Below are 72,089 nucleotides of genomic sequence, written 5' to 3'. Positions count from 1 at the left end.
GCAGCTGGATAGGTCAAAATACCTTTTGTTTCATAGTCAGGATAGAGAAAGAAGTGGGGAAAACTGAAGAAGCCTACACCCCTCCTCACACAGACACACACACACACACACACACACACAGATTACTGTGTTACAATGTTAGAGGGGCCATCACAAAAGTCTCAATACCTCTCTCTTTTCAGTTCACAAGAAGCAGCTAAATGTGGGCTGATGCACAGTTCTGAAAAGACAGGTAGAAATGTGCTTGCTAATCATTTTCTAGGCATCCCTCCTAGTCTTCTTATCTGGCTACCTAGAGGAAATCTTCGACCTCACCTTGGGAGTGCTCAGTGTCTCTCCTCCTGAAAAAGACCGTCAAGCTGGTAGCCTGAAAAATCTCTCCAAATGACCTGCGGGTGTCTGGGCTAACAAAGAAATTCCACGTGAAATATGAATATCCTTTATTGAATGTGAACTTTTGACTGTGTCAAAGTCCTCACCAGCCCTCTCCATGTGTTCCCTGCTTTCTCTGTTTTATTGTTATTGTTATTGATAGTCTTCAGCCAGACTTGAGACTGCCTTCTGAAAGCACTGTTCCTCCCTCCCTAGAAAGTCATTAGTGTGCATCTTACGGCCTTGGAGATGATTAAAGGATGATTTCTATTCCCTTCTAGTCATTTGTCATTTTGCCTTGGATCATAACAGTCTAGGGTAAGTGTACAGGGAGATTTAATCAAGTGACTGGAGTAGAATTGTACAAGATGTCTCTCCCAAGATAGGGGAATGGGAAAGGATGCAAAGATTAGGCAGACCCAGTCCCCACCATTTCCTGGGTATGGGATTCTAATCAAGTCCCTTCCCCTCTATGAGCCTCAGTCACCTCATCTGGAGAATATGAGATTAACAAGCTGATGCTCATAAACACACCAGGCACAGATGTGGCTGCACACAGCAGGTGCTCCACAAGTGAGAGGTTTCCTCCAGCCTTGCTTTTAAAGAAGACTCCGAGTGCTGTCATTCTAGGACAACTGTTTACCAAGTGGGTAAAGTCTGGCATCTACAGAGACATAGCCTGGGATGCCTCCAGAAGATCATGGAGAACAACTCGAGGGCTGAAAGCGGCAGAGCTTTCAAACATCTCCATTTATAAGGGGTATATAAATTAGTTAAATTAATAGAGACAAAAAGTAGAATGCTGGTTTCTGGGGACTTGTTTGGTAACAGGTAGAGAGTTTTTTTGCAAGATTAAAAAGTTCTGGAGATCTATTTTCACAATAATGTGAATACACTTAATGCCGTAGAACAGCACACTTTAAAATGGTTGAGGTGGTAAATTTTATGTTATGTGTTTTTCAATGTGAGATTGCTTAACCCAGATGAAACACTAATCAACCCCACTCTGGTCTATTGTTCTGTAACCAAAGAGAGGCTAGGAGACCATCCCTAGGAGAGAAGAGACCTCCTTGTTGGTTATAGCTGTGCACTCTGGGAGGGAATTGAGATTTTGAGAAGCAGCTCTTTGCCAGAGTCTGGGGCATGGCGAGGTGAATAAGGCACAGTCCCTGTATGCAGACAGGTTTTTTGGCACAATGAGAAAGGAGCTGTTCCAGGACTGTGTGCATTGTGCTGTAAGAGAGGAATTCCCTCGACCAGGAATGCAGGGTAGGGAAGGCCTCCAAACCATGGGATTAGGGGCTAGGCATTCAGAATGTTCAAGAGTTTCTTCAACAGAGAGGCTGCCCAGACTGAGGGAAGAGGAGGAGCGAGAACCTAAAGAAACAGAATGAAGTGGGAGTGGGGAGCGACTCTAAAAAGGTAATGTGGGCCAGATGGTAATGAGCCTCACATGCAGTGTTAAGATGCTCTGGCAAACGATTATCACTGAAAGGCTCTTTTTTTCTTTTTCTTTTTCTTTTTGAGATGGAGTCTCGCTCTGTTGCCCAGGCTGGAGTGCAGTGGTGCGATCTCGGCTCACTGCAAGCTCTGCCTCCCGGATTCACGCCATTCTCCTGCCTCAGCCTCCCAAGTAGCTGGGACCACAGGCACCCGCCAATGCGCCCGGCTAATTTTTTGTATTTTTAGTAGAGACAGGGTTTCACCTTGTTAGCCAGGATGGTCTTGATCTCCTGACCTCGTGATCTGCCTGCCTCAGCCTCCCAAAGTGCTGGGATTACAGGCGTGAGCCACCGCGCCCAGCACTGAAAGGTTCTTAAGCAGTGAATGACATCAAATCTACTTGTCCTGAATACCTCTTTTTGTCAGATTTCAGAATTTGATTAACAAGGTTATGCTCTCTTGAAAACTTCCAGTAAACAGTAATTGTTCTTTAGCATTTGGAAAATATTTTTACATTCACTATTATATTTATTATTTAAATAAGGAATAATGTAACACATCTAATACAGTGCCTTTTGACTGGAAAGAAAAGAAACATATTCTGCTAAGAATTAAAGAGACAACTGAAGAACTGATTACCAAACGTCAGGAAATGAACAGTCCCAGGCTCCACGGTGCATGAAGGAATGCCCTGCCCTAGAGGATGCAACATGAGGATGAGTCAGGACCAACCATTTCCTTTTTAATGTTTTTTCCCACATTTTATAGTTTTTAAAACATAAAGACAAACATAGAAAATAATAAAATTATTTATATATATTTATAAACTGAGTTCCCAACATTCCAGGACTACCAAATCATTACATGTTGTCATACTGGTTTTAATCAACTATTAAAGATACAATGGAAGGTACTCTGAGTTTCCTCTCCTATCTCATTTCATATTCCTCTCTCAACGGTCATGACACTCATCCTTTACGTACGTGTTTCTATTATTTTATTATATGTTTGGATACATAAAAAATATATGGCATTGTTTCTCAACTTGCCTTTTTTGCTCAACATTTTTATTTTGAGTTTTGACCAAATTCACTCATCCAGGCTTAGTTCGCTCATTTTCATTGAAGTATAATAGCCCATTAACTAGATCAGGGGTGTCCAATCTTTTGGCTTCCCTGGGCCACACTGGAAGAAGAAGATTTGTCTTGGGCCACACATCAAATACACCAATGCTAAGGATAGCTGATGAGCTAAAAAAAATTGCAAAAAACAAACAAACAAACAAACAAACTCATAATGTTTTAAGAAAGTTTACAAATGTGTGTTGGACTGCATTCAAAGCCATCCTGGGCCACATGCAGCCTGAGTGCAGTGGGTTGGACAAGCTTGATCTAGATAATTCTCCATCTTCTTCCTCCTTCCCTCCTCCTCTTCCTCCTCCTGCTCCTGTTTTCTCTCTGTTTCTGTCTCTCTTTTTATTTTGTTTCTTAGACACTGAAATGAACTATGGTAAGGATTGTTAGGAAGTATTCTTAGACACACATAAAGCGAGGAGGGGAAGACTGAGAAGAGGGAGAGTTGAACTGAGATTTGGCTGTGGCAGGGGTCTCAGCCTATTCCACAGGGAGCTTTAGAAATGCGATGGCCTTCAGAGTTGTCCCAAATGGAGGTGAAGTGTCCTTAGTATGACCAGATTAACCAATCGTTAGCCATTGTGCCCTGGGAAGAAGCATAGCCTTGGGCGAGCCAGTTCTTAGCGTGCAAGGGCAGTTCCTAGTTTTGAGCCTTCGGCCCCTGGAAATGCAAGCACTGGGGAAGCTGTGTGCCAGTCCGAAGAGAGGATCTGGGCAGAGGACCTGAGTATCCACCACAGACTGATATGGTTCTTTGGCACTCGACATTTATTCTATCCTTCTTCCAGTGTGACTTGTAATGGAAAGCCCAGAAAGCTCTCAACTATATTTCTCGGCCTCCCTTAGAAGTAGTGCTGTAGATGTGGCTTAGTTTGCACCTGTGTGAGATTCAAAAGGAAGATGTGAGATGGACACTGTGTTTCTGCTCCTGCATTTCTGCTGGCAAGCAGAGGTTGGAGGGAAAGGACAGAGCAGGTGGCTTTTCTGCACCAGTGACGGCAGAGATTCCAGTGTCCATGCATTAGCTTTGTGGGTGTTGAGAAACAACCAAGGGGGGCATCCTTTCTGCAGGGGCAGGTCACACAACAGAGGCAGCATGTTCTAGAATCAGCAGCTCGAGCTTCTTATCTTGGCAACTTCCTGCTTGTGGTCACGGCAGGTTGGTTCTGGAGCTAGAGGTATGCTGATCTCAGAGGAGGCAGCCGCTGTTTGTTGGGGCCCAGTTCTGAGGTGTGACTCTGGAGGCCGTACCAGACATCTCTAGGCTATTTCTTCAGTGCTTCCCTCAAGGATTCTCTAAGCCACTTACTACCCTTAAATGTTCCCCTCCTCACTTAAGTCACCCAAGTGATTTCAAGGTCCTGCACCTGAAATCTGACTAATTTACATTGGTTATTTACAATTTTATTTAGTAATTTGTATTAGATATTTGGATTTTTTTCTAACTACTTATATTAGTCCATTTTTACACTGGTGATAAAGACATACCTGAGACTGGGAAGAAAAGGATTAATTTGATTTACTGTTCCACAAGGCTGGAGAGGTCTCATAATCATGGCAGAGGGCAAAAGGCACTTCTTTCATGGTGGCAATAAGAGAGAATAAGGAAAAAGCAAAAGTGGAAACCCCTGATAAACCCATCAGATCATATGAGGCTTACTCATTGTCACAAGAATAGCACAAGAAAGACCGGCCTCCATGATTCGATTACCTCCCCCGGGTCCCTCCCACAACATATGGGAATTCTAGAAGATACAATTCAAGTCGAGATTTGAATGGGGACACAGCCAAACCATATCATTCTGCCCCTGGCCCCTCCAAATCTCATGTCCTCGCATTTCAAAACCAATCAAGCCTTCCCAACAGTCCCCCAAAGTCTTAACTCATTTCTGCATTAACCCAAAAGTCCACAGTCCAAAGTCTCATCTGAGACAAGTCAAGTCCGCCTAAGAGCCTGTACAATCAAAAGCAAGCTAGTTACTTCCTAGATACAATGGGGATACAGGTATTGCGTAAATACAGCCATTCCAAATGGGAGAAATTGGCCAAAACAAAGGGGTTACAGGGTCCATGCAAGTCTGAAATCCAGCAAGGCAGTCAAATTTTAAAGCTCCAAAATGATCTTCTTTGACTCCAGGTCTCACATCCAAGTCATGCTGATGCAAGAGGTGGGTTCCCATGGTCTTGGCCAGTTATGCCCCTGTGGCTTTGCAGGGTACCGCTTCCCTCCTGGCTGGTTTCACAGGCTGGCATTGAGTTTCTGCTGTTTTTCCAGGCATTTGGTGCAAGCTATTGGTGGATCTACAATTCTGGGGTCTGGAGGACAGTGGCCCTCTTCTCACAGCTCCACTAGGCAGTGCTCCAGTAGGGACTCTATGTGGGGACTGCAACCCCACATTTCACTTCTGCACTGCCCTAGCAGAGGTTCTCCATGAGGGACCCACCCCTGCAGCAAACTTTTGCCTGGGCATCCAGGCATTTCCATATATCTTCTGAAATCTATGCAGAGGTTCCCAAACCCCAATTCTTGACTTCTTTGTACCTGCAGGCTCAACATCACATGGAAGCTGCCAAGGCTTGGGGCTTCCATCCTCTGAAGTCACAGCCCAAGCTGTACGTTGGCCCCTTTCAGCCATGGCTGGAGCAGCTAGGACACAGGGCACCAAGTCCCTAGGCTGAACACAGCATGGAGATTCTGGGCCTAGCTCACAAAACCACTTTTTCCTTCTGGGCCTCTGAGCCTGTGATGGGAGGGGCTGCTGTGAAGATATCTGACATGGCCCGGAGACATTTCCCCATGGTCTTGGGGATTAACGTTAGGCTCCTTGCTACTTACGCAAATTTCTGCAGCCGACTTGAATTTCTCCCCAGAAAATGGGTTTTTCTTTTCTACTTCATCATCAGGCTGCAAATTTTCCGAACTTTTATGCTGTTTCACTTTTAGAATGAAATGCTTTTAACAGCAACAAATTAACGTCTTGAATGCTTTGCTGCTTAGACATTTCTTCCACCAGATACACTAAATCATCTCTCTCAAGTTCAAAGTTCCACAAATCTCTAAGCCAGGGGCAAAATGCCACCAGTCTCTTTGCTAAAACATAACAAGAGTCACCTTTGTGCCAGTTCCCAACAAGTTTCTCATTTCCAAATGAGACCAACTTGGTCTGGATTTTATTATCCATACCACTATCAGGCTTTTGATCAAAGCCATTCCATAAGTCTCTAGGAAGTTCCAAACTTTCCCACATTTTCCTGTCTTCTTCTGAGTCCTCCAAACTGTTCCAACCTCTGCCTGTTACTCAGTTCCAAAGAAGCTTCCACATTTTTGGGTATCTTTTCAGCAATACCCCACTCCTGGTACCAATTTACTGTATTAGACTGGTTTTATATGGACAAATGTCTTCTGATAAAGACATACCCGAGTCTGGGAAGAAAAGGAGGGTTAATCTGACTTACAGTTCCACAAGGCTGGGAAGGTCTTATAATCACGGTGGAGGATGAAAGGCACTTGTTATATGGTGGCAGCAAGAGAGAATGAAAAAGAAGCAAAAGCAGAAACTCCTGATAAACCCATCACATCTCGTGAGACTTATTCACTATCACGAGAATAGTACAGGAAAGACAAGCCCCCATCATTCAATTACCTCTCCCTGGGTTCCTCCCACAACACATTGGAATTCTGGGAGATACAATTGACGTTGAGATTTGAATGGGGACACAGCCAAAACATATCACTGCTACTAAGAGCAATGCTGAAATAAATATCCCTACACATACCATCTCTTAAATATATGCAAGAATTTCTCTGGGGCACAAGGGCATGTCTTCAGCATTAATAGGCAGTGCCGCAAAGCTATTTTATCATCTTATGCTCCCCCTAATGTAGCACTACAATGTTTCGCTCAAAGCCGGTATCTAAGAACATTAAGTGAGGACCAGCTTCTTGAAAATTGCAACTTTAAGCAAAACGATGTCTAATAAATTCATTTTCTTTATCAACATTATCACAAAACGACCTTGGATGAAATGACCTTGAATGAAACGACTTTGATTTAAAAGATGTTATTCAAGGACCTGCTGTATAAGAGTTTGATTTCTTATCCCTCACCCCTAAACTCTCCTGCCTTTCCAAGTCTCCAAGAAATCTATAAAAACAAAAAATTTAATTTTAAAAGAGTTTGATTTCTCTAACATCATTGCTAACCCCTGGAACTCATATATTTTTATATTTGCCAGTCAGTGTGAAGTGATATCTCTGCTGTTTTATTTCCTCTAATAATTAGTGAGAGTAAGCATTTTTTCATATGTTTATTCATCATTCATTTTTCCTCTTCTGTGAACTCTCATTCACATCCTTTGTGGATTCTTCATCTTAGTTGTTCTTCCTTTTCTTATTGATTTGCAAAATTTATTTATGTATTCTGGGCTCTAATTCTTTGTTCATTATGTGTGTTGTAAATATAGTCTCCAATCGGTGGCTTGTCTTTTAACTTTTTATGGTATCTTTCAATTATGCAGAGGTTTTAAATATTTTAAGGTAGTTTAGAATTATTGCCTATGGTGATATTGGACAAATATCAGAAAGAGTTGTGGGGTCAAATTCCAAACTCTCACTCACTGATGTCCATGGCTTCAGGTACCTTTATGCAAAGAAATGTGTATCTTTTTGAGCTAAGTAGTGCAATTATGGTTATGTTTTTTTTCTTAACATTCAATCTAATTTGCCATTGCTTTGTACCAAGAGAATACATGAGTCATTCCACTTAAGATTCAAAATCTTGGAAAAAACAGATAATCTAGCTAGTGTAGCTTGAATAATATGCTCTCTCTTGGCCAGGAGATTGTGGGTCATCTTGACTGATGCAGTTCTACCAACTGTGTCAATGGAAGAGGAGGAGATCCCCAAATCAGAGCCCTGATGCAGTCTTCAGATATAGGCAAAATGGAACCTGGGCAGGCAAAACGATCGATGTGGCTTCAAGTGCTTGGCAATATGATATTGAATAAATAATTGCTATTTCTTAGTTGTAGTAACTAGAGAGTTTTGTTTTGCAAAATGATAAAATAGCATCAACTCTGGATAACATATTTACATATGGCACAATGGAAGCATAAAAAAAAACAAAACCTCAAATCAGTCAAAGGCATTAGAGAAGGATTCAGAGGAAGTAACTAGTGCTTCAGTCAAAAATCAGGGGAGATTTTCTAGGCTGAGGAAACAGCACATACAAAGAAAGGGAAATGTAATAGGCAAGTCATAATCAGAGAGCTCCAAGTAGTTTAGTATGGTAGGCATGTGAACCGCAAGGACGGATGGTTATAGGTAAAGACAGAGAGGAACAACGTGTCTTATAACCATTCACTAATAGATGTCTTTGGAAAGAAATAAAGGAGTGTGGGGAGGTATTTCTAATGATAGAAGCTAAAATAAGAATATTGAAATTTAGGTGTTAAAATATCTCAGGCTTCATGGAGACTAGCACACTGTCTCCCAGCTGTTTCAAGTTCCCACCATCAGAGAAAACTACCAACCAGGAAGGACGTGAGCGAGGTGTAGCTCATCTTCTGTTCTTGGATTAAATGTATAGATCTCCATCTGCAGTGATATACCAACAAGCCCTAAAGTTAGAAAAGCATATGAGAGTCCTAGGCAGAAAGAACTTAGAACCTAGATTTTTTTGTACAATCAAATATAATGTTCTTGTTCAAAATACTTCCTGATTATTGTTTTAGGACACAGTAACACCTTACTTATAGACATGCCTGTGGCATAGAAAAGTGGAGAGGGTATAAAATGTGGTGTCAGCTGCTCTGGGTTTCCACCCAGCCTCTGCCACTTGCCAGTTATGTGGCCTTGGATTTCTCCAAACTTGAGTTTTCACACTTGCGAAATGGTGATTAAAACACCTACGGAGCCCACCAACACCCAAAGCAGATAAGTAAACAAAACTTAGCTCTCTACATATACTTATATATAGCAGTTGTTCCTAAGAATTAATTACATAGCGCTGCTTTTAAAATGCGCTTACAAATATAGAGTTGATCTTTCTTTGTTTTGAAATTGTATAGTGTTTTCCAATCTGTAGGTTAAAAATCAGTTAAAGTGATTTTGACTACCATTAAAAACAATAATAAAAACAAAATGAAGTCTAAGAGATTGAAACAGCATCAAGTGGAGTAGACTCAATGAGAAAATACTAAAGTAATACCAAAATATGGAGTGCTTTTGTTTCAAAAGTCTGTGTATATGTTTCTTTCTTTTTCTTTTTTTTTTTTTTTTTTTTTGAGATGGAGTTTTGCTCCTGTTGCTCAGGCTAGAGTGCAATGGCATGGTGTCAGCTCACTGCAACCTCTGCCTCCCAGGTTCAAGGGATTCTCTTGCCTCAGCCTCCCAAGTAGCTGGAATTACAGGTGCCCGCCACCACACCCTGCTAATTTTTATATTTTTAGTAGAGGCAGGGTTTCACCACGTTGGCCAGGCTGATCTTGAACTCCTGACCTCAGGTAATCTGCCAGCCTCGGCCTCCCACAGTGCTGGGATTACAGGTGTGAGCTACTGAGCCTGGCTTTTTTTTTTTTCTTTTGAGACAGAGTCTCACTGTGTTGCCCAGGCTGGAGTGCAGTGGTGTGATCTCGGCTCACTCCAACTTTCACCTCCTGTGTTCAAGCGATTCTCCTGACTGAGCCTCTGGAGTAACTGGGATTACAGCACGCATCACCATGCTCAGCTAATTTTTGTATTTTTAGTAGAGACGGGATTTTGCCATGTTGGCCAGGCTGGTCTTGAACTCCTGACCTCAGGTGATCTGCCCACCTTGGCCTCCCAAAGTGTTGGGATTACAGGCGTAAACCCCCGTACTCGGGCTTGTTTTTTTGTTTCTTGGAGTGTGTGTGTATGTGTGTGTATGTGTATGCACACATGCATGTGTATCAGGTGATTAGGATAAATAATTGGCATGACTTGTAAATAAATTTTGAATGAGATGACCCAAAACTTAAACTAGGACTTTGGGCTCCAAGTCTAACTCTCTTGCTGACAATAGATACTTAACCAATATTGGGAAGGATTAGATGCCCCATGAGTTCTTAGTGAATATTAATTACTAGTCATGAAATGAGTGATGGAAATTGCCAGTTGAGAAACCAAAGCATTCCTCGGAATTAATGTCCTGATGGGAAGAAATGATGTCCCAGTGAATAGCTAAGGGCTATTAGCACCAGCTCAGCTGCATCTCTGGGGAATGTCTAAATCAAAGGTCATAATTATGCTCTCCAGAACAGCAAATGAAGATTCATAGGCCCATAAATTTCCTCTTCTATGGGTCCTAGACTTGTCTGGCTCAGTTAAAAGGCAGGGATCAAGAATAAATGCTCTGTTTAGTAAACCCAGAGGTTAGGGGCAGAAACACTCATCATTCTGTAATTCTCTTAGAACCATCCAGCTTAGAGTCTGTCAAAAGAACCATCCCTGAGGTTATCATCTTTGAAGGAACCTCAGTTTTCACATTCAGAATTGGACTATATAATCTCTAAGTTTTCATTCAATTTAACATTCTATGAACTGAGGTGAAATTTTTACTGACAGAACCATCAGTGAACTTTGACATGAGAACACAGTGGTCTTGAAGCCATAAGTACAGTATAAACACCTCAGTCATCTGGTTCTTCTTTGAGTCTTACATTTTGTGGTTCCTGTACATTTGCCCATAAATAATTTGTATGTCTTTTCTCCTGTTAATCTGTCTATTGTCAGTTTGTTTTATAGACTCAAATTACCAAACTTTCAGAAGGAAGGGGAAGGAAAATCCTCTTTACCTGATACCATAATCAGGTAATCTCTTGATACCATAATTTGTTCAAGGTCAATCCATGCTGAAGCATGTGTTAGAATCCCCTTCTTTTTCAGGGATGAATAATATTCCATTGTATGTTTATACCACATTTTGTTTATCCATTCATCCACCAATAAACATGTGAGTTGCTTCCACCTTTTGGTAATTGTGAATAATACTGCCAGGAACGTGGATGTACAAATACCTGTTTGAGTCATCTGTTTTCAAATCTTTGTGGTGTATACCCTGAAGAGAAATTGCCAGATCATATGGCAATGCTGTTTAATTTTTTCTTTTAATAATGAGCCAAGACCAAGGATTACCAGCTGCCCAACTTCCAAAAAAGAAATATGCTTCTGAAAGCTCTTGATGTCAATTTTGCATGAAGAGCAGTCTGGTTGCCCTACATAGGCCACTCATGACAGAAGCCCTTTTTCTCTATTTAATTTTTTAAATAACTATCATATCAATTTCCAGAGGAGGAATACCATTTTACATTCTTAACAGCAATGCACAGGGGTTCTAATTCCTCTACATCATCACCAACACTTGTTATCTTCCAGTTTTTTGATGTTAGCCATCCTAGTGAGTGTAAGGTGGTATCTCGTTGTGAATTTGATTTGCATTTTCTCTAATGATTAATGATTTTGAGCATGTTTTATGTGCTTCCTGATCATTTGTATATTTTCTTTGGAGTAACGTCTATTGAAATAGTTTTCCCATTTTTTAATTGAGACATTTCATTTTGTTGTTGTTATTGTTCAGTTGAAGTTCTTTATATATTATGAATATTAATCTTTATCAAATACATTATTTGAAAATATTTTCTCCCATTCTATGGGTTGACTTTTCACTCTGTTGATTGTGTCCTTTAATACACAAATGTTTTTAACCTTGATGAAGTCTAATTTATCTATTTTTTCTTTTGTTGCCTATGCTTTTGGTATCATAGCGAAGAAATCATTGCCAAATCCAGTGTCATGAAGATTTTCCCCTGACTCTACCCCTTTTAAGGGAAGAACTACTAGGTTAGATGGCAACAGGTAAGGATACAAGGGTCCGGGAAGTACTGGTGCTAAAACACAAATTATGACACCTCCTTTTCCCTCTTTCAGTTGCTCACTGTCCTAATACACTCTCCTTGCTCTGCCACATAATTTTTCTCTTAGAAAGAGAATCCTGTCAGCTCTGAGGTGCTGGTGACTAAGGCTTGTCTAAAAGAACTACAGCCCCTAAGGATACTTATATTTCAACATGGGGCAAGAAATCTTAAACCGAGGGAAAGAAGACATGTGTTTGACATTTTGTTCATCTCTAAGCTTGTGAGAGAAACCTTCTCACACCCTGAAGCCACAAATCAGAAAATTGGCCCAGTTTCCCACCTGCCATCACTTCTGTTATTCCAGCCTTCAGCATCAAACTGCTTTATTAATAAATGTTACAGCCAGGCTATGATGAAGGTGTAACTTATTAGCCAAGCAGATTCCATTTGTGAAATCGGCAAACAAAATCTTTATAAGCCTCCTTTGTAATGTTGATCCCTTCTCCAAGGAACTGTGATACCACACCCTTCCTTTGTACAATGGTAAATAACCACTGTCCTTCTTTCTCTGCTGTTTCTAAGTCACGTTTGCACTTCGTAATTTTTTAAATATAAAATAGAATACTTTCTTGGTGTCTGTCCAGGTTTTGGCAAGCCTTTTTTATATTATGTAACTTATACAAGAAAACAAAGAGTTTTCCTCTATTTTCTAAATGTAAAATCATAATGCTGAGTATACTCTTTCAAGCTATCCTTCCTTACCAGAGATTCTGATTTTATTTCTCCATCATCCCAAGGTATCCAACACACACACACACACACACACATACACACACACACACACACACACGTCATAAATCATTGATTCAGAAAGCAGAGGGACGAGAAGGGGTTGTTGTTCTTACTTGTTTCATTTCATTTTTGTCGTGGAGATTATAAAGACTGATGCAAATCAAGGTTTATGTGTGTGTGATGCATAGAGGCAAGGGACTGGAGCAGAAAGCAATAAACCAAGTAGACTGCATAAGGCCACTAGGGATCTGGAAGGGATAGAGGTGACAGGTAAGGGTGAGTTTATTGCTGACACAAGCTAAGAGAGAAATTAGAGGGAGGGGATACAGCTGGGAAGATAAGTTCCATCCACCTCTCAATTACGCCTTGAGTGAGCACTGGTTAAACCTATTTCAGTCTACCTATTAAAATCCACTATGGACACACAGTTGAAGGCAAAAACGCTGAGTAGCATCTCCTGTGGCTTTTATGATAAAAATTCCAAAGGGGCTTAGGGATAATGTAAAGAGGGAAAAGAAAGCAAGAAAAGCAAGAAAGCAAGAGAGTAAGCGACAAAGCAAGCAAGAAAGAAAGAAAAAGAAAAGAGAAACAAAGACAAAAAATGCATGACTGAGGTCCAAGGAAAAGCTTTCCATATCTAATTTGTTGCAGAAATTATTCAAAAATAAGTCAACTGTGAAAATATGGCCAGTGAGACCCTGCCAAGGTTAGTGTGAACCATTAGGATTTGCTGAGTAAATTCTAGCTATGTAATCAAAAACTGCTTGGTTGAAGCTTTAACTTAAGTACCAATTTTTCTCGCCTCCAGATTTTATAAGGGAACGGTGTTGGGGGCAGGCTGAGGCGACCACATTGCAGGTAATTGTGCTGAGCCAGATGAGGTAGTTCCTGGTTACTCTCTCAGAGAAGCATCTTTTAAATTTCATCTCTCTCTTCTGTCTCTCAATACTTGGATATTTACCTCAAATTCTACACAGAAAATGAGAGAGAAACCCTGGTTTTCCTGGGGTTTTACCGCAGGGCTAGGAGCAGTCCCTTTTTCATTCAAGTTGGCCAATTCTTGGCTATATACTGGGGCATAAATAAGAGTTAAACAAAGCCTAAAAAGCAGAAATAAGGGGGTCAGGGCAAAAGGGAACCTAATGATCTCACATAGGCTATGAATTAATCCATGTCACCAGAAAAAAAAAGCATTTGATAAATCATTGAATATCCTTGCAAGGGTATATTTCACATCATTTCCAAATTTGTAATTGTGCTCACTACCCTCCAATAGAAATCCCTCACCAGATTTTACCATCTAATGGGCATATAATAAAAGGTAATATATATTCTTGTACTAAGCAATAAATAGGGAACACTCAGCAGCACTGTCTTCCTGAGGAAATCTCAAGTCTTCTGGGATGCATATTCATTCACACAATAAGGAGACACAAATCAACATGGTGGCTGAGCAGGCACTGGGTGAGTGATGGCCTTGGGTCTTAATGAAACCAAACCATGAAAGGCATTAGAAAGATTGATTGGAGTTAAGTTAGCTGCCAGTGTTAGCTGGGGTGCCCCAGGCTGTAATGAAACTGCCAGGGGTTATTTATGGAGATATAGGGTTTGGGGTGTAAGTTATGTCCAGCAAGCTATTTTTATAGACAGACACACACTTGAACCTCTACAGTGAATGGAGCAGCAGACACAGAGTCCCACTGAGCTCCTCTTCTACTAGTTAGAATAGCATGCTTTCTCAAGCATTTGTACCAGGCTGAATAAAGGCAGGCTCTCAATCAGAAGGAAACTGGGCAACAGTTAATTTCATTGTTTGAAAATGTCAGTATTTTTTGAAAATGTTGGTATTAGGACAAGAGAAAGTGTCAAACTCAACATGAAATAATTGTTTTCACATCAAATAAAAAAAACACACATAACAAAACAATGCTGTGATGTAAGTTGGGAGATAAGATATATGCTTATTTCAGTGCTTATTAATCCTGTTTTGGCTGTGGCTTCTTTTATGGGAGCCAGAATGAAAGAAAAAAAAGTAAAACCAATATTAATTGCATGTCCTCACAACGACCCTGACAAAGAAGTACCAGAATGCCCATTTTACAAATCTAAACATTAAGGAACTTTTCTCAGACAATATTACGAGAAAGTGGCATGGTTTTTATACTGTACTGGTCAGTACAATTTTATATTGTATTTGCATTCTGGAAGGAAATAAACGGAACTCTGAAAGTTTTAACTAAGAAGAATTTTATGAACATCCCTTGTACCAAAGATGGGAACACCGTTAAGAAATAGTGAAGCACCCAGGGAATAGCAACTGGGAAAGGCTGTGACAACCACTGCATGTGGAGGTCTATTGGCTAAACCCAACCAGATGCGAGAAGGCAAAGCATGCTGGGAAATGCAGTACACATGCTCAGCCTCCAGGGCACAGAGGAGGGTGGATCTGAAGAGGAAAAAGAATAACTAGTGCCTCAGCATGTTCTTCAGCCCAGCTATATTTGCTATATATTTTTTAGCTTTAAGGTGAATGTGGAAAAAAGGACTGAAGCAAGCTGAAAAACAGAGCTTTTTATCAGCCACTAGGAATATGATCATATGAACTCTAGCATAGCTAAGAGGCTGGAACTGTTACCCAATCAGAACGTCTCTGTAATTTCCTGCCTGACTGGCTCCAACAGAGGGAAAGGGGGAAATGGTGCATGGGTGGTGTTACAGGTGTGGCTCCTTACAAGCTGTCTCTTTCTTAACTTGTGCAAAATATCTGTAAAATGCTGTGAAGGGGGCTAGGGGTGTATGAGGGGCCAGGCCAGGAGGCACAGCAACAGCAGTTGAGGCCACAGTTGCTCATTCTATGGAGAAGAGAAAGAGGGGCCACAGACAGAATGAGGGCTGGACCTAGCAGACTCCAGTGCTGTGTGGGTCTCTCAGGGATCCCTCAAATGCAGACCTTGAGACAGGGACTTGGGATGTGTAGTCTACTTGGGAGGTGATATGGTTTTGACATGTGTCCCCTCCAAATCTCATGTTGAAATGTAATCTTCAGGCTGGGTGTGGTGGCTTATGCCTGTAATCCCAGCACTTTGGGAGGCTGAGGCCGGTGGATCACCTGAGGTCAGGAGTTCCAGACCAGCCTGGACAACATGGGGAAAACCCATCTCTATTAAAAATACAAAAAAAATTAGCTGGGCATAGTGACGGGCACCTGTAATTCCAGCTACTCAGGAGGCTGAGGCAGGAGAATCACTTCAACCCAGAAGGTGGAGGTTGTAGTGAGCCAAGATCATGCCACTGCACTCCAGCCTGGGTGGAAAAAAAAAAAATGTAATCTTCAGTGTTGGGGGTGAGGCTTGGTGGGAGGTGTTTGGGTCACAGGATTGAACCCCTCATGAATAGCTTGGTGCTGTCCTCATGATAATAAGTGTGTTCTCACTCTGAGTTCATGCAAGATCTGGTTGTTTAAAGTGAGTGGCACCTCCTCCCCCTCTCTCTTGCTGTCACACTCACAATGTGACACGCCTCCTTCCCCTTCACCTTCCACCATGATTGTAAGTTTCCTGAGGCCCTCATCAGTGGCACCTGCTGGCACCATGCTTCCTGTATACCCTGAAGAACAATGAGCCAATTAAACCTCTCTTCTTTATTATTTACCGAGTCTCTGGTATTTCTTTTTCTTTTTCTTTTTTTTTTTTTTTTTTTTTTGAGACGGAGTCTCGCCCTGTCACCCAGGCTGGAGTGCAGTGACCAGATCTCAGCTCACTGCACCCAGGTTTACGCCATCCTCCTGCCTCAGCCTCCCGAGTAGCTGGGACTACAGGCACCCGCCATCTCGCCTGGCAATTTTTTTGTGTTTTTTAGTAGAGACGGGGTTTCACCTTGTTAGCCAGGATGGTCTCGATCTCCTGACCTCGTGATCTGCCCGTCTCGGCCTCCCAAAGTGCTGGGATTACAGGCTTGAGCCACTGTGCCCAGCCTCTGGTATTTCTTTATAGTAAAGCAACAATGGCCTAACATAGGAGGTGATAGCAAGAAATATAAGTGAAGGAATTAGGAAAATAAAACAGCATGTTTTTTAGGAAAAAAAAAAATGCATCTCAGAATTAAGCCACTAGGGAAAAAAAGATGAGGCATTGACTTGCTAACTTTTACTCTTCATTAGTCAAGAGTTACTCACATAGGCAATTCCAGGTTGCTGCTACCTGTGCTGGAACAAGTTTGAAATGCCAGAGAAGGCAGCAGAGAAGAAGAGAACACAGGTGCTGCCCACCAGAGCTTCAGGTGAATTCAGGTGGGGTGAAGATCAAACAAATTACAATGCCAGTCATGCTGGCTCAGTCATCTGAAAAGACTGGATTTGCTAGGGGGCAAGAATGGTCTTCAAGAGGTAGAGGCTGTAGATGAGACTGGTGAAAACTAGAGTCAGCCATGCAGATTCAGAATTTTAAATCCAAGCTCTTTATTAATATCATTTGACTTTTCCACTAACGGTTTCCCAGGATGATGAAATTTGTTGTTCTTGAATGTAGTAAGGCAAGAAATGCCTTCCTGTATTAGTTTCCTAGGGCTGCCATAATTACCACAAACTGGGTGGTTTAGTAAAAACATAAATCTAGTTTCCCTCAGCTCTGAAGTCCAGAAGTCCAAAATCAAGGTGTGGGCAGGCCCTGGAGTCTCTGACGGCTCTTGTTGAAGACCCTTTCTTTCCTCTTCCCGGCTTCTGGTGACTTCCAGCATGCCTTAGCATCTGTTGGCTTGTAGGTGTGTCACTCCAATCTGTTGTCACCATGAAAGGATGTTTCCCCTGTGTGTTTCTGTGTCTCTGTTTTCTTCCCTTTTTTTTTTTTTTTTTTTTGAGACAGGGTGTCACTGGGTTGCCTAGGCTGGAGTGCAATGGCACAATCACGGCTCACTGCATCCTCGACCTCCCAGGCACAAGCAATCCTCCCACCTCAGCCTCCCTGTAGCTGGGACCACAGGTGCACACCACCATGCCTGGCTAATTTTTTTGTATTTTTAGTAGAAACAGGGTTTTGCTGTGTTGCCCCAGCTGGTCTCAAACTCCTGGGATCAAGCAATCCTCTCACCTCAGCCTCCCAAAGTGCTGGGATGTTTTCTCTTCTTATAAGGACACCAGTCACTGAATTACGGCCCTCCCTAATGCAGTATGACCTCATTTTAACAAATTCCATCTGCAAAGATCCTCTTTCTAAATAAGATCACATTCTGAGTTTCTGGATAAACATGAATATTCAACTGGATATATCTCCCAAAAGATGTCCATATCAAATCTTTGGAACCTGTAAATATTCCTTTCTATGGCAAAAGAGTGGATAACAACTTATAGGGCAAAAGATGGGATTAAATTAAGCATTTTGAGAGGAGAGGTTAATCCTAGATTAGCTGTGTGGACCTAATTACTATCCCAAGTATCCTTATAAAGCAGAGAGAAAGGTTGTTTAGAGGAGACACACACACAAAAGAGAAGGTGAGGTGATGACACAGTGGAGAAAGATGCAGCCACAAGCCAAGGGATGCCGACAGTCACGAGAAGGTAAGAGGCAGGAGCAGATTCTCCCTTAGAAACTGGGAGCAGTGCAGCCCTGCCGACACCCAGATTTCAGCCCTCTGGCCTTCAGAACTGTGAGAAAATAAACTTCTGTTTATTTAAGCCACCAGGTTTGTGGGAGTTTATTACAGCAACCTGAGGAAACTAATGTAAGGAATTCTCTGAAAACCTATTAATTTGACACTGAGTTGCTCAGTTTATTCTTAAAATGGATCACCTTCTTGGTGCTGTAAATAACATCAAGCAACTGATCCTTCAAGATTTACTTTGAAACCTCCACCCAGCTCTGACCACCAACCCTGAACAATTATGTCACCTACATTCCCAAATGAATAAAGCCCCTGCATATAATTACCTGCATTTATCCAGACTCCAGAAACCTCATTAACATCCTTCCTTTGCTTTCTCTCCTCCAATAAATTTAGTAAAACCCTTTTAAGGTAGTGAGCCTTTTTCCCACAGTTTTTTTCGGGAACCAGTTTCACAGCTGGTGACTATGGTGTGGTTCTTGGGCATGCTAACTATTTTTTCTTCTTTCAAAATATAAAACATTCTAATTTAATCATCATTCTTGAATTAAAGGTACATGGGAATTAATTTTTAAAAAATTTTTTCAAGGATTTTTTTTTTCTTTTTTTTTTTGACAGGGCCTCACTCTGTCGCCCAGACTGGAGTGCAGTAGCACGATCTCAGCTCACTGCAACCTCCACCTCCCGGGCTCAAGCGATTCTCCTGCCTCAGTCTCCCAAGTAGCTGGGACAACAGGCCTACACCACTACCTCCCAGCTAATTTTTGTATTTTTAGTGGAGACAGGGTTTCACCATGTTGGCCAGGCTGGTCTCTATCTCCTGACCTCAAATGATCCACCCGCCTCGGCCTCCCAAAGTGCTGGGATTGCAGGCGTGAGCCACCACGTCCGGCTGAGGACTTCATTTTTAAAGATTAGATTTAAGCTTAAATCTAACCTAAAGGAAGATTGAGGGAAAGGTAGTGATTTCCCGTATGGTCCCTCCACACACACATACCTATTCTTCCCCAGTATCAACAATCCCCACTGCAGTGGTACATTTGCTACAATTGATTAACTTACACTGACACATCTTTATCATACAAAGTCCAAAACATACATTAGGGTTTACATTCTATGCATTCGGACAAATCTATGCTGTATCCATACTTACAGTATCATATGGAGTATCTTCACTGCCCTAAAAATTCTCTGTGCTCTGCTTATTCATCCCTCCCTCCCCATCAACTCTGGGAAACCACTGATCTCACTGCCTCCACAGTTTTGCTTTCTTCAGAATATCATATAATGTAATCACATAATATGTAACCTTCTCAGATTGGCTTCTTTCACAGAGTAATAGACATTTGTTTCCTCCATGTCATTTCACAGTTTGATAGTTCATTTCCCCTTAGTGTTGAACAATATTTCATTGTCTGGATATACCACAGTTTATTTATTAATTGACCCACTAAAGGACATCTCAATTGCTTCCAAGTTCTGAGAATTTGAAATAAAGCTGCTATTAACAGCCATATGCAGGTTTTTGTGTAGACATCCTTTTTCAACTATTTCGGGCAAATACCAAGGAGTATGATTGCCAGATTGCATGGTCATAGTATGTTTAGTTTTATAAGAAACTGTCAAGCCATCTTCCAAAATGGCTATACCATTTTGTCTTTCCATCAGCAATCAATGAGAACTCCTGGTGCTCCACATCCTCACCAGTATTTGGGGTTGTTAGTGTTCTGTATTTGGGCCATTCTGAGTGTATAGTGATATCCTATTTTTGTTTTAATGTGCATTGCCCTGATAACATACAATGTGAAGCATCTTTTCATTTGCTGATTTCCATCTGTATATCTTCTTTAGTGGGGTGTCTGTTCAGGTCTTTGGCCTGTTTTTAAATTAGGTTGTTTTTTTTTTTTTCGGTGTGTGTGTGTAAGAGTTCTTTGTATATTTTAAGTAACATCCTCTATCACATATGTCTTTAGAAAATATTGTTCCCAGTCTGTGGCTTGCCTTTTCATTCTCTTGACAGCATCTTTTGCAGAGCAGAAAATTTTAATTCTAATAAAGTCCAGCTATTGATTATCTCTTTCATAGATCATGCCTTTGGTGTCATAGCTAAAAAATCATCGTCAAACCCATGGTCATCTAGATTTTCTCCTATGTTATCTTGTAGGAGTTTCATAGTTTTGCATTTTACATTTAAGTCTGTGATACATTCCAAGTTAATTTTTGTCAATATTTAAGCATACATCTAGATTTATTTTTGTACATGCCTACCATTTTAGAGTAACAGCCCAGCCAATAGCATGGGATACAGTCTTCATAGTTGACAAGAGAAGCAGAGGTTTCAAACTCATGCCAAGAGATTGAGTCTCTGTAGATACTGAGAATTCGGATCTGCATCCTCTGGAGTGGTGATCTCCAAATGTTATGGCAGTACATCTTTATTGGTAAATTATTTTTTAAATTACTAGTGTCCCACACCGGGGCCTATCATGGGGAGGGGGGAGGGGGGAGGGATTGCATTGGGAGTTATACCTGATGTAAATGACGAGTTGATGGGTGCTGACGAGTTGATGGGTGCAGCACAGCAACATGGCACAAGTATACATATGTAACAAACCTGCACGTTATGCACATGTACCCTAGAACTTAAAGTATAATAAAAAATAATTTAAAAAAATAATAAAAAATTAAAAAAATAAAATAAAAATAAATTACTAGTGTCCAATATTTACATGTATATATGTATGTATGTATATGCACACCCACACATATATGCTCTTTTGTAAGAAGTACCTATAAGGCTGGGCACAGTAGCTCATGCCTGTAATCCCAGCACTTTGGGAAGCCAAGGCAGCAGGATCGTTTGAGCTCAGGAGTTTAAGACCAGCCTGGTCAACATAGTGAGACCTCATTCCTGCAAAAAAAAATTAAAAATTGGCTGGGCACGGGACCCGGAGCAAGATGGCCGAATAGGAACAGCTCCAGTCTCTAGCTCCCAGCGCAAGCGACATAGAAGATGGATGATTTCTGCATTTTCAACTGAGGTACCAGGTTCATCTCACTGGGGAGTGCCAGACAATCAGTGCTGGTCAGCTGGTGCAGCCCGACCAGCGAGAGCTGAAGCAGGGCGAGGCATCGCCTCACCTGGGAAGCGCAAGGGGGAAGGGAATCCCTTTTCCTAGCCAGGGGAACTGAGACACACAACACCTGGAAAATCAGGTAACTCCCACCCTAATACTATGCTTTACTAAGGGTCTTAGCAAACGGCACATCAGGTGATTATATCCCACACCTGGCTGGGAGGGTCCCACACCCATGGAGCCTCCCTCATTGCTAGCACAGCAGCCTGTGATCTAACTGCAAGGCAGCAGCAAGACTGGGGGAGGGGCACCCGCCATTGCTGAGGCTTAAGTAAGTAAACAAAGCCACTGGGAAGCTCAAACTGCACAGCAGGTCAAGGAGGCCTGCCTGTCTCTGTAGACTCCACCTCTGGGGACAGGGCATAGCTAAACAAAAAGCAGCAGAAACCACTTCAGATGCAAATGACCCTATCTGACAGCTTTGAAGAAAGCAGTGGATCTCCCAACACGGAGGTTGAGATCTGAGAGCGGACAGACTGCCTGCTCAAATGGGTCCCCTGACTCCTGAGTAGCCTACCTGGGAGACATCCCCTACTAGGCGCAGACAGATATCCCACACCTCACACAGCGGGGTACACCCTGAGACAAAGCTTCCAGAGCAAGAATCAGACAGGAACACTTGCTGTTCAGCAATATTCTATCTTCTGCAGCCTCCACTGCTGATACCCAGGCAAATGGGGTCTGGAGTGGACCTCAAGCAATCTCCAACAGACCTACAGCTGAGGGTCCTGACTGTTAGAAGGAAAACTAACAAATAGAAAAGACACCCACACCAAAACCCCATCAGTACATCACCATCATCAAAGACCAAAGGCAGATAAAACCACAAAGATGGGGAAAAGGCAGGGCAGAAAAGCTGGAAATTCAAAAAATAAGAGCACATCTCCCCCTCAAAAGGAACACAGCTAATTGCCAGCAATAGATCAAAGTTGGATGGAGAATGACTTTGACAAGTTGAGAGAAGAAGGCTTCAGTCCACCAAACTTCTCAGACATAAAGGAGGAATTACGTACCCAGTGCAAAGAAAGTAAAAATCTTGAAAAAAGAATGGAAGAATGGATAACTAGAATAATCAATGCAGAGAAGGCCATAAACGAACTGACAGAGATAAAAACCATGACACGAGAAATACGTGACAAATGCACAAGCTTCAGTAACCGACTCGATCAACTGGAAGAAAGAGTATCAGCGATTGAGGATCAAATGAATGAAATGAAGTGAGAAGAGAAGTCTAACGAAAAAAGAGGAAAAAGAAATGAACAAAGCCTTTAAGAAGTATGGGATTATGTGAAAAGAGCAAATCTACGTCTGATTGGGGTGCCTGAATGTGAGGGGGAAAATGGAACTAAGTTGGAAAACACTCTTCAGGATATCATCCAGGAGACCTTCCCCAACCTAGTAAGGCAGGCCAACATTCAAATTCAGGAAATACAGAGAATGCCACAAAGATACTCCTCGAGAAGAGCAACTCCAAGACACATAATTGCCAGATTCACCAAAGTTGAAATGAAGGAAAAAATGTTAAGGGCAGCCAGAGAGAAAGGTTGGGTTACCCACAAAGGGAAGCCCATCAGACTAACAGCAGATCTCTCGGCAGAAACTCTACAAGCCAGAAGAGAGTGGGGGCCAATATTCAACATTCTTAAAGAAAAGAATTTTCAACCCAGAATTTCATATCCAGCCAAACTCAGTTTCATAACTGAAAGAGAAATAAAATCCTTTACAGACAAGCAAATGCTTAGAGATTTTGTCACCACCAGGCCTGCCCTACAAGAGATCCTGAAGGAAGCACTAAACATGGAAAGGAACAACCGGTAGCAGCCATTGCAAAAATATGCAAAAATGTAAAGACCATCGATGTTAGGAAGAAACTGCACCAACTAACGAGCAAAATAACCAGCTAATATCACAATGACAGGATCAAGTTCACACATAACAATATTAACCTTAAATGTAAATGGGCTAAATGGTCCAATTAAAAGACACAGACTGGCAAATTGGATAAAGCATCAAGACCCATCAGTTTGCTGTATTCAGGAGACCCATCTCACATGCAGAGACATACATAGACTCAAAATAAAGGGATGGAGGAAGATCTACCAAGCAAATGAAAAACAAAGAAAAGCAGGGGTTGCAATCCTAGTCTCTGATAAAACAGACTTTAAACCATCAAAGATCAAAAGAGACAAAGAGGGCCATTACATAATGGTAAAGGGATCAATTCAACAGGAAGAGCTAACTATCCTAAATATATATGCACCCAATACAGGGGCACCCAGATTCATGAAGCAAGTTCTTAGAGACTTACAAAGAGGTTTAGACTCCCATACAATAATAATGGGAGACTTCAACACCCCACTGTCAACAGTAGACAGATCAATGAGACAAAAAGTTAACAAGGATATCCAGGAATTGAACTCAGCTCTGCACCAAGTGGACCTAATAGACATCTACAGAACTCTCTACCCCAAATCAACAGAATATACATTCTTTTCAGCATCACATTGCACTTATTCCAAAATTGACCACATAGTTGGAAGTAAAGCACTCCTCAGCAAATGTACAAGAACAGAAATTATAACAAACTGTCTCTCAGACCACAGTGCAATCAAACTAGAATTCAGGATTAAGAAACTCAGTCAAAACCACTCAACTACATGGAAATTGAATAACCTGCTCCTGAATGACTACTGGGTACATAACGAAATGAAAGCAGAAATAAAGATGTTCTTTGAAACCAATGAGAGCAAAGATACAACATGCCAGAATCTCTGGGACACATTTAAAGCAGTGTGTAGAGGGAAATTTATAGCACTAAATGCCCACAAGAGAAAGCTGGAAAGATCTAAAATTGACACTCTAACATCACAATTAAAAGAACTAGAGAAGCAAGAGCAAACACATTCAAAAGCTAGCAGAAGGCAAGAAATAACTAAGATCAGAGCAGAACTGAAGGAGACAGAGACACAAAAAACCCTCCAAAAAATTAATGAATCCAGGAGTTGGTTTTTTTGAAAAGATCAACAAAATGGATAGACTGCGAGCAAGACTAATAAAGAAGAAAAGAGAGAAGAATCAAATAGATGCAATAAAAAATGATAAAGGGGATATCACCACTGACCCCACAGAAATACAAACTACCATCAGAGAATACTAAAAATACCTCTACGCAAATAAACTAGAAAATCTAGAAAAAATGGATAATTTCCTGGACACTTACACTCTCCCAAGATTAAACCAGGAAGAAGTTGAATCCCTGAATAGACCAATAGCAGGCTCTGAGATTGAGGCAATAATTAATAGCCTACCAACCAAAAAAAGTCCAGGACCAGACGGATTCACAGCCGAATTCTACCAGAGGTACAAGGAGGAGCTGGTACCATTCCTTCTGAAACTATTCCAATCAATAGAAAAAGAGGGAATCCTCCCTAACTCATTTTATGAGGCCAACATCATCCTGATACCAAAGCCTGACAGAGACACAACAAAAAAAGAGAATTTTAGACCAATATCCCTGATGAACATCGATGCAAAAATCCTCAATAAAATACTGGCAAACCGGATTCAGCAACACATCAAAAAGCTTATCCACCATGATCAAGTGGGCTTCATCCCTGGGATGCAAGGCTGGTTCAACATTCGCAAATCAATAAACATAATCCAGCATATAAACAGAACCAAAGACAAGAACCACATGATTATCTCAATAGATGCAGAAAAGGCTTTTGACAAAATTCAACAGCCCTTCATGCTAAAAACGCTCAATAAATTCGGTATTGATGGAACGTACCTCAAAATAATAAGAGCTATTTATGACAAACCCACAGCCAATATCATACTGAATGGGCAAAAACTGGAAAAATTCCCTTTGAAAACTGGCACAAGACAGGGATGCCCTCTCTCACCACTCCTATTCAACATAGTGTTGGAAGTTCTGGCTAGGGCAATTAGGCAAGAGAAAGAAATCAGGGGTATTCAGTTAGGAAAAGAAGAAGTCAAATTGTCCCTGTTTGCAGATGACATGATTGTATATTTAGAAAACCCCATTGTCTCAGCCCAAAATCTCCTTAAGCTGATAAGCAACTTCAGCAAAGTCTCAGGATACAAAATTAATGTGCAAAAATCACAAGCATTCTTATACACCAATAACAGACAAACACAGAGCCAAATCATGAATGAACTTCCATTCACAATTGCTTCAAAGAGAATCAAATACCTAGGAATCCAACTGACAAGGGATGTAAAGGACCTCTTCAAGGAGAACTACAAACCACTGCTCACTGAAATAAAAGAGGACACAAACAAATGGAAGAACATACCATGCTCATGGATAGGAAGAATCAATATCGTGAAAATGGCCATACTGCCCAAGGTAATTTATACATTCAATGCCATCCCCATCAAGCTACCAATGAGTTTCTTCACAGAATTGGAAAAAACTGCTTTAAAGTTCATATGGAACCAAAAAAGAGCCCGCATCTCCAAGACAATCCTAAGTCAAAAGAACAAAGCTGGAGGCATCACGCTACCTGACTTCAAACTATACTACAAGGCTACAGTAACCAAAACAGCATGGTACTGGTACCAAAACAGAGATATCCAATGGAACAGAACAGAGTCCTCAGAAATAATACTACACATCTACAGCCATCTGATCTTTGACAAACCTGACAAAAACAAAAAATGGGGAAAGGATTCCGTATTTAATAAATGGTGCTGGGAAAATTGGCTAGCTATAAGTAGAAAGCTGAAACTAAATCCTTTCCTTACTCCTTATATAAAAATTAATTCAAGATGGATTAGAGACTTAAATGTTAGACCTAATACCATAAAAACCCTAGAAGAAAACCTAGGTAATACCATTTAGGACACAGGCATGGGCAAGGACTTCATGTCTAAAACACCAAAAGCAATGGCAACAAAAGCCAAAATTGACAAATAGGATCTAATTAAACCAATGAGCTTCTGCACAGCAAAAGAAATTACCACCAGAGTGAACAGGCAACCTACAGAATGGGAGAAAATTTTTGCAATCTACTCATCTGACAAAGGCCTAATATCCAGAACCTACAAAGAACTCAAACAAATTTACAAGAAAAAAACAAACAACCCCATCAAAAAGTGAGCAAAGGATATGAACAGACATTTCTCAAAAGAAGACATGCATACAGCCAATAGGCACATGAAAAAATGCTCATCATCACTGACCATCAGAGAAACTCAAATCAAAACCACAATGAGATACCATCTCACACCAGTTAGAATGGCGATCATTAAAAAGTCAGGAAACATCAGGTGCTGGAGAGGATGTGGAGAAATAGGAACACTTTTACACTGTTGGTGGGACTGTAAACTAGTTCAACCATTGTGAAAAACAGTACGGCGATTCCTCAAGGATCTAGAACTAGAAATACCATTTGACCCAGCCATCCCATTACTGGGTATATACCCAAAATCATGCTGCTATAAAGACACATGCACACGTATGTTTATTGCGGCACTATTCACAATAGCAAAGACTTGGAATCAACCCAAATGTCCATCAGTAACAGACTGGATTAAGAAAATGTGGCACACATACACCATGGAGTACTATGCAGCCATAAAAAGGGATGAGTTTGTGTCCTTTGTAGGGACATGGATGCAGCTGGAAACCATCATTCTCAGCAATCTATCACAAGAACAGAAAACCAAACACCGCATGTTCTCACTCATAGGTGGGAATTGAACAATGAGATCACTTGGACTCGGGAAGGGGAACATCAAACACCGGGGCCTATTATGGGGAGGGGGGAGGGGGGAGGGGGGAGCGGGGAGGGATGGCTTTGGGAGTTATACCTGATGTAAATGACGAGTTGATGGGTGCTGATGAGTTGATGGGTGCTGATGAGTTGATGGGTGCAGTACACCAACATGGCACAAGTATACATATGTAACAAACCTGCACGTTGTGCACATGTACCCTAGAACTTAAAGTATAATAATAAAAAAGAAATATTTTAACAGAGTTCCAGGAGTCAACAAATTTAATTGTTTTTCTTTTACTTTTTGCACTAAATGACAAATCCATTTTTATAAAATTAAGTTGACTCCTAATAGTTTTTTGTCTGGGGAGTGATGTAATTTTATTAGTTTTTAAATGAGATATCACATTTATTCATTTATGTTAAGATACAAAATATGCATTTCTGCCTCATTATTCCCTTTACTTTTATGTGTTCAATCACTTTTTATGTATCAAATTGTTCTTAGCTTTAATAACTGAAATATCCCTTTCTTACAAAGCCAAATAAAGTATTGCCATCTCTGTTAAAGAAAATAAATAAATAAAATAAAATAAAATAAATAAAAATCAGAAAAACCTAAAAAAAAAAAAATTAGCTGAGCACTGTGGTGCATGCCTGTAGTTCTAGCTACTTGGGAGGCTGAGATGGCAGGAACGCTTGAGCCCAGGAGTTCAAGGCTGCTCTGAACTGTGGTCACACCCCTGCACTCCAGCCTGGGTGACAGAGTGAGAATCTATCTCAAATAATACTAAATTTGCAAGTTCCACTGTTTTGCGTATATTTAAAAGCATAGACAGAAATGTAAATGTAAAAGTTAGAAAATAGCAATGAAATGAAAAACACTTTAAAATAATTTTAAATTTACTTAATCATACACCAAAATCTTTGGTTAGATCACTAAAATTAGTACTACTAACTAATATATTTGTGAGAGTACAACATCAAAATTGTAAAACACTTTTAAATGTGCAAATGATTAGTAGGTTTCCTTACAGCAGAATGCTGAGCATTAGCTAGCAAACCCTTCAGGGCTATGTGATCCTATGGAGCTTTCATGCCTTTGATTATCTTTGACTAGGCTATTTTACAACTCTGTAAACTGTAAGAAACTGATGATAATGCAATTTGTTTTTGTCCATAGAAATGCAAATGAATTTTCTGCAGTAGAGATACAATTGATTTCTGCCCTGTAGAAACACACAATTTGTTGCCCTACATGATATCAACCAGTTTTGCAGCTATTAGCAAATTAAGTTAGGATTCCCGATTGCCTGTAAATATGTCTACTCTTCAGATTTTCCTTTGAACTAGATTAATCATCTTATAGTTCTCTCATTAATTAATAAACTAGATTTAATGACAAATATTCATTTTACATATGTCTGATAGTCACAATTTCATCTTCTTGAAAATTATCCACTAACAAATGAAAACAAATATGTGACTTTTTAAAAATCTTGATTTAATTTTCTGTTATACAGCAATCTATGTGTCTGATTCTAAGTTTAGTTCATTTTGATACTTGGTTTTAATGGATGCTATAGCTGCAAAAATACTCTTCATAGGGGTAAGCTGGTCCAAATATGAAATTTAATGGTTATCTTTCAATTCCACCACCATTATGTAAAATGTCTTTGATTTAAAAACTGTCTTCTCTGATGTTAGTTTTATTGTGACCTCATATGAATATGTGGTGTTTTTATGTATAAACTGTGCTTGCATGTGTGTGTGTGTGTGTGTGTGTATAATCAAATGGGTTTATATCCCACTATAATATTTTTATTTAAAACTTTTTTAAATGGTTTAAAAATTCTATTTCCCTGTGTATAGCAGGTCCACCTCACAGCAATAACTTCAGCATATCCTGAGAATGACCCTATGGGTCTAAGAAGAATGTGTGTTTGGAATCCTGAGCTAAGGAATCTGGGAGTGGCCAACCTGGAGATTCACTCCTTATCTACGAAGGAGGTCTGAATCCCTGGCCTATCCCCATCCAGGGGCCCTTTGTTTGGGTTTAAATGGAGGTTACTAGGTAGAGGTTTCTAAGCACAGGATGCTCAGTAAAAATGCTATATAAAGGACATACTACTTACAAACAGTAGTGGTTTTCCTGTTCAGCCCACTGCCACTGGGTTCCCTGTATGTATATCCCCCACTGAAGCCTACGTCTCGTTCATTGTCTCTAAGCCTCTTCTTCAACCTCCTGGACGTGATGCCATCTCTACTGGACTCAATAGGGGTCTAGCATGACACCCAGTGTTATAAATGCAGATGTGAGAGTTAACATAGTTCTCACTCTTTTTGTTGTTATTTGTTTGTTGTTAACTTTTATTTTAAGTTCAGGGGTATATGTGCAGGTTTGTTATATAGGTAAATTTGTGTCATGGGGGCGATCTCACTCTTAAATTCATTTTTGAAAGGCAAAATCATATAACACTGAAAATATTTTTAGACACCCAGTTTTAAATGTTCTTTCCAGAGCACAGGTTTTATTTGACAAACAGGTTTTTTTTTCACTCAGTCTGTTTTTTGGTTTTTTTTGTTTTTTTTTTTGAGATGGAGTCTTGCTCTGTCACCCAGGCTGGAGTGCAGTGGTGCCATCTCCTCTCACTGCAAGCTCCACCTCCCAGGTTCACGCCGTTCTCCTTCCTCAGCCTCCCAAGTAGCTGGGACTACAGGCGCCCGCCACCACGCCTGGTTAATTTTTTGTATTTTTAGTGAAGACAAGGTTTCACCGTGTTAGCCAGGATGGTCTCGATCTCCTGACCTCGTGATCCGCCCACCTCGGCCTCCCAAAGTGCTGGGATTACAGGCGTGTGCCACTGTGCCCGGCCTTTACTCATTCTTAAACCACCACATTTACCTTGAAGAAACAGACCTTTGGTATACAGTTTAAGTGTAGTATTCAATTTTTTTTTCAAAATATATGGTAGGTAAAATACTTTATTTATTTATTTATTTATTTATTTATTTATTTATTTATTTATTTTTTGAGACGGAGTCTCACTCTTGTCACCCAGGCTGGAGTGCAGTGGCACCATCTTGGCTCACTGCAACCTCTGCTTCCTGGGTTCAAGTGATTCTCCTGCCTCAGCCCCCCGAGTAGCTGGGACTATAGGCGCCCGCCACCACGCCTGGCTAATTTTTGTATTTTTTGTAGAGTCGGGGTTTTGCCTGTTGGCCAGGTGGTCTCCAACTCCTCCCCTCAAGTGATCCGCCCTCTAATTCCCAAAGTGCTGGAATTACAGTCATAAGTCACTGCGCCAGCCTATTTTGACCACTACATTTCATCATAAAAAGGCCAATGATTTTACAAAAAAGAAAAAAAAAGTGTTATGGGTTGGAATGCATCTCCCTAAAATTCATATGTTAAAGTCCCAACACCCAGGCCCTCAGATTATAATCTTATTTTGAGATAAGATCTCTAAACAGGTGATTGAGTTAAAATGAGGCTGTTCGGGTGAGCCCTCAATCCAATATGACTAGAGTACTTCCATGAATTTAAAGAGATAGCAGGGAGGCACATGCAGGGAAAGGCCATGTGAGGACACAGGGAGAAGGTGGCCATCTGTAAGCCAAGGGAGAGGTCTCAAGAAAAAAAGCTAACCTTCCAACACCTTGATTTTAGGCTTCTAGCTGCCAAAATTGTGAGAAAATAAATTTATGTTATTGAAGCCATCTAGTGTGAGGAATTGTGGTATGGCAGCCTGAACAGACTAATGCAATTAGGTTTCACAATACTTTTCAATTATTTGCTATAGAAAATGTGTAACATCTTGTGCTATAAAAAATTGCTTATCTCTCAATGTAATATTGTAGCGATCACACCATTTATTATTTATTTATTTATTTATTTAATTTATTTTTTGAGACAGAGTCTCACTCTGCCACCCAGGCTGGAGTACAGTGGTACAATATTGGCTCACTACAACTTCTGCCTCCCAGGTTCAGGCGATTCTCCTGCCTCAGCCTCCCAAGTAGCTGGAATTACAGGTACGTGCCACTACGTCTGACTAATTTTGTTTGGTATTTTTAGTAGAGACAGAGTTTCACCAGGTTGGCCAGGCCAGTCTCGAACTCCCTACTTCAGGTGATCCGCCTGCCTCTGCCTCCCAAAGTGCTGGAATTACAAGCATGAGCCACTGCACCTGGCCTCACACCATCTAAAATAACTCATCAAATCTGTAAGTCTTTTTAACAAGGGGATATGAACTACATAACTGAACACATAAACTATAATGAGCTGCAGAATGCTGAAAACCAGGGAATGAGTCGGTCACCACTGTCAAGTCCTCCATGTTGTGGAATTCCCATTTTTCATTCCTGACATGGGGATTGACCCACCTTCTAGGTGAGGACTTCCCCAAAGTCAAGCCATAGAATAAATAAAGCTTAGTTTATTTTTTTCCTAAAAGATAAAAACAATATATAAATGAAAGCTATGATAGTTTCTTTTCACACTGCCCAAGAATCATCTTTTGCATGCCTGGGATGCCCACCCTCTATCGTAGGGACCATCACTCTAAACGATGAAGACTTTTGAAAAGTTTAAGAAAGGGAGAAATGATTTAAAGTAGTTAAAGTGTTGGCTCTGTGAAGGAGGAGTTATGGCAGGTGAGAATAAATGCAGTGAAGCCAGTTAAGATGCTGATGCAATTTTCCAAAGGAAATGATGAGAGTGTAAAATGAGTTGCTACAAGAATCCAAAGGGGTCAGACTCCCAACATATTAGAAGGCCAGGTTGATTGGAATTGGGGAGCAGATGAGTTGTGAGGGAGGAAGGAAAAATGTTACATGAAAATGTTAAAGTTAGGATTTAGGATTTGGGGGCTGTGGGAAACGAGGTCCATTAAGAAAATAAGACAGTGGTATAATAAACAAATTTTGGAAAAAAGGAAAGTCATAATTCCCATTTATGTTAAGTTTCAGTTACTTTGGAATATCTAGATGAAATGATCCATCAGGGAGCAAGATATTTGGATCTGGAGTTCATGAAAGAGAGGTTTGGTTAATTTTTTATTGCCTAGGGTAATAATGGAGTACAGAGGGAAGAATATATTGTATGTAATTTTAAATCACAATTAAAATGAAATTAGAGTAAATCCTTAATATCTAGTGTCCGTTTAATCTTGTCCTTGACCGTAGCCAATTCATAGAGGCAGAAGTCTGCTACTACCCAGGACCTTACTGGTCTGCAAAAAAGCTTCCATGCCCTGACAAACTAGGACTGCAGGAAAAGAAAACAGTCCTTGCCTCTACAAAGAGGATTCAGGGTATGAGTGGGTTCTGTGCTCCAGCACTAAATCAGCCAGGGTACTTCAAGGGCAGCTTGGTGAGCAGCTACTTCTTTCCAAAAAACTACTCCCATCTGAGATCTTTGGTGTACCTTAACATGGGTTAAACTGTCCTTAGATTTAAAAAACAAACAGTGTTGATTTTATGTATTTCTTGGTATTCATGACCCTAGACAGCAAAAGCCATTGGAAGGGATGAGCTTATGGAGAAAGAGTATGGTAGGATTTGGAAACAGGACTCATTCTGTCTCATTTCAGCTGAGACCCTGAGAAACGAGGTGCCAACCAACCTCATATCCCAAAGCAAGGTGATAGCTCACCTAGGCAGGAATTGCAAAGAAAATTTCAGAAGATGACTTGCAATCTCTAACCTAATATCCCTTTTCTGGCATAAGAAAATTGAAGTTGAAAATCTCAGAGAGAGAATTTCCTTAGGAGAAAGTTGTTGGAGTGTTCTCGCATTTTTGTGTGTGTGCCTCCCAGGACAGGGAAACAAAGAAGGGGAATCCCCCTTAGTTCAAGAATAAAAGTAGCTTCAAATAAATTATTCAGAGAGTTTAATAGGTACACGTTGGACACCTTGGCCTCATGTCTGACACAGACTGCAGGAATGTAAAGGTCACATTCTGTGTTATCAGCCTGAGGCACCAGGGCAGAGACAGATGATTATGGATAGGGAGTTAGCTACACTTCATCAAGAGTAAGAATGAGAATGCCTGAGTGTTTCTTGGAGATCAAAAGAGGGCTATGTGGGAGAGGGACATCACACCCTACAACCATCTTAAATCTTCCCTAAGAAGACCATCCAAAGGGATGATGCGATGTCAATCAGAGAGAGGCACCAGCAGAACAGCTCAGATAGAAACTATGTGTGGTCTTCTAGAGGTACCACCATGCTGCTGGAAGTGCAGTAGCACAATCCGGGCGACAGAATCTCCAAGGAACTCTGGGCATACCTTACAAGAAAATCAACATCGAGCATAGATTAAATGAAGAGAATATCAATGCCCAGGCATGCATCAGTACAATACAGGTAAGACTTTTCCTCTCTCTCTGATCTTTTCTCTCACAGCTCTGATGAAGAAAGAGAGAGACAGAGAGAGAAAAAGAGAGAAAAAGCTTGATCACAAAGCTTGGAGTGAATGGGTGTTGAAGAGAGGAGTGCTTCATAGTAAGGTAGGAAAGAGGATTACTCTTTCTTAATGTTGACTTCTACCCTGAAGGAGGAACTTGTTGAGGGGAAGGGAGAAGTTGTATTGCAGTTGCACCTGACAGCAATAGCTTAACCTGAATCATACTCCAAGAACTGACTGTGTATGGCAGATGCATCTAAAAGCAATAACATAACTTAAGCATACTCTGAGAATCACCCTATGGTCTAAGAACAATGTGTGCTCGAGAATTTCAAGCTAAGGAATCCAGGAGTGGTCAACTGGGAGATTCATTCCTTACACGTGAGGAACTCCTGAACTGCTGGCCCACTCCATGGAACACAGGGCCATACAGGGGATGGAGGCTCTTTATTTTAGTTTAAATGAAGATTGCAAGGTGGAGATTTGTAGGGAGAGGGTGCTAAGTGAAAATATCATGTAAGTTGCATGGTTTTTACAAGCGGTTACAGTTCTCCTGTCCAGCCTGCCACCACTGGTCTGCCTCATATGTAGCTTCCCTCGTTCAACCCCATATCTCAGTTGCTGGCTCTGGGTCTCTTCTCTGGCCTCTTAAACATGGTGCTATCCCTATTAAAGCTCATAGGGGTCCAACATTACAAAAGTTTTAATTTCAAATTGTCTATGGAATTCTGATTATCACTACTGGCCATGTTAATTATTCCCATGAGACTTTTGTGACTAAAAGTGACCAGAGGACGATTGACTATTGGAGAGTGATCAGAATTGAGAGAATGGCTTTGGACTTCATTCAAGGGTCAGGGAAAAATGAGCCTCACAGAGCAGATATGAAAGGGCAATTGGAAGAAAAGGAAAGTTCCCTTCTCTTGTACTCCATGGAGATCTACTCTTGCAAAATAAGAATTATCATAGTTTAGAGTAAGAACAGAAAAGGTCTGAGAATGAAGTCTTGCCAGAGCTGCAACATCTTAAGAGTGGGCAGGAAGAGAAGCACGAGAGACTGAGAAAGAATAGTGAGGAAAGTAGGAGGGAAACCAAGAGCCAGTGGTGTCAGGAAAGCGATTCCCTTTTTCTTTTGAATGCTACCCTATTTTTTCTGTCTTCCCACACACCTCCTCATCCATACACATACTTAGTGCAATCCTGGGACATTTGGCAGGCTATAACCAAAAACTTGTGAACCGAATGGACAGAACTGTTCTGCAAATAGCTTCCATCCAACTGTCTAAGCCATAAAGATTGTAGAACTCTGTGGACCAAAGAGGCTCTTGTTTTATAGATCTGCGAATGGTGAAATCATGGATTCAGGTTTATAATGCCAGTGAACAGCCAGAACTGATGAAATATTAGTTGCATCTGGTAAATTCTTCCTTTTTTTTTTTCTCTTTGAGACAGGGTCTCATTCTGTTGTTCACCGCTCACTCACTGATCACAGCTCACTGCACTGTCAACCTCCCAAGCACAAGTGATCTGCATACTTCAGCTTCCCATGTAGCTGGGACTACATGCATGAGACACCAGGCCTGCCTAATTTTTTTTTATATTTTTTATATAGATGGGAATCTCCCTATGTTGCCCAGGCTGGTCTTGAACTCCTGGGCTCAAACAATCCTTCTGCCCCCATCTCCCAAAGTGTTTGGATTACAGGTATGAGCCACTGCACCCAGCACTTTCTGCTTTTCGTAACACTTTCATTTCATGCCATGTAAGCAGTGGAACACAGCACATCATACCCTGATGGGAAGGAGAGCCAGGTGTGTTCTCTTTATGGGGCAGATGAAGGTGATGGGGTTGAAAAAAAATGAATAGACTGTGTCTAGAGCTGGAACAAGACAGCAGCAACTCCTGAATCTTGGGGACTTTTAATAGAACATGTTGTTTTCTCCCTGAAACACTACATTATTTAGTGATGCCTTTTATTTGCTTGTCTCTTTAAGGTTACAGAGTATGGCCATATACTTCACTTGAAGATTCTTCATTCTCCTCAACATATCAACTCCTCATTCCCCTACAAAATTCAGCTCTTTGTCAGCACATCCAAAGTCTTCACTGAACCCCGAAGCCGTAAACAAAAATCTTAAAGACTATTTGGGATGCCTCTAACTCACCTAAAGCAGGAATAATGTGATTTCCTATCACATGGGAATGGTGAGAGGATTAAGAAGACACAGTGAATGTCCAACACATAGAAGGCCTTCAGTGAAGATCAATTAGAGTTTTCATAACACTATCATGAAGGGTTCCTTCACGCCTGTGTTCAGTGGACAGGTGAGTAGGGAAAAGACATTGTGAGGACTTCAGCTCTTATTTTGGCAATATTCTTGTTACCATCATGGAGACTTGCCCTCCTCTATCATCTAAATGGCAAGTCTTGCCCTATCCAAGAACAGCAGGAAGACACAACACTTGTGCTCAGTTCCTGCAACATAAAGACGACAAAGCTCAGGCGACTCTTTGGCCACAGCCATTCTAAATGTTTCTGCCCCCAACTTAATTGCAGTGATAAATATCATGTAGAGAGCTGAGGCTAAATGCCAAATGCATAAACCAGCTGAATAGCAGAAAAAAATAAGCCATTAGGCCCCTCTCTCTGATGCCCAGGAGAGGTTACCTGTTCCTTTTTTTCAACAGGCACTGCTGTTGGAGTATACTTTGACGTATTGCGTAAGTCAGCATAGCAACAGCAGGGATATATGTATTTGTCCCTCATTCAAGCATCTCTCTGAATGCTTTCAAATACCAGATTGTACTATCCAGACCGGCAGGAATTGGTATTTAATAACACGGCTAGCAAGAGGTGTGGAATCCCAGCAAATCATACCTGTTCCATGTGCAGACCAGGAGCAAGGCACTGTGTGGGGCATTTTTATGAACATCCATCTCACGACCCCCAGAGCACCCAACATGGGAAGTTGGGATTATATTAGACATGGGAGAAACTGAAAGCAAGAGAGTAAGAAGCCAACAAGAGCAATGTAGCTGGTCAGTAACAAGGTAGAACCTCAAACTCAAATCTTCTGGTTTCAACTTCCACGACCTTGATGCTACCATGTGGCCGCCTTGGTCTTCTACCTAACTTCTCATTTACCTCCCTGATTAAATCACAAGAATCCTGGGAACTGTAGGAGGATATACTGAGAATTGATGGAAATGAGGACATCAACCAGTGGAGTGGCTAATTTCTTTAGATCAAAATCTGAAAGATACATTTCACCAGGAAGACTATTCTGTAGAATAGATTCAAATCTGACTCAGCTTCTTCCATTGTAAACGTTGGGAGGAGAAGAGTCTGACCCCATCAAGAGCCCTAAGTTCTCCCTGCTATACCCTAAAGTGGCCACCTGCTTGGAGAACAGTTTCATTCAGACCAACTCCCAAATTTGATCACTGAGGAAGCTGAGTTCCAGAGAGAGGAATGGATCCACTGAGGGACAACTTTTTAAGTCTTCAGACTTCTACCTTTATTTTCTTATGGAACCCTGTTTGCCGCATGTCATTATATCAGTGTATTATGAGGAGCGGTGATTTGCCCAGCTGCACCTGGAGGATGGGACTTGGAGCGAGGATTCCATGACAGGCTTTCTGACCCCAGGCTCTGTGCTTTTCCTCCATTCCACAGCTGCATCTAGGGCCTCTCATGAGCGAGGGAAATTTGTGCTTCATTAAAAGGAAACTTTGCAAAGCTCCAGAACTGTTCCGTATGTCCCGAAATCTCCAGACTCCAGTGCCTACCAGTTCTTAATATTTATTAAACAGGCATCACTTCACTGGTTCTTATCTGGATCATGTTGTCAGAGTCTAAACTCAGCACTGCAAACCTTCCTTCTGTTCCTCCCTCTTCCTATCACATCCAGGATGAAATAATTATATTTCATGTAGTTAATTTATACCTGCTGCTCAGCAAGCATAACCTTTTCATGCAGCCAGGGGCAAGGGTGTCTGTGGGGGCAAGAAAAAGAAGGAAAATGTGAATTTCCACTTAGCCAGCGAGTTAGCAGCTCAGCAAGAGAACAAAGCGAGTGCAAACAAAGACGACGAGAGTAAGGAAGGATAAATCCTAAGTGTCTCCCTAGCCTGGAAATTTCCAGATGCGGTCCTTGTCAGGGTCACCAGGTGATGCGTCTGAGCACAAGTTTTCTGTTGTCATGACTGCTGGAGAGCAAGCAGCATGTAGTGCAAGCCCCGCCTTCCTTTGGCTGTTTATCCCACAGGCACGGACAGGCTTAAATTATAAAAGCTGTGACTTTTTAAAGAAATATGAATGGAGGCTCGGCACAGTGGCTCATGCCTGTAATCCCAGCACTTTGGGAGGCCAATACAGGAGGATTTCTTGAGCCCTGGAATTAGAGACCAGTCTAGACAACATAGTGAGACCCCGACTCTACTTTTAAAATGAATCAGGCATGATGGTGTGTTCCTGTAGTCCCAGCTACTTGGAAGGCTGAGGTTGGAGGATCGCTTGAGCCCAGGAGTTTGAGGCTGCAGTGAGCCATGATTGCATCACTGCACTCCAGCCTGAGTGACAGAGCAAGACCTGTCTATAAAAAAAGAAAAACAAACATGAGTGCAATCTCTTGGGTAGCCATTAACCATTTATCCATTTCATCAGCCACTCAAATGACTCACTCCACCATCCATTCCTTGCTTTCTATATATATGTACTGAAAGCCTATAAAGATGGGTACTGTGTTGCCTGCTACAAATTCAATAGTGATTTCAGCTGAATATGATAGCTAAAGCTTACTGAGTGCATACATCATATGGGATGCTAAGCATTGTGTATGGACTATTACATTTATTTCCCCTCAATTCCTATAATGTTATAATTCCTATTTTACAGATTAGGAAACTGAGATACATCATCCAAAGCCATGCAGCTAATAAGTGGCAGGGCCTGCATTCAGTCCCAGAGCTCAAAAAGTTAACCATCTTGGGCCAGGCGCAGTGGCTCATGCCTGTAATCCCAGCACTTTGGGAGGCCAGGGTGGGCAGATCATGAAGTCAGGAGATCGAGACTATCCTGGTCAACATGGTGAAACCCCATCTCTACTAAAAATACAAAAATTAGCTGGGCATGGTGGCGCGTGCCTGTAATCCCAGCTACTCAGGGGGCTGAGGCAGGAGAATTGCTTGAACCCAAGAAGCGGAGGTTGCAATGAGCCAAGATTGTGCCACTGCACTCCAGCCTGGAGACAGAGCTAGATTCCGTCTAAAAAAAAAAAAAAAGTTAACCATCATGATAGACAGACACAGCACCTGCCCCCATAGACTTTATAGTTTAAGTCAGGAATAGTTAATCGCTTACCCCATGCTAATGTTTCTTCCCCTGTGTTGGATTTCAATTGCTGCATAACAAATTAGCACAAAATAAGCAACTTATAACAATACACTTTTTAATTTCACAATTTCCATGAGTGAGGAGTCTAGGAACAGTTTAACTGGTCCTCTGCTCAGAGTCTTACAAGGCTGAAATCAAGGTGTTGGTTGGGGCTCAAAAATCACTGAGATCTCTACGGATCTATAAAAATCTCCACAACATCTGCACTATTAACATGATTATTATTCTTCAGTACTATGTTATTATTTCAGTAGAACTTACTGCTCCAACCATGCTGTCTTTTCTACTAATGAGCAAACGTCCTGTGCAAGCTCTAGTAAGTCTGCACTTTTTCTCTGGTGCCAACTTTTTATTACACTATGCTTCTTGCCACATGTTTCAAGTTGCAACCCTCTGGATACTTTATTCCATAACCTACATAAGCTTAACACTTAATGGTAGATCTTGCAGTAACAACATGTGATATATACATATGTGTGTGCCTGCGTGCATGTGTGTGTATGTGTATTCAGTGATAGCAAAAATAAAATTCTATGTTCATCAAGATTTGGTGGTACGTCTGTGATAAAATATTATTCCTCAGTACTTGTATTACTTAGCCTTTGCTGAGTAACAAAGCAATTCCAAAACAAAAACAACAGCATTCCAAAACAATAACAAGCTATATAGCTCACAATTCTGTGGACTGAAAACAATTAAGCTGGGTGGTTTGTACTCCCAGTGAGGTTCGCTCATGGATTTGTCATCAGTGGGTGGATTGGCCAAGTGACTGACTGATCTAAGATGATCTAAACTGGGCTGACTTGTCTTTCTCTCTTCTGTTCCTCTTCAGTTCACTGTCCCTGTCACTGAGGTCATGGCTATTTCCCCATTTTAAAATTCCACATGATTCCTGGTCGGGGTGGGTAGCTTCCAGTCACATCATCTGCTCCCCACTCCTGTCACAGAAATAAACACATAGCTTCAGTCCAGCTAGTCAAGCACCTCATCACCCTGGCCACAGTATTTGGCCAAAGAATGGATATATGATCTAAGCAGGAACAACCATAAATATTCCCTGGGGTCTATATGTATTAAATATGAGTGAAGGTTTTTCTCCTCTAGGTTGGGAACTGCAATAATATAAACCTGGGACAGTCATTAGTTAAGTGTCTTCTCCTCCACCCCATGGAAAAAGCTTCTAGGACCTGGAACAGACTAAGACCAGTGCAAAAGGAGAAGAAATGAAGGGTGCGGAGATAGTGAGTCCCGAAGCCAGCACATTCTTGTGTAAGGCCAGCTCCATGGTAGCCTGTTAGTGCTTTGAATTTATAACATGGTAGTATGAAGTGTCAAGTAAGAGATGTTCCCATTTTCCATGAGTTGTGATAGAACCAACAGTAAGGAACAATTGTGATGAGACAAATGTGAGAAGCCGGAACAAGAAAACTCTTAAGTTCCCCTATAGCCACCTGGAAGCCCCGGGGTGTACTCTATCCCCCTTTAATGTACCTTTCTGCTTTCTTTGAGATGCCAGGAAGGGACTAGGTGCAGAAAAGGAAATTTGTCTTTTGGAAGAAGAGAGAGATTATGAAAAAACAATGATTTCATATTTCTACCCCCAGCATTAAAGATAATTTTCAACTAATCTCAGCCCCCTTTCTTCCTATAAGATAGAGTTGTACAAAGCATGCTGTTCCCACCACCATCACTACTCCACCACTCAGGAACTGCAGATGATCTGTTGTATGAGTTTCTGGTCTGCTGAACCAACAGAGAGACCATTGCTGATCTGTAACAAAATGAAAAGACCCAAAAAGCCAAGAAAGAAAAGCCAAGGGGAACCCTCACTATCTCTACCTGGAAGAGATGACATTTCCACAGTCAGAGCTGATACAACAGGAGTTGTCTTAAACCATCTCAAACAATCTTACCAGTATCTTCCAAGAGAGCTGCATGCCAGTTTAGAGAGCCCCAGCAGCCAGAGGCTGTGAGCTTGACCACCCGTGAAGGTGGGAAGTGGGAAGAGACTGAGCCTCAAACAGGACTCTTGCAAGGAAGCTGACTATATAAGATGGGTCCCCTTGAGATCTTCCCCAAAATATAATCCATATATGTCCTCACAAGACAGTCAGTATTTATAGTCCTATGACACAGAAGGGACTACAAGCCAGAATAATAAAATCAAGTCCAAAAGGTCGTGAAAAAACAACTATGAAAAACCATAAAAGGAAATACCTTTTCTTCTGTCTCTTTTCTTCCCATTCCTAAATTCAGAGAAGCAAGGACAGAGCAGGAGAATGAGCATACGGAGAGTTGCCACAGACTCCCCTGTATGGGGACCTGGGGTAAAATAAGAGATATGAGTTTATGAATAGAGAAGACTAACTCTTCGTCCTTGAAAGTGACCAAGACGTCAGAAAATTTGACTAGCATGTCATTAAGTAGGTGATCATATAATTTATTGCAAATTCCAGGGCACTAATGAGAGTCAAAGGCGGCACTTTTTATAATTGCTTGGGGACAAAAGATGTAAACCGGAACACTCCCAGGCGAACAGGGAAATGTGTCATTATGCCCATGAGGAAAGGGACTACGGTAGAGCAAGACTGTTAACAGATTTTGGAAAAATTAAAAGTGATTTTACATTTGCAATTCAATCATAAAGCCAATAAATGCCAACTGAAGAAAAAACTTTTTCTGCATTGAAGCAACTTTGAGATAGATTTCTGTCACAACTGGAAGGCCTCTCACTAAAAAAAATGTGTGGAAGTAAAGATGATCAGTTAGGCTGTAAGTACCAAGACAGAGGTAAGCACTGGGTAATAGGAGAAAATGAATGAGAAGCCCCTAATCCAGGCTCGAGGGTCAAGGAAAAATTTCTTCCTTCAGGGTCAAGGAAAAATGTCCAGAGGAAGAAACCCTGGGCTGCAAGCAGGAAACACAAATGTGTGGGAAGGATGGTCAAGACAGACAGGGCAAGGCAAAGGATGAAGCATGTGAAATTAAATGCAAGGTGAACACTTTATTAAATAGATGAAGATAGGCAGGATCTCAACCAGCAGCAGGCCAAATCTGGGCCTCTGTTTTTGTCAGTAAAGTTTTGTTGGAAAATAACCCCACTCATCATTTTACATATTGTCTATGATTGCCTCCTTTTCACTACAGCAGTAGAATTAAGTAGTTGCAACAGAGAATGTCTGGCCTGCGAAGCTTCAAGTATTCACTATCCGGCCCTTATAGATATGTTTGCTGACCCCTTATTTAAAGCACTAAGTAATAATCAGTTACTCCTTTCAAATCACTGCTGGTTCTGAGAGGTATACACAAGAGACTTTCTTTTTAACTGCGTACAGATTTTTGATTTCACATTTCTATTTAGTTTCCTACCTAGTGAGCTTAGCTGGACCCTGCAATAACAGAGAAGACTTTTGTGTATGTCAGAGGCAGGTCTAAAGAGACCGCCATTAACATCCTACCCCTTTTTCTAGGTGGGATGCCCACAGAAGCAAGGCCTGAGAAGGGGGCCAAGGGTGTGAGTTTAGTTTGGAAGTGCAGAGACCTGGCAAGGGAATGGGAAAGGGATAGATGAAGAATGAAGCCAATAAGGAGCACATTGTCCAGTCAGTGATCACAATAGACAGCTGGAGCTTCATCCCCAGAGGACACATGGGAAATTGTGTGCAACACGTGCATCAGAAATATTCCATCTGGGGGATGAGGAGGCTGAGCTGCTTATACTTGCACCAGGCAGTCATTGATTATTGCTCTCATCTCAGATGTCAGGCCCCCATCATGGGGTGGACACAGTGGGCTCCAGCAGCCTGACAGTCTCCTCATGAAGATACAGGTACTGGTCATCATAAATTTGGCCAGTGTGCATGGAAATGTTGGTTCTGACAGAATGCGGACAGAACACGAGCATCCCATGCCACCCCCATCTTGGTTCTGGCTTGACTTTGAAAGTGATGCTGAAATGGTTCCATGGGATCCAGAATTCCTTTTTGGATAACTGGAGAAAACAATGGAGTAGAAACATCTGGAAATACCTGGGGTGACACTTCTCAGTCCACCCTGGCCCATGTATACCTTCCAAACAGAAGTACATCTCTGTCCTTACTTACCTCGTCAGCTGGGCAGGAAAGAAAAAAGAAAAAGAGGAATAAAAGAGAATCAGACAGAAGAAGAGAAGAGAAGAGAGGAGAGGAGTGGAGAGGAAGAAAGCAGGGCAGAGAAAGGGAGACGCTTCACTTCACTCTTCAAATGTAGACTAAGTAAATAAAGTTGCTCTCACCAATGTGGATGGATACCAGCCAATTCACTGACGAGCCCGTATAGAATGAAAAAAAAAAAAAAAAAAGGAAGGAGAGTGAATTTTTTCTCTCCTTGAGCTGGGATATGCATCTCTCCTGCCCTAGGACATCAGTGCTCCTCTTTCTTAGGTCTTCAGACTCTGACCAGGATTTACACTATCTCTTCCCACTGTTCCACCCCTCAGTCCTCAGGGTTTCAGACTTGGACTGGGATGTGCCCCCATTGACTCCCTGGTTCTCAGACCTTCGTGTTTAGACTGGAAATGGCATCACCAGCTTTCCATGGTCTCCAACTTGCGGATAGCAGATTGCAGGACTTCTCAGTCTCCAAAACTGTGTGAGCCAATTCCTATAATAAATCCCCTTCTATGTATCTATATATATTCTATCAGTTCTGTTTCTCTGGAGAACCCTGGCTAATACAGGCATGTATAAGATTTGCAGAGCACATGTTGCTTCCGGCCCCCTATTTGGTTCTATCCCACATGATCTTATTCACCCATCCATCTTCTACTTATACGCCTGACTGAGGCCCTGCACACAGGAGCAAGAACTCACATACCAACATCAGATCTTCAAAGACCTCAGGCTCCATCCCCCTCTTTCTGTCTATGAAGCCTGTACACAGTGCTGTCTCCTCACTGTCCCATGCAATCACATACACACACACACACACACACACACACACACATACCCTTCTGGTCTTTGCACAGGTGTGCTGCTCCTTACCTGCGATGTCCTGCCTGCACTCTGCTCCTCCCAGCACATTCCCTGACTTGCTTTTCCACCTACATCAGCCCATCAGGATCATTTTCTTCTCTGAATACCCACAAGCTCGTTAGTGCCTCATCACACACCACTGGACTCTTGACTGACTAGCACTCTTCATTGTTTTTAATTCTACCTCATTGTGTCTTCTGATACACATATCTTAATAATATCAGATATTCAGATATCTAAATATCTTAATTTGTATTTGAATATGGCCATCTCAATTACATATAGAAAACATTTAATCTTCAAAACACCCCTGTGACATATATTCATGTACACATGTAAATATATAGATGTATGGACTTGTATATGAATCTTATTCCCATTTGATACATGGAGAGAAAAGAGAGGACAGAGTGGCAACACAATAAGAAAAAGAGCACAGGCTTCAGCAAAGACAGACTGAGCTTTAAATCCTAACTTAGCCTGAAACTGACAGAGTGGCCTTGGAGCAGTTATTTAAACTCCCTGGGCCCATAAGTTGAGAATTATAATGTCCCTTTCATAGACTGTTTTAGGAGGACTAAATAAGATAACTAGTGATAACAATTGCTACCACTCAGAGAAAAAAAACATCATGTACCAGGCACTGTGCTAAACACCTTACATGCTTTATTCCACCTAATTTTGTCAGTCTTATTTGATATTTCTTAACATGACATCCCTGTAAGGACTGAGAAAACTGAGCAAATGTGCATAGACTACGCAGAACACTCCCTAGCACACAGTAGGAACACAGCGAAGAGTGGCTTCTCTTGGCATTGAAGAGGGTGAGCTAGAAGCACTGCCCAGGAAGAGCAGGAGAGGGAGGGAAATGAAGAGGCAGAGGGATGACTACCATGCAGTTTCCACGCTCCTGCTGGAGAAACTGCCCTGGACCAGTCAGAGACACGTCCATTGTTTGGCGGATTGCACCTTTTAAGCAACGTTTCTGTTTGTTTCTACTGCTGCAATAAATTAGACTCTGAAACAGTAATATATATATATATATATATTCTCTGCAAGAAAAATAAATTATATTTACTTACGCACAGGGCACGAGTAATACCACCATGGTCTAAATATGTATCTATAATGGCAAACATGGAAAATTAACTGACAGTGGTAATAAAAGAATTCTGATCTCCTACATGAGGCCATGTCCATAAGCACCAGTGTATGATTTTTCTGGACCCCCGAAACACATAGGCTACACGTCAAGAATGCACTTTAATGGAAAAGCTTGCAGAAGTGGAAAAGCCCTACTGTCTCCCTTCCTTTCCTTTGAACCCAGGGAACACAATCTTGGCATGTGCTGTGCCTGTACCTCTACCTGGAACAGTCTTTCCCAAGAGAGCTACATGGTCGACCCCCTCACTTCTTTCAGATCTGTGATCATATGTCAAGCCATCAGAGACCCCTCCAATCATCTTATCTGAAATAGCATCCTCCCTACCAGTACCTGCCGTCTCTCCAATCCTGCTAACTTATACTTCATAGCATTTATTACCACCCGCCACTTTAAATGTCACTTCACTACTTTATTGCTATAATTGTATATCTATGGATTCGTTTATCTATTCATATATTTATCATGGTATGTATTTGTGTATTGTCTAGCTATCCATAGTAGAATGTAAATTGCACAAGAACAGGAATTTCTGTGTTTATTGTAGCAGTTCAAATATTTATAACAAAGCCTGGCATATAGTAGGTGTCTTAGTCTTCTCAGGCTACTACAGAAAAATACCAAAGACGGGGTGGCTTAAACAACATTTATTTCTCACAGTTCTGAATTCTGGGAAGCCCAAGACCAAGGTGACAGCATGGTTGGGTTCTGGCGAGGGAGGGCCTCATCTTCCTGGCTTGCAGATGTCCCGCTTCTCATTGTGTCCTCACAAGGTGGAGAGAGAGCTCCAGCCTCCTGCTTTTCTTATAAGGACACTAATTCTAGTATGGGGGCCCCATCCTTAGGATCTCATCTAAATCTCCCTCCTAATGGGCCTATCTCCAAATACCATCACATGAAGTATTAAGGCTGCAACATATAAATTCTAGGGGAACACAAACATTCAGTCTGTAACAGTAGAGGTGAATAAATATTGTTCTGAGCAAAGTTCATCTTGATTCTTATCTTTATTTAGAGGTTTGTTTTCTTTATTAATTTGTTTTTACATGAGAATTATAAATAAGCTGCAAAACTGATTACAGTTGTGCTTTCTGTCCTTTCTCTTGGGTCCTTGGACTCAGGTTACCTAAATGCTACACTGAATGAAGAAAAGAAGACAGAACACATATTAACTGGGTCCATTTTTTAATCTGGGGTTTTGACCTATAATTTCAGACTGATTATTCTGGCGCTACACGAAGAGAACTGAGTTGTATCATTGTTCCTATTTGAAAGACAGAGAAGCTGTGGCTCAGAGGAGTTACAGAGCTTGCCCAGAGTCACACAGCAATTTAGTCATTGGGGAAAAGGGGTGCAGGTAACTAAAGATAGAACACAGAAATGCAGATTCCAACCTAGTAAGAGTTGTTATTTGGTAAAACTAGGAAACTGATTACATGCACCTCATCACCACCTCCACAGCACCCCCATGGCCATGGCAGACACTGATCACCCACCACCTCCATGACACACTTACCCTGGGCCAAGGGGTGGTGCCAGGGCCATCCTTAACACAGCATTCCTGTTAGCCTTGGGCAAGCGATGGATGTTAAAGGAGATAAACACTCCTGCTTGCCTTCTTTTTTTTATAATTTCAAGAATTTTATTTGATTATAATTCAGTGAAATTTGGAAAACCAGAATGCTTTGTCATGATTATCTATTTTCTTATGTACAGACTAAATTAAATTCTGTCTCTGCGTTTTTTGTTTGTTTTATTTTAAGTTCTGGGATACACGTACCGAACGTGCAGGTTTGCTACATAGATATACACGTGCCATTACCTTCTACCCTATTGACCCTTTTGCCCTCTCCATTTCCCATCCACAAGATGGAGACAACACATGACTTTGATTATAGAAATGGTCCTTTAGGAATTACTTACTAGAAAGCTTTCCCAATTGCTCAGTACCATTTCAACCTGTACACAATATGTACAAGCATATTACTGTTATTTTGCTATATTGCACTCGAATGAGCTGTGTATTTTATATGCACACACACAGAGTCATAAAATAGTATTATAAATTATGTGTAAAGACAAAAGTAGATGCTTTAAAATATTTATTTCATTGCCATTACAGATACATGTCATATTTATGCTTTACAGAACTGGGAAGAATGAATCTAATCTTTTGATACTAAATGATTACAAGTTTCAAATGGTCCTAAATCTTGTATGGCTTCAATATCAGATTCAGCACATTGGTCTTGATAAAGAAGTATGTTTATTTATTTGTGTTGTATGGGCCAAGATCAAGAACAGTCCTCCTTTTAGGGAACGTTTTCAAGAAATCTGGTGTAAGCATGTTCTCACTCATAGGTAGCAACTGAACAATGAGAACACTTGGACACAGGAAGGGGAACATCACACACTGGGGCCTGTTGTGGGGGGGAGGGGGGGGGGGAAGCATTAGGGACCTTACCTAATGTAAATGACAAGTTTGCAGCACACCAACATGGCACATGTATACATATGTAACAAACCTGCATGTTGTGCACATGTACCCTAGAATATAAAGTATAATAATAATAATAAAAAGAAATCTGGTGATGCACAATTATTTTGCAAATAGGCAGTAAAGATAAAATATCTTTATACCTGATTTCTTAGTTACCACCTGGGGTTCTAATTAAAATTCACTTTTCATATATGAAATGCCATCAGATACTGTTATCCTTATCTCATTGTGTAATAATTACATCTGTGGCTTTTGATTTTGTTTTTAATTAGCTTTCACAGTTCTCTACAAATGACACAATTCATTCTTCAATGATAGACAAAACCTTAAAGGACAAGGAAAACATCCAAAGGTAATTAGGACACAAAGAATAACATGCCAATGATCTGCGGTCAACTAGATTTTATTTCAGGTACACTCTTCTCTTCACTTGTCTTTTCTCTCACCCTTATCAGTTCCCATGACAAGGACACTGTGGCGGGGACCTCATCAATATTTTGTGAAGGCAGAAGCCTCTGATGAGAGGTGGCTCTCTCCACTGGTGAAACCGCATTATGGCATCTTGTCCAGTTTCATTCATTCTCCATCAGAGCCTTACACCATACGTGCCATGGAACTCTGAATGGCCAGGGGTATAGAGCCTGTTAATATGTCATGTCGGAGGACATGTGTCAACAGTGTCAACAGTGGTGCTTAACCCAGGTTGCAGAGTAGCTGAAGTGGTCAGAGAGGTGGGGTGCTATAATTGTGACATGACTAAATTAAGATGGAATTCTGGAAGTTGTCATTCTTAGAATAGCAGGGATAAGAGCATGACCAGAATCAAGAAAGAAAACTGAGCAGGCAACAAAATGCACATCAAATTAATGAACAGGAATCAGAAGACTATAAGCAAGCCATCTGCATGCATGTAGAGGAGGAACTCGAAATCTCTGCTAACTTTTTGGTTTTTTTTTGAGACTGAGTCTCGCTCTGTCGCCCAGGCTGGAGTGCAGTGACGCGATCTCTGCTCACTGCCAGCTCCGTCGCCTCCCGGGTTCACGTCATTCTCCTGCTTCAGCCTCCCGAGAAGCTGGGACTACAGGCACCTGCCACCACGCCTGGCTAATTTTTTTGTATTTTTAGTAGAGACAGGGTTTCACTGTGTTCGCCAGGATGGTCTCAATCTCCTGACCTCGTGATCCACCCACCTTGGCCTCCCAAAGTGCTGGGATTACAGGTGTGAGCCACCGCACCCGGCCTCTGCTAACTTTTAACGCTAGAACTGGGCATGCATGTATATATGTGCAGCAGAGGGGAGATGGAGGAGGGAGAGTTCTCTCCCTCTGTCCGGTGCTTTAGAAGCAATTCTTAGCAGTTAGTAATTAATTTAGTGTAACATGGCTATGGGTTAAAGATTGGTAACATGGAGAAACCATATTACCGATGCACGGTGGCCCGGTCTCCATTTTCATTTCACTCTAATGTTCCCGGTGTCCTGGTTAAATGGCAAGACACGTCTGGAAAACCAGGTTAAAAGGATACCCAAAGTGGTTTCCAGGATACCACAATTACACACAGTATTGAAATCAGAAGCAGGGGAGTCCTCATAGATGCCTCTATACTGTCTGTGGCTGAAAACAGCACTTTAAAAGCCAAATAACTTGATTTTTCCGCTCACTATTAGCTGTGCAACAATGAGCCTCAATGTCCCCAGTTGTAAAACTAGGATAAGACCGTAATTCACAGAGTTGCTATGAAGAGCAGATGATAATAATATCCATAAAAACATTTTCAAAACAGCAAAGTGCTACATCAGTATAAAGAGTTACTCTTCCCTAACAGAAGGCAAGGGACATTTTCAACAAAACAGGCGACTATGACCTGTGTCAAAATTTTAGGTGATGGGAGTTAAAAGGAGAACAAGGAACAAAAAAAACCCAGAAACATAGAGAAGTATGCATGCCAGACACTGTCTCAAGCTCTTTCATGTCCTATCATTGATTCATCTTCACAGAAATCCTATTTTATCCCATTCTCTACAGGTAAACACACAATCGTAACACACTTCCCCAAGCTGACAGAGCTGTTCTGTGATCTGGCCATGGCTGATTCCAAAGTTCATGCCCTTCTCATATACTACACTGACTCTTAGGACTTCTTTCAGCAGCTGTAATTGCTTCTCAACAAAACTAAACTCATAGAAGCCCAGCTGAATTTCCATCTTTGCCATTAAACCTTCCCCCCAATTCTCTGAGTTGCTCTGTCAGTCCCTTTTCTGACTACCTCTCCACCAACCTCCCATTAGCATCTGCCTTGATGCTCTATGAAATCATGCAGCTGGCTAAGCTGGAACCCAGTGGGACTTCTCCATGAAGGCCTCCCATCATCAACACAATGAATATCCATTTTCTTCTAGCACCTGCAGCAAAGAGGACTTTGGTGATGGGCAGGGGCAGGTAGAAGAAGGAGGTTGGAGGGATACTATGATGTTTAATCTCATTTCATCCCTCAGATTGAGTTTATGCAAGAGAAATACTTAGTCACTTAACTTCAGATTTAAATAAAATACAAAGTCATTTTATATTAAAAGTTGGAGAGGCCAGATGACATCTAAGTAACAGTAATTTTACATTTGAAATAAAAATTCACGAGGCATATGTTAAGTACATGAGGCTCTGTGCCAGGGGATTTTTGTTGAGTTGCACATACTAATTGTTGTAGCTAATCACTATCCTGTTTTCCAGTTAATTTGCTAATTCAATTTTACCTCCCGTGCTTGAGATGTGTCACTACCCTGTTCAGTGGTTCCCCACTACTTGCAGGATAAATTCTTAATGCCTTTGCTGGAAACAAAGGCTTCCGGTCAAGACCCCAAATTGTATGTTATGCCTTCACATCTAATATTTCCCTAAGAGAACATCCTATTTCAGTGTTTCTTGCTCTCAACTCATGCTTTACACATTTCTACTCCTGAGTCATTTTCTCTTCCTCTCTTTTCCCTTTGCCCTCCACTTCCCTGCCCACACAAGCATAAAGCCTAAGCACAGTGTTCCTGCTCTCATTGTCCCTACGTAAGTTTCACATACCGTATCTTCCCTCATCAAGCCCCACGTGTCACTGTATGGAGAGACCCTGTCATCAGTAAAGAAAGACCTATTTGGGAGCAATGGAGAATCAACCGAGTACTACAGGAGTCATAAAACCACCACTCCGCTCTAGATCCACATAAACTCTTCTGCCCTAAAGAATATAAGTACCCCACATGCTGCAATCTCATCCACCAAGATTATCTGGTGAGATTATTGTCCAGTAAAATCTATTACTATATAATATGCAAATAGTATTTATGTATATAAACTGCATAAAATGGCAAATAGACTTTCCTCTCTCTAGGCAAAAGAATGTTGATAATCAGCTCCTTCTGAGATTAACACTCTGTAAACATGTCTGAGCACTGGCTGAGTGGGACATCTCACTGGGCACTTTGCACGGATTATCTCACAAAGACCCTCACAGTACCCTGTAAGGCCGAGATTAAGTTTGCCTTGAAACAGATGGGGTAGCTGATGCTGCACAAGGTTAAATAACTTGTTCAGGGTCACATAGCTAGAGTGCCATTAGAAGGAACCTGGCAGAGCAGGCAAACCACTCCACATCCCTAGAGGCTACTGCAAGGTGACTCCTCCCCTAGTCATTGTAGACCATTCCAACGAGCGCTCTGAGAGTCTCCCAGGAGATTCCATGGCTCTATCTCTTCTGCTCCCTGGCAAAACTTACAGATTCAGAATAAGGAGAAAAGCTTATTGTTTATTCTCAGTGTGGTGGCAGAATGTTGACCACCAGTTAATTCCATTAAGTCCATTAACCCATTTATGCTGGAGGTTGCAATTTTCTGATTTGCAGACATGTGTGAAAATCAGAACTTGGTGATGACCTTGAGCAGTAGATATAAATAACTCCCACGTGCTCAGGGTTCCAATAATGGAACACTAGGCATAAATGTGTAGTGTTCTATTATTGGAATGTTAAGCATAAATAAATGGGCAGCTGTTTTCCCTACATCACATCTGCCCAGGATAGTAAGGACCATAGGGATGACTTCGAGCAAAATGCCTTTGGGCTTTGATTGTACCTGCCAACCTCTGACACATCAATCAAACTGAATGACCTATAATCTTCCCCATTTGCAGAACTCTGTATCACTTATAAGCATGACAGTAACATTATCTCATGTGATCTTACAAGCACATTCGTGTTATGATTTTCAATATCCCCAATTTACAGGTAAGGAAACAGAGGCTCTAATGACAAAGCATCCATGAACTCAAAGGTGAAAAGAGAGGGTATGTTCTATTTCTTTATCAGTTTAGTGGTTATACGATGTCCATTTTGTCATAATTTATTGAACTGTGTATTTTTTCGTGTACTTTCCCACATGTTACACTCCCAGGAAAAGAGGTTAAAGATGGGTATAGAAGGACATGAAGGTATTCATTGGGTCTACTCTTATTAAAAAGGTACTTTCTTTTAATATTTCATCCAAATTACTTTTTCACACTAAATGAATATTTAGGTATATACATTATGTGCAAAGTATTGTCCTACATGCTAGAAATAATTATTTTAAATCAAAAGACAAATGCTTAATAGCATTTATTTAACTTTAACTTAATTTCACAAGAAACTTCCTTATAAAAATATAACACTCTTAATTCACCACACTTTTTTTCTTTTTTTTTTTTTTGGAGACTGAGTCTCGCTCTGTCACCCAGGCTGGAGTGCAGTGGCGCGATCTCAGCTCACTGCAAGCTCCGCCTCCAGGGTTTACGCCATTCTCCTGCCTCAGCCTCCCGAGTAGCTGGGACTACAGGCGCTGCCACCACGCCCAGCTAGTTTTTTTTTTTTTTTGTATTTTAGTAGAGATTCCCCACACTTTTAATGTATACACATACACCCTACACACTCTCACACACACACACACACACACACATTATTCTTTGTCATAGCTTTGTAGTATTCCATTTTAAAGGTGAACTATCATTTATTTAACAGTCTGTTTCCAATTGAGTTTCTTGCTAGTCTTTATGATATTACAAACTGCAAAAAATCTATGTGCATGCATCTTTGTTCATATGTTGAGCCATATCAAGGAGATAAAATATTTAAAATGTCAGTCCTTGACCAAGCATTTTTAAAACTTTGACAGTTATTGCCAAATTGCCCTCCAAAGTTTGCACCAATCCTTGATGAGAATATATATTTCTTCACACTTTGCCAATATGATGAGACTCTGATATTTTCCAATCTAACCTGGGAAACTTTTCTCATTGCTATTAACATTTTTATTTATTTAATGATGAGTGATGCTGAGCATTTGTTCATATGCTCATAAGCCAATTTTGTTTTTCACAGATCAGTCTGTTCATGTTTTTACCTGTTCATATTTATTCTTTCTGTCATCAAATGGTCTCTCAATGATTTGCAACAGTTCTTTATCTGTTGAGAAAAATCGATCCTTCATTTGTCATTCTTCATGCTTTTTTCCTGGACAGAAATGTTCCATTCTTACGTAGCCAAATTTGTCAGTATTTTCTCTTTGTGTTTAGAAGGGTCTTCCCCATTCCAGGATTACCTAAAGAAGTGTTTTCTCTCATGTAGCATTCTTAACGGGACTTGCTCGATGAGGTTTTACTCTTTCTAGAAAAAAAGAGTATTGATAACATTGGGAGGCCAAGGCAGGCAGATCATGAGGTCAGGAGATTGAGACCATCCTGGCTAACATGGTGAAACCCCATCTCTACTAAAAATACAAAAAATTAGCCGGGCGTGGTGGCGGGCGCCTGTAGTCCCAGCTACTCGGGAGGCTGAGGCAGGAGAATGGCATGAACCCAGGAGGCAGAGCTTTCAGTGAGCCTAGATCGTGCCACTGCACTCCAGCCTGGGTGACAGAGCGAGACTCCATCTGAAAAAAAAAGAATGTTGATAACAAAATATTTAGATACAGTCCATTCATGTTGAGTTTAATACCTAAAGATTTATTTAATATGAGATCCTACAAAGATAATCAAAAGATAATCCAAAGAAATAATTGAACAATACTAAAATTACTGTAAAACATGGCAAATAGACTTTACTGAATGATTAACTAAAGTTTTATGATGTACAATAGCCTATAGATATTATTTGGTGGGCTTCTGCTATACACCCCAATTCCTTATCACTAAGGAAATGATAGAAACACTTAGCCAGACATCATCTCAGCTCAGTGAGATGGCGGTAGCTGAAGCTGCACAATTCCTCTTCTTTTTACCGTCTCCAAAAAGTTCTTTTAATGTAATGCTGTACCTCCCATGTGCTCTAGGCTGGAATATTTCTTCACATGTCAGAGATCTTTTTTACTTGGGTTGGCAGTGTAGTCTCAGTTTCTATCTGTACAAAGGGCTCAAAGTTCACTCAATGTATGGGGGCTTTGCCTGCAGTATTCCCGAGGAAGCTCCCTTTTTTCAACAGAGTCTGCAATACCTGTGCTGCTAGTAACGTATTAGTCTGAGATTTTTCCATTTGCCATAGATTCCTTTACCCTTTTGCTCTGTGCTGTCTCTGGTATGGGGAAAAGAAAGAGAATGAGCTCTAATATTTACACCCACCACTGTTGTTAGGTCCTGTACACTCTTATTTCGTTTCAATTCCTCACAAACTATTTCCTCACCTTATTATTTTACTTAAACTACTTATAGATGAGGAAACAGGGGTACTGGGTGCTAGAGTAATAGGCCACATATATCATGGCCAGGTAGAGGTGCAGATGGGATCTTAATCCAGTTCAGACTGCAAAGGCTGGGCTCTTTATACAACAGAGAATGTATACATGTGAGAAATTGAGAGGTACAACGGGATCCCAATAGAGGGACTAAAGCACTTTGCTTGAAGAGACCCACAGAGGAGACACTTGGAAGAGGTCTCAATAATGCTGGACGTCCTCTGGGTTTAGCACAACAGACCCTTACAGAAAATATCCTACACCCACTAATTGGAACAAACAGGGCACTCCGGGCTTCCCTTTCCCTTTCTGGCTTGTTCTCTGATGGTTGCAGATGGTAGTGTGGTTGGCTGACTTTTTGTCTGGACAAAACCTACTCCCTACAGCTCATATAATTTCTCAGATGCTGCCAGGACACCTCCAGCTCCTCATTTCCCTCCTCCTCACTATTTTGTATTCTCCATGCTGCTCCCTGTCCTGTGGAAACGAACACATCAAAGCCATATGGAGTCATTCTGTCTGGGCGCCTGTGTCCTTTCTCTCTTCTTCTTTTCCTGGAACATTAATATTAATAGCTTGTTTCTTTGCTGTTGCTTTCTTCTCCAACCTCAAGGGACCAGAACCTTTTCTCGGTCTTTGTGCCAGACGGTGCACTTGTTTGAAGGCGTGGTAAGGCGTGCAGGGAAGATGATGTCTCTGATGTAATTCTGGGCCATGCAGTGCAAGCATGTGATGCTACTCCGCTGCCAATTCAGTCAAGCCAAATATTCTTCCTAACATTTGTCCTTTTGGAGGAGGAGGGATAGTCACATGCAAACACTCTAGCAAAACCCAGAGAAATCAGTCCTTATTAATAGCCATTGGTTCTGGAGCCAGACTCTGTGCTCAGCATTTTGCATGCTTCATCTCACACAATTATCATAATTCTTCCAGGCTGATGTCAGTATCCCCATTTTATAGATATGAAAACTAAGGCTCCGTGAGAGTCGGCGTCTGCCTAATGTCACATAGCTTGTAAGTTTGAGGACAGAAATGTAAATCCCCTTCTCACTAACTCCGAAGCCCATGTTTTAAGCCTTCACCATCAACTATTTCCTGTCCTGTAGCCTCTATTCAGGCTGCATTCCCAGAAAATGGAGACAGAAAGAAAGGCTTCTTTTGTGCTCAGTCAGTGGGGCCCCACGTCAGAGCATGAGACCTGGCACAGCAGGAGCCGGCCTTTGTGGGTCTGTGTTCTCCTCCCGCGCACCCACTCCAGTCTGCCTTGGCACCATCTCTGAGCTGTACAGAAGCTCTGGCACGAGAGGGCTGTGAAGCCAGAGTCCCATGGCCAGAACTGTGCTGGCCAGCCCTCAGAGATGGCCCATATTTGCACAATGCTCTCCTGCCCTGAGCCAGAGTGCAGCTGTGTGGCAGGAATCACCAGAGGGATGTGCCAGGAAGACTGGGGTGAATCCCAAAATGACAGTGGCCATGTTGGAGCGGGGAGGAGGGACAGAACTTCAAGTTCATGGGAGATAACTGAGGGGGAAGTGACAGACACCACCCTTGATTTAAAGAAGAAAAGTAATGTATTCCTTCAGTAATAAAAGGCTAAAGTAGCCAAAATATCTAGGAACTTGATCACGGTTTACAGGGGTTTGTGTGGTCAGCTTGCTGCCAAAGCATTGGCCTGTCTGGATGTGGGCTGAGCTTAGGCTGGGAGCATTCCAAGGCACCAAGGGGACAGAGTAATTTTGCTGCTAGAAAACATGAGGAACCAGGGCAAAAGAAGAAGCTGTTTCATGAATTCAGGATCCTCGAGACTTTTCCACAAATGTCTATTATGTCAGCTGGTTAGCAGAGAATTTATATTTCCTACCACCCCATGGGTTATGCATAGGTGGCATTGCCAGTAACAGAATGTACTTATTTAATTTTTGCCCTTTCTCTCTCTCCCCCACTTTAGGATGATCTGCAACTATCCCTCAAATATCTCACCCAGTTATTGCTGGGATTCCCCAGGAACATTATATGGGAACATATGGCCATATAGGCTCAATGGGTGCAGCGAGAAATAAAAGATGAGAGTCATTAGGATATGTGGATGCTCTGGAAGCATTCTATATGCTTCCTAGCTATGGCATGGGAAGAAATTGTGCACCCAACCCAGAAGTTAGGACTGGGTCACTACTCTAAACAAAGGTGAAAGGTAGGTAGCTGGAAGTTCTATACCCCTCTCACCCAGTAAATCTGTCACACTGAACAGTCTGCTGAAACCCTATAAAAAAGCACATCATGAAGTCAACATCCATCTTGCTCTCTTACATAGTCCTCAAAGAGCTTGTTTGCTATTCCTTTAGTAATATGGAGTAAGTATTTTTCTAATCAGTTTCTTCCTACTTCTGTTAAATGAAAATTAAATGTTTTCATTTATTCAAATTAAACATTTTATTTCAAATTAAAATGTTTTAATCTGTTTGAAAACCACACCAAATTACTGGCCTTTGTGGGGGCACCCATACATATGAGTCTCTCTGATATACCTTCTCGTTGCATCTTATACTTCTTTTGTGTAACACTTTCACAATAGAAATAATGATGGGCCTAATTATTTCTTGAGTGCTTCTCACTCTGCCTCCTGATTGTATACCACATGAGGGCAGGGGCCGTGACTGGTGCATCACACCAAGTTCCTTCAATAGTCATTGGTTGAATAAACAAAGGGATGCAACTGACTCTGCATGGGCTGCCCCATCACACAGAGAGGGAATGCCTACATTTGGATTGATTAGGACTGACATCAACACCAAGCCTATCAGAAGCAGATGTTCTTTCTAGAACTCCCTCTCCCTGCATGTGCGATGAAAACATCCCCATTGACTCTCATGGTAGAAAAACAGATGCTGACGAGGATGCAAAGAAGTAGGCACACTTTTACACTGCTGGTGGGAATGTAAATTAGTTCAACCATTGTGGAAGACAGTGTGGCGATTCCTCAAAGATCTAGAATCAGAAATACCATTTGACCCAGCAATCCCAATTCTAGGTATATACCCAAAGGATTATTAATCATTCTACTATAAAGATACATGCACACGTATGTTTATTGCAGCACTATTTACAATAGCAAAGACTTGGAACCAACCCAAATGCCATCAATGATAGACTGAATAAAGAAATGTGGTACATATACACCATGAAATACTATGCAGTCATAAAACAAGAATGAGTTCATGTCCTTTGCAGGGACATGGATGAAGCTGGAAACCTCCGTCCTCAGCAAACTAACACAGAAACAGAAAACCAAACACCACATGTTCTCACTCATAAGCGGGAGTTGAACATTGAGAACACATGGATACAAGGAGGGAACATACCAGGGCCTGTCAGAGGGCTGGGGAGAAAGGGAAGGGAGAGCATTAGGATAAATATCTAATGCATGTGGGGCTTAAAATCTAGATGACAGGTTGATAGGTGCAGCAAACCACCATGGCACATGTATACCTACGTAACAAGCCTGCACGTTCAGCACATGTATCCCAGAACTTAAAGTAAAATTTTAAAAAATAAATAAAATAAATATAAAAAAAGAAAAACAGGATAAGATGAAAAAAGTAGGCTGGCTGAGAGATGAGGCCTTTGCCTACTAGAAAGTCAGATTATTAATATTCGGCAGAAAATAAGAAAACTTATTTAATAGTCTACAGCAAATCAGAAAACCAACACTCTAACAAATAACTTTCTGCTGGATGTTTCAAGTAATCCAGACTCTAATTCTACTGCTCATAAAAAACTGTGTGAGTCCTATAGACAGAGACCCAAGGCTGAGTTACAGTTTGCAAGGCCAACATATTTCTGAGATCGCTCCAGGAGACCTAATGGGAAAATTCAAATTAGGCCACCTGCTTTATTAAATGTCGAAAGGAACTTCCCCGCTCCTCCCCGAATGCAATTTATTCTTCTAAACTTACAACATGGGAAATGGGATTTCTCAATGGAATTTTCCTTCAAAGGTCATCGTCTTTACCAAGCTACCAAGCTTTTCATTGAAAATGGATTTAAATAATTTGGGGTCTGGTGTGTCAGGCCTTTTCTTTTTCTTTTCAATTTTCTTTTTCCGTTCGGGAAGAGACTCATTTTGGTATAGTCATGCCCCATTGAACAGAGCCAAACCTGGATATAATTATTTCCTCTGAAGTGAAAGAGGCCTAATATGGAAGAAGCTATTGAAATTGAAATCTCAGAAAATCACCAACCCAAGGCAAGTGTATTTTTATCAATGATAGATTCTCCCAAGAGGCAGGTTATTAAAGTTTCATTATATATATATGTGTGTGTGTGTGTGTGTGTGTGTATACACACAAATGTTCACACATATATCCGTGTATGTATATAAATACATATATAATTACATATATATAGAAAGAGAGTCTTCAGTAGGAAGATATGCAGTAATTAGCAGAAAAAACAGAATTGCTAACATCTCATTAGAATAGAAAGTGAAGTCAATTTCTTTAAACTGTCATATATTTAACTAAGAAAAATCAGCATTTGAGTGCAAGGCTACCAGCCAATAATGAGGTAAGGAGGAGCAGTTTCAGGCAAACTGGGGTGACTTCTCTGTGCACCCTCTGTTCCACACGAAAATCATCGCAAACAGACCCTCCACCTGAAAAGCCACTTGGTGAGTTGAAACTCCTGTTCTGCCAGGTTTTTCCTCTTGTTAAAGAACCACTGAATAGATATCCATGCATACACTTTGGCTTTAAGAGATTTCCAGTTTCTAGGATCATGTACAGTGATGTCACGTGGGCTTGGCTTTGTCCCCTGCTTCCTTCTCTTTGTTATTGTTTCTAGAGACAAAGAGAGCCCTTTAGATGTCAGAGTCTGAACAGGAAGCCTGTTACTGCACTGGAGCCTCACTAGGCAGGATTCTGAAGGAATCATAGATTGTTCCTCCTATCAGCTCTGCTTGGTTATTGGTTATTTCTGTCTCTTTTCTTTCTTGAGCCCTAACTTGGCTTTTACAGAAAATCCACTGGAACCATGGACTCTAAAGTTTACATCTTATGTTCTGTAGTCCCAAATACACACCTCTTCTCAGTTTTGGCTCAGAAAACCGCAGGCTTCATAGTCTTTAGAAGGAGAATACTTGCTGCCATTCTTCAAGGCAAGGCTTCATCTCTCTATATTGTTACTCCCACTCTTTTCATTGCCTGAAATCTCACTTTCTGTCTTTCCAACCTGGCTTTCTCCTTTGCATCTTTTCCCAGTCAGTTTCAGCCTCCTCCACCCTCTACATGCCTCTGGGTGGGAGTGTCTGGCGCTCCTATGTGCTCCCACAAGGCTTTGTACTTTTCCTGCTCACTGAACTTCAATTGACCTGATCATTAGTCTGTCTCCTCCATGATCTTGGCCGGTAGCTCTTTCCAGGTTTTAAATCTATAGTGCCTAACACTATAGTGCCTAACAAAGTGGGACAATTTAAAATGATTATTAATTAAATTAATTTGACATTCCATTTCCTCTTTTTTTTTTTTTAATCATTTATAGAGACAGATCTCATTATGTTGTCCATGCTGGTCTTCAATTCTTGGCCTCATGTAATCCTCTCACTTCGGCCTCCCAAAGCACTGAGATTACGGATGTGAGCCACCGTGCCTGGCCCTGTTTCCTATTTTGTGTCTGAAACAGTAGGCTAGGTTATGCTGCAGTAACAAACAATATCCACATCTCACAAAAGCCTTTAAAAAATGGTATTTCTGTGTGTCAACATTGTGTCAATCATGTGCCATTTGGGACCTCTGTTTCATTCTGGGCCCCAGAATGATGGCGCAGACACTATTTGAAATATTGGCAGGTCGTTCATGGAAGAGGTAAAGATCTGGAGGGACTTACACTGTCAAGTAAAAACTCTGACCCAGAAGTGAGACACAACCCTTTGATTCACAACTCATTGCCATCCACAACTCATTGGCAGAACATAGTTATATGGCTCCCACCTAATCACAAATGGACCAGCAATTTCACTCCTGGTCCTTGAAAGCAGAAAGTAGAATATTTGAAAATTAGCACTAATGATTTCAGAATAGCCATTGAAGAGCTTTACTCTGAAGTCCTGGAGTGGGGAAGGGAGATGGGGTGGTTTGTTAGAATAAAACAGAAATCCTGTCTCATTTCTCTGTAGAATGTAAACTTAGCGCTGTATCTATACCAGCTGACCATATGTGGCCTGCTGTTCTCACAGGGTTTCCTCCAACCCTAGCATGCTCTCACTTCTCTGAGCTTTTACAACCCATGCTGTTTGTTACCCCTGGAACTCTCATTATTCCCTTCTCTGTTCCTGCTTGCCCTCACCTGATTATGCCCTATGTATTTTCCAGACATTTTAGTATATATAACTTCCTCCAGGAAGCCTTCATTAGAAATCCCTCACATACACATCACCAAATTGCAGTTAACTATCCCTTGTCCCTCTTTTTCAAGAGCCTTATTTGTTTTCTCCATCCTAGAATTTACTAGATTTTTTTCAATAGTCTGTCACTTCCCACTAATCTAAATGTTTTCATGATAGTACAAATTGTGTCTTGTTAACCACTGTGTCCCCAATGCTGAACACATACTAGTTGCTCAAGATGTATCTTTGAAGAAATGAAACAATTAATGATTATATATATATATGAATAAAATAAATCTCGACTCTTTCTACACTGCTTCAAAGTAGTTTCTCCAGTGCTCTGACACTTTTATGGCCCTCCAAGAGAAGAGATCCATTTCTGATTTCTTCCTTGAGTTTAATCCAGAAGCATTCCTCAGTTCACATTCCAATACACTTCTCTCTGGCCAAAATTTTAACTCATCATTTTTGTTTTATTTATCAGCTGTGAAAAGACCTCCTTACTTAGTAGAAGACTCTTTCCAGAGCTTTCCACTCTGAAGTTTGTAAACTCATTACACACACACACACACACACACACACGAGTGCACACATTTGGAAACTTGACCTCCTACGTTTAAAATGGAAGATATGACCACAACTACCTCTGGAGCTCCTGTTGGTTCAGGCGCTGATTTTATGATCTCATATCTTCACTGCATTCCAATCTCTTTAAGCTTTTTTCTTAAAATAAATCCCTCAACCTCTGACCAGTGTAGCTGTCGCTAAGCAATTTTAGAAGCATTAGTCTTATCTGGAAGAAGGTTATATGTTAGGTCATTACTCCTTAGGACAGGCAGAAAACTTTTCCTTGCTATCAGCAAGATTGCCTGAAATTCCACCATTCGTTGATTTATTTATTTTTGACATTTATGTGTCAAATTCTATGCTAACTGTTTTCTCATAGAGAAGTCATGGGTGTTAGGGTAACTCTCTTTTCTTCTTCTGGTACCCCACTTCCCCAGTGATGTAATAATCACCTGAGTGAGACATGTCATAATATTCTCCCTGCCTCTGCCTGTGTCTGACATACCTCCTCATTCTCCCTTAGGGAGGCTTTCCATGACTCTTACACTGAGGCATCCGTCCTTGTCCCTGAAATCTGTTCCCACAACACACTGCATGCCCCCAAATATGGGCCTTCTCACATCTTGTTATAACTGCTTGTTCGATGTATGCCTTCTTCTACAGCGGGTAATCTTCCTTGAGAGCATGGTTTGAGACAGTCTCACTCAACATCTATTTTCTGATGCCTGGTACGTCATTCAAGTACTTTATTAACAGGTGTATAATAAATACTTGCTAAGTGCATGAAAGAGAATGTTTTGGTCTGGTTGAGACTGAACTGGGAGTTAAGTTATACAATCAATGTTAAACTATCCAATTATCAGGCTAAGCATGTGCTTAGAGCAGTAGGGAAAGAAAAAAAAAAATTTTAAAGCATTATAAAACTCCTTTGATAAACTTAGTCAGAACTTTGGAATCAAACCATTCTATAAACAGCTATTTAATATTACGATACATAAATGCTTTGTGTTATTTCAAAAGACCTCAATTTTATTTCTAGCTAATTCCCAGAGTAAGAAAGCAGCCTTGATCTAGCTCATAATCCAAACATCTTAAATACATCCTCACCCAACTACTCTAGCTACAACTTCCTGACTAACCAACTTTCTGATGAAAAGCTAAATGTTTGAAGTGAAAAAGAGACTCCAACCGTTGTGTGCCTGAGGAACATATGGAGAAAGGAAGGGACTCTGGCTGGACTTGTTTTGGCTGAGCACGGAAGCTTCTGGAGCATTGCGTAAGGCGTTACTGAGAAAACATTCCAGTAAATCTCATCTGCTATTTCATGTGTGCAAACCTCAGTGCATTTAGCAGTTCCCAACTTTCAAATGGGTTTAATTCCAAAAGCATACTTCTTTGTCAGATTCTCTTAAGAGTTCAAAGCCATTTTCCCATAGAAACAATACTGTAAGTGATTGTAAGTTTTCCAGGCTGGCTTACCAAAACCTACTGATTCCATAATTCAGCTGAAATACAATTGCCATTATGAAAGTAGAAAATCATGCTATGAAGGTGCCATTTTCTTTTAAATGCCATAAAACATATCTAAACATGGAGAATATAGCAAAAATACATTTAAAAGTCACAGTAACTTTTCTGGGGTCAAGGTCTGTTAATACATAAAACTTAAAACAACAAAAATTAACAATAACTGTTTTACATTGCCTATTGGTACTTATAATAGCAGTATGAAACACATTGCTAGCTGTCTCTTGAAATCCATTCTTCCCCTCTTCCTTCAGAAAGAGAAACTAACACTTAACTTAGAGCTGGATGCAAGGTCAGCCAGAATAAAGAGTCTGTTGCACAGCCCCTGTGCAGCCAGGTGTGGCCATATGATTCAATCTGCCAATGGGATGCATACAGAAATGATGTGTATAACTTCCAGGTTTTTTCCTTAAGGCTACAGCCCCTGCCCTTGAGTTGGCTAGAATGGAGAAATATGGGAAGTTATCCTAAATAGCACAACTGAAGATGGAATCCTGGAGAATAATGAAGCCCAAGATAAGTTTCTTAGACAATATTGTAGAGCAGGGTCACCCTATCAGTTCTCAACCATCTATGAGGCAATTTTTATGTCATAGAAAAATAAATTTTTAGCTCGTATGAGTTACTTTTAAGTCTTTCTGTAATTGTAGCCAGATATATATCTGAGCTAACACAAGCAAATAAATGGTGATCTAGGTGGAGAATCCTGTGGAGATTGTGAAGAAAATATATGAGAATTTCCAGGATGGTGCTAATTCAGAGAAAGATTTCTGTTCAAAACTCACGATTTTTATTTTCCTTAAAAAAATGCTATTCTGTCCCTGATGAATTTTGCCAAAGTAGCCCATGGAGATATTCTCTCTGGACCATATTCTATAGTCTAAACCAAATATTTGCTTATGAAATTCCCTCTCTCCCTTCCTCCCTTCCTCCCTCCCTCCCTCCTTCCCTTCCTCTTTTCCTCCCTTCCATCCTTATTTGAAGCCCGAGATGTACCAGTCATTGGGCTGAGAATATAAAGTTCCATAACGCACAATGTTTTCTCCTCAAGGAAGTCACAGATTCATAAAAGAGACAGAAAATGGAACAAATAATAGCCCTGCAATGTGATACATGTGATAACGCAGTTATTTCCAAAGCTCTAGGAAAGCACAAAAATAGAAATGTTTTTTGAAAATTATCACAAACTTTGCCTAAAAACTGAAGAATGGGGGTTTGGGAGTCACAGCTAGAGGGTACAGGATTTCTTTGTGAGTTGATGAAAACGTTCTAGAATTTATTATGGTAATAATGGTTGCACAACTCTGTACAAGCCTTTGGATTGTATATTTTAAAGGGGGTAAATTGTATGGTATGTAAATTATATCTCAATAAATCTGTTATAAAAAGAACACTGAAGAAAGATTCAGAGCTTCTTTGAAAGCTGACGTTTCCAAGATGACTGAATGCATGCACATGTACACATTTACACGTTTGATTAGTTCATAATAACGCTCAAAGTAAAAAATCATAATAATGCTCAAAAGGTTTTATGTTAGATTCAAAGTCACTTGATGAGAAGCGTCAGTGGCTCAGGTGCCACTCAGAGAGTATGATTCAAAAATCAATCGAGGCTGGGCCTGGTGGCTCATACCTGTAATCTCAGCACTTTGGGAGGCCAAGGCAGGAGGATCAACTGGGGTCAGGAGTTTTAGACCAGCCTGGGCATTATAGCGAGACTCTGTCTCTACAAAAAGAAATAAAAAAAGAAAAGAAAGCAATTAATAGAGAAAACATACATGTATAAAATATTTAATATTTTAAATAAATATTAATATTAACCTTTTAAATATGAAAAGTCATATTTTAAAAATACGAATGTATTTTTATAAATGTTCTTATAAAAACATTTAAATAAGTATTTATAAAATATTTATTAATATGAATATCTATACTATAGATACTTATACAAATATTTCTATATTAGTATATTTATGTTCGTTTAGACTGAACATATTTAATAAGGGACCTAGGGTGGAACACAGTAATGGGCTCCAGTTCTTCACGTTCCTTCGTACCTGCCCTCTTTGCAATAGAATATCAGATATTCTTGGACCAAAATTTAGAAAGCACTTGGGCACTTGCATTGATTCTGGCACCTTCGACACTGTGGTGAGAAGAAGGTGCCTTAGCTAACCACTGTCTCGGGAGAAGGATGAGAGACATGTGAACCTCTGCTGTGCCCAACCCAGAATAGGCAACCAGAGACTCATGAGCCAGCCCAGCTGAGACCAAAGACGAGAGACCCTATCCGCCAAGCTTCATCTAGACCAGCTCATCCCCATCCACCTTACAGTGGGAACTAAACAAATGCAATCGGTACAGATGAGGTTGCCATATAAACAAGTTATGGACATAATTAACTGATACAAGCCCAAGTAGAGTTCATGATTGGGCAAGTTGGGGACACACTGTTCTGATCCTTACTCCCACTCGCTTTTCCTCTCTCAATTCAAATACCAGCAACTGATCCTGACACCCTAAGTATAACTTTTTCAGATCTGCGAAGCTTGCTGTTTAAGGTACTGTGTGTACAAATTGTTGCAAACTCAAAGATTGGATAAATGAAGATAAATCAAAGTCTTCCTATTTGTGGACAGAGAAACTTCAAGAAACTTTCTCTCATTACCACAGATGCTATCCTTGGCCTTTTGCTGCTGATTACCAACTACTTCTCAAAGCCACTGTTCTTACATGCCATGGAGCAAAATCAATATCATTAACCCTAGAAACGATGGAGTCATTTGCCCACAAACTTATTTTTCTCTCTCCCTAAAACACTTGCTTCATTTGCAAGCTCATGTGACTCACTCACTCAACACTGAACATGTGCTCAACAAGAAGTAGAGGGAGGTGGTGGTTGTTTTTCAGTTTCCTTTATACATGGTCTTTGTGCAGGCCCCTGATTCAGGATGATCTCTGCAAGGACTGACATAAGATTTAACAGCTTGTATTGCTCATCAGGGTCTTCCAGAGCTGAGAAGTGAGGACTTACCTTTCACAGCAATTGCTGAATTACAATTATTTAATTTGATTTTTACAGTTCTCTGTTTTATTAGACTGTATCTGTATTCTCAATATTGTATCTCTAGTGTTTGCTACATGGTCAAACACATGCTTAGCTAATCCTTGTGTGTCTGAAGACAAATCAAAATCTTTATAGAGAGACTATATCTTATAGATTCAAAATCAGATATTCTCTAAATGTCTCTGAAATTCAGATAATGAATGACAGCCTCCAATGTCATTTATATGTCACATATATATGACATATATATATAGAGAGAGAGAGAGACAGTGTAACAGAAATTTTTTTGTGAACTTGGAAATTAGACAAACATGGATTTGAATCCTAACTCCACTATTTTCTGATTATGTACTTAGCAAGTTAATAATTGGCAAATTAATAATTCAGCTATCTATGCTTCTATTTCTCCCTTTGTAAAATGGAGATTATAAAACCTCCTATGAATGTTGTAAAATTAAAATCATGTATGTAAAATGCTTAGCATATTCTTTTTGCACAGAATAGTAATAAATGGTGATGAACTGAATGACGCTTAAAGACCTTCTGGATTATTTTGAGTGTTTTATAAAAGACATAGAAAACACACACCAATTTTAAAGGAAGAAAGAGTGTATCAGTGCAGAGATATTACTCCATTAGGCTTTAGAAACTTATCTTTGATGAATTAGTCACTCTGATCATATAACTATGGAAACAGCACACACGTGGCTGAATCAGAAGCTCCCAGCCCCAACCTGCAGAAGCAATAGAAACTAGATTAGTAGTCAAGGTGCCCATGGGAAATAGGGACTGGGAAGAGATTTCAGGTCTTTAGGTGCTGGTCCACCCTACTCCAGGAGAATCCTTCCCATTTAATGAACACCTTGTGAGTGTCAGGCACTTTGTGGGGGCTAGAGATTTGAATACAAATCCCTTATCACATGACATTGGAGCCACGGTCACTTACGCTAGTTGTTTGCCCAACTAAACTGAAAGACTCTGTGGTCATTTATCAGGCGCTTGTTATCTCTGAATGAACTTAGTACAGTTCTGGCATGTAACTACTTGTAGATGAAATAAACTAATGCCTTTTAAAATAGCCCCACCAAAGTCATGGTGGCAAATGGTGTCCTTTTTAGGTAAATAATAATAGCCTTAAACACTTAATAAAGCATCTCACCTATATGGTGCTCTGTGTCACATGTGTGTAATCAAAATAGAACTGAGAGATTGGGCCCTCATACTGGGTCATATCAAATGACATCTGAGATTACCATGTCTCAACCGTTAACACTTTGGAAACGCCTACTGAAAACACCATGTGAGCATGCTTATACACATATACACATACACAGACGGCCCATCTCTGTTGATCGTTGACTGATGGCTCACTGATACCCACACACTCCTCACAGGAATGAGCACCTTCACTAAATATTCATTCTAAGATTAAGAACAGACATTTGATTTCCCAAAGAGGCACAATCTTAAAAGTATTCTGACCTGGTTCCAGGGAGCATAAATTTACATAAATTAAAATATTGAAATCATGATTTTCTAAGGAGGATTCCAGAAATGACTACTATATTTAAAATAATGAACAGAATGATGGCATCCACTACAAGAGGCTTGACTGGCTCAGGCTTGCCCATGGACTCCTTTACATGGGGTTCAGTCTAGATGTTTAAAAATATACAGATTCTCCACCCCCATCTCTGTCCCTTGAGACTGTCCTCATTCTGTCTTTATAAATCTATGCCCTGACCCGGGCACAGTGGTTCATGTCTGTAATCCCAGCACTTTGGGAGGCTAAGGTGGGTGGATCACTTGAAGTCAGGAGTTTGCATCCCCCTGACCAACATGGCGAAACCCTGTTGCTACTAAAAATACAAAAATTAGCCAGGTGTGGTGGCAGGTACCTGTAGTCCCAGCTACTCAGGAGCCTGATGCAGGAGAATTGCTCCAACCCAGGAGGCAGAGGTTGCAGTGAGCCGAGATCACGTCACTGCACCCCAGCCTGGGCGATAAAACAAGACTCTGTCTCAAAAAACTAATAATAAAAAATAAAAATAAAAAAAAATCTATGCCCTGGGTTTCTCTATGGTTGCCAGTTTTCAGGTGATTCTGGTTCCAGGTATCAGAATCACTAACTTGAGTCAGCTCTGGGACCTTTCCATTACTGATGTTCAGTGGGTCAGCCAAAAGAGAGACTGCAACATCTGCCACCCTCCAGATCGGTTGCCTAGTTGGGCTACCTGGAAAGGTGTACCTTCCTTCTTTAGCCTTTCTCAGATTCCATCTTGAAAGCTGCAAACCAGGTATGGGAAGCTATCCATTCCAGCTAGATGTTAGCTTTTCAGTCAACAGTCTTCTTTTTACTATTCTCCCTGCACAAACTTCCAAAGATTTTCCCTGGGGCCATGTGTGAATCTGATGAGTCTAGAAATGTCAATCACTCTCCATCCTCTGAGCTTCTCTAATCCCCAGAAGCTAAACCAATCACTCAGAAGCATCAGCTTAAAGGTAGAAGGTTCTTCCCCAATGGTCTCCAGGTTGTTTGTTTGTTAGAATCCCAAGCCCCGTTTTATCTAGACTCTGTGATCTAAATCTCCTTTGCAAAGATTCCAGAAACAGGAAACAAGGTTGCAACTTTATATTGTGGGTGTGAGTAAGGTCTTGGGGTAAGTACAACTAAAGGAGTCAGACTAATCATCCTGTAATCTTCCTTAACATCCCACATCAATTTCATGAAATATTTATCTGTGCAACTTTTCTCTGACAGTACCTAATACCATAGAAATTTGATAAGCATTTGTATAATTACTTAGTAAGTCCCCAGGAAACTATAAGCGTTATGGTGACAGAAACCTTGACTGACTTTCTCACTCTCATCCCCAGCACCTGGTGCAGAGCCTGGTGCCCCAGTAACAAAGGGAAATGGCTCTTCATGTTGTTGTGCAAGGGTGTTGGTTTCCTGTCTTCTGGGTAAATGCTCTTCCAGGAACAGTCGATTAGTGAATATTTATTGCTTAGGTTAACCATGGGAATTCTGAGTTCCCTAAGCTGGGTTCTAAGAGGATTAAGCAATCATAAGATGCCTATGGGCAAGGCAAAGGCAGATCAGGAAGTTGAAGATAACTCTGGCTTTCCCTGTGGAAGCCATCAGTCAACAATCAACAGAGATGGGCTGTCTGTACTAGTCAAGGGAAAAGGTGATAAGGGAAAGGATGATGGGCAGGGAGATGTCCAACTTTAAAAGACCATTATTTTGCAGTTCTAATGACTCCCTCGCCATAACACATTGCAGGGACAATGTGCAGTGAAAACTGAATGTTTCGCTTCTGGCAGGGAAACATATAAACAAAGTCTGTATTCTAAAGGACATTTACTGGGATTTGAGGCATTAGGGAAGGGAGATAAATAAGGAGAAAGGCATAACAAGAGAACAAATCTGAAAAGAGAAAGAAAAGTGAGTCCAATACTTTTTAAGTAGTCAATCTAGGTACATTTTTATCCCTGACTTACAAAGTATTTCTTCTCCCAATAAGCTAGAGCATCTCTCCTAAATCCTAATATGGTGAGGATAAGATCAATGTTTTATATTTTACAGAGCCCAAGAAGCTAAAGAGAATTTGTAAGAATCCAGCACAATTCAGAATCAGAGGTTTTAGAGCTGGGATGGATTTTCCAGAAATCTTCTGGTTCAAGCATCTGCCCTAGGATAGGTAATGTTTAATTTTCCCCATTTTACAAATACCATGAGCCAGTACTAGGCCTGTGCTTATGTCTGAAGAGTCAGAAGGGGCCAAGAAGGGCGTAACTTGGTCCTCTAAACACAATAGTTTGCAAAAAAATCTGCTCATGAACTAACAGCCGGTTCCTTATCGAAGTCACCCAGTGTTTCCCAGACTTGTCAGAATTTATTTCAAAAATCTTAATTAGCTGGATGTGGTGGCAGGCACCTGTAATCCCAGCTACTCAGGAGGCTGAGGCAGGGAGAACTGCTTGAACCCGGGAGGCAGAGGTTACAGTGAGCCAAGATCATGCCACTGCACTCCAGCCTGGGCGACAGAGTGAGACTCCAACTCAAAAAAACCTTATGAGTGATTTCCATGTGCCGGGTTCAGCACAAACTCCTTTAATCCTCACAACAATCTTGGGAGGTGAATACTTTATCTCCATTTTACTACGGAACAAACCAAACTGCAGAGAGCACAGGTAACTTGCCTGAGATTGCACAGCTAATAAGTGAGTGAGCCAGGACTCTGAACACAAATACTCTACCCCTAAACCTGGATCCTAACCTCTGTGGGCTTTGATGCCTGTCAATTTTATATTCTACCAATGCATTCCTTTTAGAAAAAGAACCACCTTCTAAATACGACTTTTTCTTCCCCCTCTTGTAATCACCCAGTGGGTTTGTCTTGTCTGCTCACCAAAAAAGTCAATGCACTGAGAACAGCAGTTTTTTTTTTGTAGAAAAAACAGTTTAATTAATGCAGGGCTAGTCAAACAGAAAACAGTTTATTGTTCAAATCATCCTCCCAGAGAACTCAGAGCCTAGGGTTCTTATGGATAATTTGACGGGCAGTGGGCTAGGGAAGGGGTACTGCTGACTGGTTGGGAATGAAATCATAGAGATATGGAAAATGGTATTTGTGTGCTGAATCAGTCTCTCGGTAGGGGGTGCAGGACAAGTTGAGTCATAAGTCACAGGTCCAGATGGGTTAGTCAGTCCCCAGAATGCAATAGTCTGAAAGAATCTCAAAAGATCAACCGTAGGTTCTACAATTGCAATGTTATCCACAGGAGCAATTGGGGAAGTTATAAAGCTTGTGACCTTCAGTACAGTAACCCACGATAGCAAAGTAACCTATGCCTACATTTTAGGAGAATTCTGGTCCCTTCCATAATCCTAATCTCGTGGCTTTTCATTAGTCTTACGAAGGCGGTTTCAGTTCCCACACAAGGAGAGGGTCAGTTTCAGGGAGGGACTATTATCATTTTTGCTTCAAAGTTAAACTATCAACTAAATTCTTCATATGGTTAGCTTGGTCTATGCCCAGGAATGAGTGTGGATAGCCAACCTGTGAGGCTAGAAAGAAGATGGAGCCAGCCCTTCTAGACCTCTCTTGCTGTCATAATCTTTGCAAAGGCAGTTTCACTCTCAAAGAAAACTGTGTTTACAATGTCCTGATAATCCCATTACAATATTAATACCCCAGAGGAATTCGAAAATTAAGGGTTAAGAAAGGTTGCACCAGGCACCAGGTCTCACCTCTTGTGAGAAGGCATCCAAGAGGGGAAAACACACCCAAATTATTACCCCAGAGAAAGTTGGGAATTAAGTGCGCTCCAGTGCCCATTTTATATTCACTTGTCATTTCCCCATCTATTTGCGAGGCTCTTTTGCAATAGCTCTCCTTCCCGAAATGAGTGTTTGTTTCCCCCATTTATCTTAAGAGCCATCATTTTTTAAGAAGAGATTGATTTATCAGGGGCTTATGTATCCCCAGAATAATGGCCCAGAAGATTCCTAGCTCCAACACTTGCCTGATTACAACACCTGTTTTTGTGTCTCAAAACAGGCTGATGACATCCTTTCTCCACTGGATTGGAAGCTCCATGAAGAAGAGCATTGACTCTTTCCACCTCTGCGTTCCTGACACACAGCCCAGAGCCTTCCCAATGTGATGTTCTCAAAAAATATTTACTGGATATAAAACCGGCTTCTAGCCCCTTCTCAACCAGGGGTAATCATGCCCTCCAGGGAACATTTGGCAATCTGGAAACATTTTTGATTGTCACAACTTTGGATAGGGTTGCTAGAGGTATCTAGTGGGTAGAGGCCAGGGATGCTGCTAAACATCCTACCAGGCACAGAACAACCCCCCACTACAAAAATTATCCAGCCCAAAATATCAACACTGCTGAGGGTGAGAACCTCTGTTCTAATTCAATGTAATCCTTTTGTAAATGGAAAACAACTGAGAACTGAAGAGATTAAATTTCATGCTCATCAGAATGATGGTAGAGTCAGGCTTAGGGACCTAACTCCCAGCCCAATGTCCTTTCTTTCACTGATAAATAATACTCCAGAAATTGGGACAGCTCTCTGCAGATCACTCATTTGATTTCCCAGACCAAACAGACTCATGCTAAAAAGAGAATCTTAGATTATGGCATGATTTCCTACTGTCTATTTTTACCTAAAAAAAAAAAAAAAAAAAAAAAAAATTGCATAGCTTGGTGTGTATAAA

General features: G+C 41.0%; 2 long non-coding RNA genes and 1 other non-coding gene across 4 annotated transcripts; 1 reads left to right on the top strand and 2 right to left on the bottom strand.

The window, feature by feature from the left end:
- Nucleotides 1-11,079: 11,079 nt before the first annotated feature.
- LOC116268749 lies at nucleotides 11,080-11,216 on the bottom strand. Its single transcript, XR_004175916.1, has one exon. It is a non-coding gene; the product is annotated as a U11 spliceosomal RNA (small nuclear RNA).
- A 36,739-nt stretch (nucleotides 11,217-47,955) lies between these two features.
- LOC103887115 lies at nucleotides 47,956-64,493 on the bottom strand. 2 transcript variants are annotated; one of them, XR_004185927.1, is made up of 2 exons: nucleotides 61,334-64,493; nucleotides 47,956-48,209 (listed from the first exon to the last, which is right to left on the bottom strand). It is a non-coding gene; the product is annotated as an uncharacterized LOC103887115 (long non-coding RNA). The 2 variants fall into 2 exon arrangements; XR_002523981.2 differs by having other exon boundaries at nucleotides 47,956-48,186.
- Nucleotides 61,896-71,504, top strand: LOC103887114. The gene is made up of 3 exons (XR_651066.4): nucleotides 61,896-61,984; nucleotides 69,440-69,554; nucleotides 71,418-71,504. It is a non-coding gene; the product is annotated as an uncharacterized LOC103887114 (long non-coding RNA).
- Nucleotides 71,505-72,089: the final 585 nt, after the last annotated feature.

The sequence above is a fragment of the Papio anubis genome, chromosome 8, assembly GCF_008728515.1.
Source record: "Papio anubis isolate 15944 chromosome 8, Panubis1.0, whole genome shotgun sequence".
In the NCBI taxonomy this organism is placed as follows: Eukaryota; Metazoa; Chordata; class Mammalia; order Primates; family Cercopithecidae; genus Papio; species Papio anubis.
Note: the sequence above shows the minus strand (reverse complement) of the source record. Positions and strands in the feature narration are given on the sequence as shown.